The 66,867-nt window shown below is 36.1% G+C and overlaps 6 protein-coding genes across 8 annotated transcripts; 4 read left to right on the top strand and 2 right to left on the bottom strand.

Moving 5' to 3' along the window:
- Nucleotides 1-7,293: 7,293 nt before the first annotated feature.
- Nucleotides 7,294-13,029, top strand: LOC108985756 (polyadenylate-binding protein 2-like). The gene is made up of 9 exons (XM_018958178.2): nt 7,294-7,861; nt 8,333-8,451; nt 8,601-9,257; nt 9,359-9,436; nt 9,558-9,647; nt 10,159-10,296; nt 11,869-12,030; nt 12,148-12,351; nt 12,554-13,029. Exons 1-9 carry the CDS (start codon nt 7,621-7,623, stop codon nt 12,797-12,799), a joined length of 1,935 nt encoding a protein of 644 aa, XP_018813723.1. The 5' UTR covers nt 7,294-7,620; the 3' UTR covers nt 12,800-13,029.
- Nucleotides 13,030-14,087: 1,058 nt separating this feature from the next.
- Nucleotides 14,088-23,928, top strand: LOC108985755 (polyadenylate-binding protein, cytoplasmic and nuclear-like). Its single transcript, XM_018958177.2, has 2 exons — nt 14,088-14,381; nt 23,842-23,928. Exons 1-2 carry the CDS (start codon nt 14,123-14,125, stop codon nt 23,910-23,912), a joined length of 330 nt encoding a protein of 109 aa, XP_018813722.1. The 5' UTR covers nt 14,088-14,122; the 3' UTR covers nt 23,913-23,928.
- A 5,630-nt stretch (nt 23,929-29,558) lies between these two features.
- On the top strand, nt 29,559-31,637 carry LOC108985754 (polyadenylate-binding protein 8-like). Of its 2 annotated transcripts, none has more exons than XM_018958176.2 (4): nt 29,559-29,909; nt 30,046-30,123; nt 30,294-30,377; nt 31,444-31,637. In XM_018958176.2, the coding sequence occupies exons 1-4, from the start codon at nt 29,592-29,594 to the stop codon at nt 31,477-31,479; spliced, it is 516 nt and encodes a 171-aa protein (XP_018813721.1). In that variant the 5' UTR covers nt 29,559-29,591; the 3' UTR covers nt 31,480-31,637. The 2 variants fall into 2 exon arrangements, with proteins under 2 accessions (XP_018813721.1, XP_018813720.1); XM_018958175.2 differs by having other exon boundaries at nt 30,294-30,383.
- Nucleotides 31,638-34,201: 2,564 nt separating this feature from the next.
- Nucleotides 34,202-37,497, top strand: LOC108985752 (cysteine proteinase COT44-like). The gene is made up of 4 exons (XM_018958174.2): nt 34,202-35,265; nt 35,942-36,177; nt 36,304-36,444; nt 36,994-37,497. Exons 1-4 carry the CDS (start codon nt 34,779-34,781, stop codon nt 37,252-37,254), a joined length of 1,125 nt encoding a protein of 374 aa, XP_018813719.1. The 5' UTR covers nt 34,202-34,778; the 3' UTR covers nt 37,255-37,497.
- A 3,817-nt stretch (nt 37,498-41,314) lies between these two features.
- On the bottom strand, nt 41,315-43,388 carry LOC109010903 (protein RER1A-like). The gene is made up of 4 exons (XM_018991860.2): nt 42,960-43,388; nt 41,902-42,082; nt 41,714-41,779; nt 41,315-41,623 (listed from the first exon to the last, which is right to left on the bottom strand). The coding sequence occupies exons 1-3, from the start codon at nt 43,316-43,318 to the stop codon at nt 41,723-41,725; spliced, it is 597 nt and encodes a 198-aa protein (XP_018847405.1). The 5' UTR covers nt 43,319-43,388; the 3' UTR covers nt 41,315-41,623; nt 41,714-41,722.
- Nucleotides 43,389-44,322: 934 nt separating this feature from the next.
- LOC108985761 (small RNA degrading nuclease 1-like) lies at nt 44,323-53,025 on the bottom strand. Of its 2 annotated transcripts, none has more exons than XM_018958181.2 (13): nt 52,859-53,025; nt 52,297-52,386; nt 51,436-51,618; nt 51,116-51,205; nt 48,577-48,645; nt 47,581-47,721; nt 47,256-47,372; nt 47,116-47,185; nt 46,653-46,753; nt 46,331-46,465; nt 46,142-46,249; nt 45,431-45,535; nt 44,323-45,123 (listed from the first exon to the last, which is right to left on the bottom strand). In XM_018958181.2, the coding sequence occupies exons 2-13, from the start codon at nt 52,327-52,329 to the stop codon at nt 44,701-44,703; spliced, it is 1,575 nt and encodes a 524-aa protein (XP_018813726.1). In that variant the 5' UTR covers nt 52,330-52,386; nt 52,859-53,025; the 3' UTR covers nt 44,323-44,700. The 2 variants fall into 2 exon arrangements, with proteins under 2 accessions (XP_018813726.1, XP_018813727.1); XM_018958182.2 differs by having other exon boundaries at nt 51,116-51,172; nt 52,859-53,006.
- Between the last annotated feature and the right edge of the window lie 13,842 nt (nt 53,026-66,867).

Here is a 66,867-nt window from a genome sequence, read left to right as displayed (position 1 = left end):
CTAAAGTCTTGGTATTCATCTTAATAGCATTGGTTTTAGTCGAAATATTTTTTTCATCAAAACTTTTGATATAGGGAAGAGAAACGATGTGTTTCTTTCTATACCAAAAAACATTGGGTATTTGTTAGGGATTAATCCTTCCTGAATACAATTCAGGTCTGATTCGGAGTCAATCATAGCAACTACAGATTAATGAAAATCATGTGAAATAACAATAGTAACCCTTGAAAATCATTTGGGAGGAATGGTTTGACAGATTAAACATATCTGGTCGTCAGTAGCCACATTATTTTGGCTTGAACCAGAATAATTTGTTTGTTCATTGTCAGAAGGAATATCTTGATCAAGTTGTTTGTCTATTTTAAACAACAAAAATTCTTGTTTTAAAACTTCATTTTCAGATCTGAGGTTGTTTACCTCAGATCTGAGTTCGACAACCAAACTATACCCGTCCTTAAACAGTATTTACTGTTCACTCACAAATCTACTTTCACTGTTCTCTTTAATTATTGTAAACAAGAACTCATTGTGCTATAAAAGGAGAACCTTGCTTCAGAATTAGGGAGAGCTCACTCGCTTCATTCTATCTTCCATCTCTCTTACCATCTTCTTTCTCTCTTACCATATTTTGCTCTCAACTTGTTTCAATTTCTGTAAGTGCAAATCTGCACTATCTGTTTTGAAAGCTTTGTAATTTTACTAAACTTTATGTTAATGTTATTTTGTTCTTGGTTTCTATTTTGTTTTGCATATATAAATATGGTCGGTTTAACCGCCTGTATATTATTGTGCATACTCTGATCTGATTACTTGCTCCCCTTCATTCTCTTCTTCTTCAGTCTTTCTATCTATTCTGCTGCGTTTGGTATCAGAGCAATAGATGCAACAATAGATGGAAGGCCAAAACCCGACTCTGCTATCTGACTAAGTATTAATGCACTTTTGCAATCAATACTTACTAGGAATTTTTTATTAAGTAAATTAGATTGGAATTTAGAAATACATAGTACCATAGATAAAATTTCTTTTTTAATAGTACTATATTTTTCTTGTGCAGAGTTCCAGACTCCAGAATGGAAGCGAACAATTTGTTCAGAAGAGCCTGGTGAAACACATTGTTTCAGAATGCCACCATAACCAATGTTTGAGGCATCTGTTTCAAGAATTTTAAATGAATAGAAGTAGGGATTCCAAGGCACGGAAGAATTTTAACATGTGTCTTGATTTTCCTTACTAGATCAGTATGGGTTCCTGTCCAAGGAGGAGGATTTCCGCTGTGTTTGGTTTCATATCCAATCTGGTATCTAATTATTACAATTACTACTTTTCATTTTATTTATTTTGTTGTTCCACAACCCCTACCCTGAGTTCAAAGAAAAAAATTGAAAAACCTTTGATAATTTTGCCAGAAGAACGGCCAAAAATTGATTTTAAAACCCCTCAAGTCAAAACTTTGGAAAAAATAGATCAAATGATTGCTGATCATAAGAAAGAACAGCCTTTTACTTGTGCTTTAAATAGCAATGAAAAAGAAGTTGTTCTTGTTGAAACCACAGAAGAGTCATCTAACGATGAATCCTCTGAAGAAAAGGATATTGATTTAATTGAAAGAAATTTTCAAGATCTTGATTTAAAACTTGAAATAGTCAGATTTTCTTCAAAATGACCCAAGCCAATGAGTCTGACGAATAACTGATATTCAAGGCCTACTCCTCTTGCCTTTGTTAAGACGTTAATTGTCTTACTAGGAGACTTACAACAAGTACTATCACAGTTGCAACCCAGCTTTGGATCAGAAGGATCAGGAGTTTCAGTTTCAGGGTGATATTCTAAATTACTAGAACTGAACTCAAGGACATCCGATGATGAAGACGAGGCTATTTCTAGGAGTCGAAATAGTTCTTTTTTATCATGGTTATCAATGTCCAACTAATTAAGCTTCTTTTTCAATTTTTTGGCTCTTTTGGGACATTTATCTGCAAAATGTCCAGTCTTGCCACAATTAAAACATTTTCCTTGTTGAAATTCTTTAGAATTCTTTTTCTTTGAAAATGATTTAGGAAAAAGATTTTTATAAGTTTTCTTATAGAATTCATCACAGGGTTTTCTTTTTAAATTACCATGAGGTTTAGAAAACCAGTTGTTTACCTCATATCTGAGTTCAACAAGTTCTTTTTTAACAGAATTTATTTCATGTTGTAAATCAGAAGTGGAAATCTCATTGGGATTTTTCTTTTAAAATATCTCCAAGATTTCTTGAAAATTAATCTTTTGCTTAGAAGTCTCTGGTTCTTGACGGACCATTGTCTTCTTTAACTTAAGAAGATATTCTTCTTTAAGCTCAGGATTAGTAATTTGGGAGATCAGGGTTAGCAAGAGATTCTCTTGTTTTTCAGATTAGATTCCTTGGTTATGATATTTTCGAAAGCAAAATCAGGCTCATCCAACGAGCCATTGAATTTGCTGATAAATTCCCTGATGTCATCACTGACAAAAAATAATTACAGAGGTTCTTAGGATCTCTCAATTATGTTGCTGATTTCTACAAGAATATGAGGAAACAATGTCGTCCTTTGTTCAAAAGACTTCTTTCCAATCCTCCTCCTTAGACAGGAACCTATACTAATCTAGTAAGGAAAATCAAGACACATGTTAAAACTCTTCCGTGCCTTGGAATCCCTACTTCTGATTCATTTAAAATTGTTGAAACAGATGCCTCAGACATTGGTTTTGGTGGCATTCTGAAACAATGTGTTTCACCAGACTCTTCTGAACAAATTGTTCGCTTCCATTCTAGAGTTTGGAACCCTGCACAAGAAAAATATAATACTATTAAAAATGAAATTTTATCTATGGTACTATGTATTTCTAAATTCCAATCTGATTTACTTAATAAAAAATTCCTAATAAGGATTGATTGCAAAAGTGCTAAATTTGTTTTAGAAAAAGATGTCCAAAACATTGCATCAAAACATATTTTTACACGCTGGCAAGTTATTTTAAGTGTTTTTTATTTTGATATTGAATATATTAATGGTACTCAAAACTCTATTCCTGATTTTCTTACCCGTGAATTCTTGCAGAATTCTCAATATGAGCAAGAAAAAAGGAAAAGAGAAACAGACTGTTCCTCCCCCTCCCATTCCTGATAAGAAAACTATCAAGAATGAGATTGTTTCAACCCCTGCTTCAAACAGCTTACAAATTGCCAATAGGTTTACCCCTCTTGGTAAAATAATCCAGCCACCCACTTTTGCTTCAACACTTGCCGCTACTTTTGATCCCTATGCCAAGGCAATTGCGTCAAAAACTGCTTCTGCTACTGCTACCCAGTATTTCCTCCCAAAAGAAAAAGCTGAGTACATTAAAAAAGCATACATCACTCACTTGTTTTACATTGAGCCGAATAGATCTGCTCAAACAAATTTATTCAAAATTGCTTCATCTTATTTTCTCTCAGGATTTCATTGGATTCCTGAAGATTCTACCAAGAACCTTCAGTTCTACTCTAGCATTCTAATCCTGACTGATTCGATTATCATAAAACCAATTTATGATAAAACTGAAAAAAATAAATTAATCTATCACAGTGCCTACATTCTCCAAGTCCTCAATGAAGAAGAATGAGCAACAAACCCATTCACTCCTAAGAGACTAGGAAAAACAGACACTGTTTTTACTTATCATGACTATATCACTGCCTGGCATCGATTCATGTTTTTTCAGGTACCAGATATGAGTCATTCATGGTTTCTAAATTTTGACAAGAAATTCAAAGGAAAACTCCCCTACTAGTTCCTCCGTTGGTGGGACCAATTCGGACCAATCCCTGAGAATTTTCCTGATGAGCTCCTCCGAACTTTTAAATGCTATTCTACTGTGGCAACCACTAAACTTGATAGGCATATGCGAAAATTCCTTTATGATCTCCATTTTTGCCAGAAGTACAAAATATCCTGGATAATGAAATGGAAATATGAAAGATATGCTGATATCATGGTTAGGTATTGCTGCACAAAGTGTTGGGATAGGTTTCCTTATACCCAACAAATAATTGAATATGTGATCAGAGATTTTCCCCAAACTGTTCCAGATTTGCAGGATAAAAAGATTTCGGAACAATTATCTTCCCATTTATTACTCAAAAATCGATGATTTTAACAAAATATTGATTTTTTATGTCTGTTCTGATTTACCCAATACTTTTCAAAATCTATTTTTGAAAGTAATAAAAGGGAAGATAATTGTTCCGAAATCTTTTTATCCTGCAAATCTAGAGCAGTTTGGGGGAAATCTCTGATCACATATTCAATTATTTGTTGGGTATAGAGAAACCTATCCCAGCACTTTGTGCAGCAATACCTAATCATGATATCAGCATGTCTTTCATATTTTCATTTCATTATTCAGGATATTTTGTACTTCTGGCAAAAATGGATATCATAAGGGAATTTTTGCATATGCCTATCAAGTTTAGTGGTTGCTACAGTAGAATAGCATTTGAAAGATCGGAGGAGCTCATCAGAAAAATTCTCAGGGATTGGTCCGAATTGCTCCCACCAATGGAGGAACCAGTGAGAGAGTTTTCCTTTGAATTTCTTGTCAAAATTTAGAAATCATGAATGACTCATATCTGGTACCTGAAAAAACATGAATCGATGCCAGACAGTGATATAGTCATGAGAAGTGAAAGCAGTATCTGTTTTTCCTAGTCTCTTAGGAGTGAATGAGTTTGTTCCTCATTTTTCTTCATTGAGAATTGGAGAATGTAGGCACTGTGATAGATTAATTTATTTTTTTCAGTTTTATAATTTTTTATTTTACTTCATGATTAACAAAGTATTTTTTAATAATATTATGATTTTTTTAAATATTTAAAATGGACATGCTACAACTCTCGTTGGGGATTCCCGTTGGGCTTAGCATATACTTTTCTATGTGTATTTTTTTAATTTATTTTTTATATAGATTTTTTTACATTGTTAAATATTTTTAAAAAATAAAATAAATTTAAAATATCATTAAAAAACACTTCCTTAATAAAAAAGTAAAAAAAAAATCATTAAAAAAAATACTTCATTAATCACAAAGTAGAATAAATATAATATTTATTCTACTTCGTGATTAAGAAAATATTTTTTAATAATATTATAATTTTAATTTTAATTTTCAAAATATTTAAAATTATTAAAAATATTTATATAAAAAAAAAACTAAAAAAAATAGATAAAAAAATGCTACAGCCCAGCGGGAGCCCCCAGCGGGGCGTGTAGCATTTTCCATTGGTTTATGAAGAACTCTATATACAGTCAAGTGTGTGCAGTCAAAATGCCATCGCTTGACAGTTGGTCCCACTCTTTCTTTTTTTCCTCCCACTTTTATTTTTATCTAATTTTACTAGTTACAGTCGGTATATTCAAGTGGCAAGTAAATGTGAGGAATAAAAAATGGAAAAAAGGCAAAAGTAAACCAGATCTCTCTTTCTCTTTCTTTTTTCCTAAAAACTTTTCTTTCTTCTTTGGTTTCTTTTTTCTAGTCTCTCTTTTTTTTTCCTTTTTTTTTTTGGATCAATTATTTTGTAGCTGATTCTGTGTTTTTTGTCCAAAATTTCTGAATAGATCCATTTGTTGGATAAGTTATTTTTTCTTTTTTCATACACTAGTTCGTTATCCAGATACAAATTTTATCTCAAGCATCTCTCTCTCTCGCTCTCTCAGCAAAATTTTCTTCTTCCCATTATTCTTGTTTTTATTTGTAGGATGTTGATTCAGTATGTATGTTGTGGGTTAACAACTTATCGCTAAAGTATGAAAAAGAAAAACAAAAAACAGTAATTGAAATTTGTTTAGAATGGTGGTAGTTTCCAATCCTATAAAGAATAGGCCATCAGAAAAAAGAAGTAGATGATGAAAAAAGCAGTGGAGAGAGAGGGAGAGGAAGAAAGCGAGCAGATGAAAAAAGCAGTAGAGAGAAAGAGAGAGGAAGAAAGTGAGCATATGAAAAAGAAGAACTCTATATACAGTCGGTGTGTGCAGTAAAAATGCAATCGTCTGACAGTTGGGTCCCACTCTTTTATTTTCTTCCTCCCACTTCTTTTTTCATCTGCTCGCTTTCTTCCTCTCTCTTTCTCTCCATTGCTTTTTTCATCCTCCACTTCTTTTTTTGATGGCCTGTTATCTACGGGATTGGAGACCACCCCCATTTTAAACAAATTTTAATTATTGTTTTTCTTTATTCTTTTTCATATTTTGGTGATAAGTTGTTAACCCACAACATACTCACTGAATCAACATCCTACAAATAAAAATAAGAATAATGGGAAGAATGAAAATTTTGCTTTGAGAGAGAGAGAGATGCTTGAGATAAAATCTGTATATGGATAATGGACTAGTGTATGAAGAAGGAAAAAAAATAACTTATCCAACAAATGGATCTATTAAAAAATCTTGGACAAAAAATACAGAACCAACCACAAAATAATTGATCCCAGAAAAAAAAAAGGAAAAACAGAGAGACGAGAAAGAAGAAACCGAAGAAGAAAGAAAAGTTTTTGGAAAAGAAGAAAGAGAAAGAGAGAGGCCTGGTTTACTTTTGTTATTTTTAGTTTTTTTATTCCTCACGTTTACCTGCAGCTTGCATATACCGATTGTACCTAGAAAAATGATTGATTTATTAGATTACAGCTCAAACACAGAAGGGTGGGTCTACGCCCACTGATCGCTGGGAGCTCCCGCTGGGGGCTCCCACTAATGCATTATGTGTTTTTTTTTTTGCTTTTTTATATGATTTTTTAATATTTTTTATAAAAAAAAAATTCACAACATTATTAAAAAATACTTACTTAATCACAAAGTAAAAAAAAATGAAAAAAAAATTACCAGTGATAAGCATAGCATTTTCTAACATAGAAATCATCTCATCTCACTTCATCTCATTATTATAACTTTTTTTAGATCTCGTTTGTTTTTACAGATGAAATAAAATAAGATGGATTAATATTAAAATTAAAAGTTAAATAAAATATTATTAAAATATATTTTTTAATATTATTCTTAGTTTAAGATTTGAAAAAATTAAATTATTTATTTTATTTTATACGAAAATTTAGAAAAGTTATACTAATTATAAAATGAGATAATGAGATAAAATGAATTGAGAGGAGTTATGAAAACAAATAAGATAATAAATTTTTACATAAAATATAATAAATAATTTAATTTTTTAAAATTTTTAAATAATAATAATATTAAAATATAATATTTTATTTAACTCATTTCGATCTCAATTTCGTAGTTTATGACATTATGCGGCCGAGCTAAGATTTAGCTAGGGTTTGGTGGCACTCACCCTTTTACTGGGTGTGTGCCTTTGTGAATAAAAGCTAAGTCCATTTCTAACACAATTCGGAGCGGTGCCGCCATTGCTTCCCTGCCCTCTCCTTTTACTTTCTTACGCCATTTTCGTCGTCTCTGTCACCCCGTGCGTCGTGTCTCTCCGACCACTTTATCCTCCTTATTCGCTAAGAAAAAAAAAACACACACACACAAATTGCGATAATTTAACCAAAATTATCGAGAAAACAAAAAGAAGGGGGCTGAGATTTTTGGGAGAATTTACGGAATGGCTCAGGTACAAGTTCAGGCGCAGCCTCCGGTTTCAAACGGCGTGGTCAGCAACGGAGTGGGCCAGTTCGTGTCGACGTCATTGTACGTCGGAGATCTTGACCAGAACGTGACTGACACGCACCTCTTCGACGTGTTTAGTCAAGTGGGTCTGGTGGTTTCGGTCCGGGTCTGTAGGGACTTGAGCTCCCGACGCTCTCTCGGCTATGGTTACGTCAATTACAGCAACCCTCAAGAAGGTTGGTCCTTTTTCTTTAATTTAACTGATTGGAATTTGTTATGATCTCGTAGGATCTATTTAAGTTTCTGACATCAGATTAGGATTTTTCCTGTATAGGAATCTGCTTAAGTTTCCGACATTAGATGATAATTTTTCCTGAAATGAAATTTGATGTTTTAATTGTACAATCTATGGAGTTCGGTTATGAGATGTATTGAATGGCACCAATCTCCTTCAGAACTCGGGCGCCGTAAGTTAAACGTTTCATGTTTGCCTCGATTTAAAACAGTGTAATCTGCAATGCCTCTATCAGTCCAGTTCCGAACATGTAGATGTCGAACGTGAATAGAAGCTCATCTCAAGCCAACCCTACTCACTTCAACTAACCAGTCAGCTTGATGAACTTTTTTTATCAACTAATCAGGGTTGGCTTTACGATTAGTGTACCGATTATTTTTCATTTTTTGTAAATTTTTGGTGTTGTGCACAGCGGCACGGGCTTTGGATGCTTTGAATTTTACTCCTCTCAATGGCAAGCCAATCAGAATTATGTATTCTTATCGCGACCCTAGCATTCGTAAAAGTGGGGCAGGGAATATATTTATTAAGGTACTTTGATTTTTATGATTTTGGTCGTTATGTACTTGGCAAACTGCTAATTTTGATGGATATATTCATTATCTCTATATGATTGGGTCTGATGTCTAACGTATCAAAAATTGAATCTGATGTCTGGATTTTATATTTTTTTTATGAAGAATTTGGACAAGGCCATTGATAACAAAGCACTACAAGAGACATTTTCAACATTTGGGAATATCTTATCTTGCAAGATAGAAACTGATCAGTCGGGTCAGTCAAAAGGATATGGTTATGTACAATTTGATAATGAAGATTCTGCTAAAAATGCTATTGAAAAGCTGAATGGCATGCTATTGAATGACAAACAAGTTTTTGTTGGACCCTTTCTGCGCAAGCAGGAAAGAGATTCTACTTCAGATAGGAACAAATTCAACAATGTCTATGTGAAAAACTTTTCTGAATCAACTACTGAGGAAGAGTTGAAGGAAATCTTTGGTGATTTTGGAACTATTACCAGCGTTGTAGTTATGAGAGATGGAGATGGAAAATCTAAGTGTTTTGGATTTGTCAACTTTGAAAACTCTGATGATGCAGCTCGATCTGTTGAGGCCCTTAATGGAAAGAAGTTTGAAGATAAGGAGTGGTATGTTGGGAAAGCCCAGAAAAAATCTGAAAGAGAGATTGAATTGAAAGGGGGAAATGAGCAAAATTTGAAGGAGAAGGTTGACAAATATGAAGGACTGAATTTATATGTTAAAAATCTAGATGATAGCATCACTGATGATAAGCTAAGGGAATTGTTCTCAGAATTTGGTACGATTACTTCATGCAAGGTTTGTATTGTCTCAGAATTTGTATTCAACATGTTTAATGTGGTTGGCATGCTTCTTTGGTATTTGTAGCTGATCTCTGCCCCTTGCGTTTTGTTTAATAGGTCATGTGTGACCCTAATGGTATAAGTAGAGGATCGGGATTTATTGCTTTCTCAAATGCTGAAGAATCGTCTCGAGCTGTGAGTTGATATTGTTGATAATCCCGCATATTCACTTATTATCATTTTCTTTTGCTTTTGTTTCCTTGTATTTTTTTTTGTTAACGATATATTTTTTTTCCTCCGCTTTATTTGGTTGTAGCTCTCGGAGATGAATGGTAAAATGGTTTCCAGCAAACCACTGTATGTGGCACTTGCACAACGTAGAGAAGATAGAAGAGCAAAGTTGCAGGTAGTTAATTTTATTCTCAATTTTTATTGTTGTTATTGATTGTTTGGTAACTCACATTCCATGTAGAATATTAGTCGAGCCTCAGGAGCTATAGTAGTAAAAAGTCATTGGGAGATATTTGACAAACTTAAATAATGTTAATGGCACTAGCTTGTAGAGCTCTTACAAAAATGTTGTGCCCTTTTTTAGATAGGTAGAGTGGAAGGGGTGTGACAAAGATTTGTATTTATGTTTTGGGGAGGAAAATGACTTCAATCACGACCCATTGTAAGCCAGGTCCTTTGCACTCTCAGTTTTTTTAGAAAAAAAAAAAAGAATATTTTATTAGAGTGTAATGCTAGACTTTACACTAAATCCTCTAACCATAGATGCTCTCTATCACTAGACTAGCTCCTTTTGCTGTATGGTTTTTGAATCGCAAATGATCAGTGTTCATGATACTTGTCTTTCATGTAGCAATAAGGTACTTTTAAGTTTTAATATCAAAATTATGTTATTTTCCTCTTTTCAGGAACAGTTTTCACAAATTCGTCCTGCTGGAATGGCAATTCCGGTGGCCCCTCGAATGCCCTTGTATCCCCCGGGGGCACCAGGTCTTGGACAGCAACTATTCTATGGTCAAGGCCCTCCTGCTATCATCCCTCCACAAGTAATTGTTTTTTTTCTCAGCTAATTGCCCCCTTCATATGTTCCAATCTGGTTCTATGTTTAGACTGGAAAATTGTCAGACCTATTTGCTCTTTAAAGTATTGTCTGCTTGCTTATTACTAGTTGATTATATTATCACTCTGTTCTATGTCAGTTTAATTATAGAAAAATTCTTCTCATCAACCACTATTCACTACCCCATACCCACGACCCCACAACCCCACAACCCCACATCCTATGAAAAACACCCCCACACCTTATGAAAACGGTAGGTGTGGGGTGTGAGAGTGAATAGTGGCTGATGTATAGCATTCTTCTTAATTATATTCATTAAACAGCTCTGGAAGTTTTGACTCTTTACATTGCATATCATAAGTCATTTAGTTACCACAATGTATTACTATTGCATCGTACAGCCAGAATATAAGATTGGCCTATTTGCATGAAACGAATGTTAGGTTTTTTTTTTTTTCCCCCTTTAACTGCTGCAGCGGTACTCCCATAAGTAATCCTCAGTACTTTATATATACATATATGTATGTATAATGGTGTAAATAAGCCTTAACCTTCTTATATCGAGACTATTGTTACTTATAAAAAAAATATGGAGACAATTGTTCCTCGACCATGCTTTCCCTCTCTCCCTACATCTTTACTTTGTTCTATGAGTTTGAGACACGTCCTGGACCGTAGGGGTGTCAAATCGTGTTAATGGGTCGTGGTCGTGTTTGTGTTGTGTCAAGGTATGTACATTACACTTAATGGGTCAATACGAACACGATCCGTTAAGGATTTCGTGTCAAAATTCCAAACCCAAACACGACATGGTAAGATAACGGGTTGACATGACATAACTTGTTATGACTCGTTAATGAATAAGAAATAAATTGACACGACACGACACGACCCGTTCCGTTTCAACCCGTTTACGTTAATGGGTTGAATAAACACGATAAGACACGACACGACCCGTTTGACTTGATTGATTTTATATAAATATTTAAATATAAATAATATCTATAAAAAATAAAATACTAACTACAAGTCTAAAATTATAATCCAAACAAATATGATCCACACAATTTCAAATAATATTCATTATTAAAATTACATCTCAAATATAATAAACAAAACATACAATGTAAATATATTAATGTTATAATCTCAAATATAATAAAAAATTAAAAACACAGATCTAAACAAATTTAGAACTTGAAGAATGAAGTGGAGCGTCCTCCTTGCCCTTTAGATCTAAGGGTATAAAAGTAAATTTAATTTTCTTAAAAGGTCATAACGGGTTGACCCGTTAGGCAATCGTGTCTTAATGGGTCAATCCCGTTTTGACCCGAACCCGTTAAGGTTAAACCCTAACCTACTTTTTTCGTGTCGTGTTCGTATTGGGTTAACGGGTCGTGTCACATATTGCCACCCTTAGTCCTGATCACATTATCATTATACATCTACAGAGGTAGATGTTGCTTTCTGAAACTAGGAGAATGAATTGGTGATCTCGATCATCACTTACGATATTCCTAAATCTCAGCAACTGACCTTCTTACTGTAAATATGTCAGCCTGGATTTGGGTATCAGCAGCAATTAGTTCCTGGGATGAGGCCAAACTTTTTTGTCCCAATGGTCCAACCAGGTCAGCAGAGCCAGCGTCCAGGTGGCAGACGGTCTGGAGCAGGGACAAGCCAACCAAATCAGCAAGCACTCCCACTAATGCAGCCGCAGGTGGGGTAGTAATCTGTCATTTAGTTGTTCTAGTTTCTAATTTCTTTTGAAAGAATCTATATTGAAACTATGTAGTGAGAACATTATTTTTATTTTTTTATTGATGCTTGGTAACAGATGCTTCCTAGGGGACGTGCCTATCGTTACCCTCCTGGTCGTAACATGCCTGATGCTTCCTTTGCTGGTGTCTCTGGGGGCATGCTCTCTTCTCCATATGACATGGGTGGAATGCCATTTAGAGATGGTACATTTTCACAACCTATGGCAACTGGGGCTTTGGCCACTGCACTTGCTAATGCAACACCCGAGAAGCAGAGGACTGTAAGTTTGCCTTTCCGAGTTCAATGCATCTGTAGAAATGCATATTTGGTCGGTACCATGTTACTTGATTAATTTTTCTTGTGATGAAAATACTTCCTATTATTTACATATTATGTTTCAAACCTGATTTTTAAACATTATTATTGTAAAAGTCACCATTCACTCAAGCCATAATCTATTTATTAATTTTTTTGCTGCATAGTTGCTGGGTGAAAATTTATACCCACTGGTGGACCAGTTGGAACATGAAAATGCTGCAAAGGTGACTGGCATGCTACTGGAGATGGACCAGACTGAGGTTTTGCATTTACTGGAATCACCAGAGGCATTGAAAGTGAAGGTTGCTGAGGCCATGGAGGTGTTGAGGAATGTAAATCAGCAGCAGCAATTAAATACTCCAAATGATCAGATGGCCTCACTGTCGCTAAGTGACACCCTTGTTTCTTGAGTTTTGTAGGTGGGGTAGCCTGGCCAGGCTTTATTAGCACTAGATTTAAAAAATAAGTTATTGTCTTTCAAGCTGTTGAACGCAGAGTTTCTTAAGAATGGAACCTGAATTTAATCGGCATTGAACCTTACATGTATGGTGGCTTAGAGTGGCATTGAACCGTGCATGTATGTTTCTCGAGTTTTGGGATCGTTTTGGATGCTTTAATCAATACCTTCACTTTGTTGTCTGCTTTATGAAAGATGCTATTATTTTGGGCCCAAAAGCAATGAATGCGCCACCATAACCAACTGCATACCGATGCTCACAACATCGCGCAGCCGATCAAGCTTGATTGAAGAAAATAGTCACTGTTGTGTTTTGGACGTGATTAACATGTCTTGCCCTTGTTAATTACCATGTGTTTTCACAGTGCATTCCAACAGGGTTGTTCGAACTGTTTTTTGAGAGTTGCAATGAGGATCTGCCCCTACTTTGGAGGTGGTGTATCCAATGGAAAACTCTTCTCATAAGCTATTATTTATTTCACTCCCTATGAAAAATACTCACATTCTATAAAAAAGTTAAAAATGTGATGTGTGAGAATGAATAGTGACTAATGCATACCATTCCTCGTAAGCAATATATGAAGTGTTCTAGTCATTTCACTTGTGTAGTTGTTGGATCAATTATCATTTAAAAAAAAATTGCACTCACAAAAACACTATAGATCCGTCGGTTAGCTTAAAAGTACAAATGATTCCGACATTAATTAAACACATCGATCCTAATACATCAAAACATCCACCTAGTTGAACCTAAAAAGCCTTGTACCAAAGTCATGGTGTTTTAGTACTACTTCAGTCAAGGTTGGTTATTACTTAGTTAAGAAGAAGATAGGCTGCAAATTAAGCAATTCATGATTGCCATTAAAAGACGTAAAAGTAACGCCAAAAGCAAAGGAGGTTACGTACTCGAAAATAATATCCAAAGGCAAAACCGGAAATCGCGAATAAATTATATAAAGACATCAGAAACTGCAGAGGTGGCTGAGAAAACTATTTGAGTCAAAAGACATCAGAATATAATATTAGAGCTTTGGCAAAGAATGATATGCATGAAAGAACAATTCAGTCGCCATAACCTCAAGAGGAACGCTATTTACGAGGCATGCCATGTACTCAGAGTGACAACAAAAATAAATAAATAAATAAATAAACGCAAACGAAAATAGCAAAACACAAATAATACATGATCATTAGGTACCAGCGGAATTAATAAAGCTAATTCCACCGTTAATATATAAGACCAAGGCAGAGATTATTGGGAGAATTTACGGAATATATGGCTCAGGTACATGATGATCAAGAAGATCAGGCGGTGCAACCTCCCGTTTCAAACGGCGTGGTCAGCAACGGAGTGGACCGGCCGTACCGGCAGACGTTTTTGTACGTCGAAAATCTTGACCAGAAGGTATCCAACGCGCACCTCTACGACTTGTTTATCTATGTGGGTATGCTGGATTCGGTCTGGGTCGAGAGGGACTTGAGCTCCGGGAGCTCTCTCGGCTACGGTTACGTCAAATACTGCCACAACCAAGACGGTAATTGGTCTTTTTTTGTCCTTCTTACTATTAGTTTTAAACTGATTGGAATTTGCATGTTATGATCTGCTGGTACGTACGTAGGAATATTTCTATCCAAGTTTATGAAACTAGTGGAGAATTTTTCCTCATTTAAGTTGACTTTGATCGATGTTTTAATTTTACAATCTACGTACAGAGTTCGGTTTTGAGATGTATTGAATGGCTCCAATCTGCATGCTTCAGAACTCGACCGCCATAAGTAAAACGTTTCATGTTTGCTTGGAATTTTCATAGATTGCAACCTTGTTAGAAAACAATAAGAAAAACAGAGATTTACAAGGAGAAACTTCAATCAACGACCTGCTTGATTGATTCTTAATGTTCTACCCTTACACTTCCAAGGGTACAGGTTTATATGGACACCTGTAAATAACATAGTATTAATCAAAACAACTTTCAAGATAAGCTAATTAACAGCATAGTCTAAATATAACAAACTAGACTAAATAAAGTTTATTGAAAAACTGCATCAGCTCTAATACGCAATTACGCATCAGCTTCAATACTCCCCCTTGATGTATCTTTTTGAAACTCCAAGCATCATTCTTAGGAACTGAAACTTGTCTCTAGGAAGAGTTTTTGTGAAAATGTCTGCAACTTGTTCTTCAGAGCTGCAGAATTTGAGTTCAACTTCTCCTTTTGCTTCAACTTCTCTTAAGAAATGATACTTGATTGCAATGTGTTTAGTTCGAATATGATGGATTGGATTCTTAGCCATAGCAATAGTAGATTTATTATCACAATAAATCTCCACTGAACCTTGCTATTTTTCTCCCATGTCTTCAAGAATTATGTTTAGCCAAATAGCTTGATTTACAGCTCCAGTAGCTGCAACGTACTCAGCTTTTGCAGTTGACTGAGCAACAGTAGCTTGCTCATTTGATTCCCAAGAAAACATTCCTGATCCCAGATTAAAACAATATCCTGAAGTGCTTCTCATGTCATCAATTGAGCCAGTCCAATCACTATTAGTAAAGCCAGTTAATTTTGAGTAGGAACATAACTTGAACCATATGCCAAAATCCATAGTACCCTGCACATATCTAAGAACTCTTTTAGCAGCACCAAAATGAACTTGGCTTGGACTCTGCATAAACTTGGACAACAAACTAGTAGCATACATAATGTCAAGACAAGTGGCAGTAAAGTATAGCAAACTGCCAACCAAACTCCTGTAAGCTGCAGCATCTGCATTCTTTACCCCATCTTCCTTTTTCAGCATTTCATTTGCAACCAAAGGTGTTGTCACTGTTTTGCATCCTAACATTTTGAATTTCTTCAATAAGTCTTCTGCATACTTTCTCTGATTATTAGGATGTCACTGATTGTTAGGATGTCACTGACTTGACATCAAGTTGAAAAATCTTCCAACTTTTATGAGCTGCAAGTGCAATAGGAGTTCGGATTGTGTCTAATCGAGCAACTGGTGCAAAGGTCTTGTTGAATCAATCCCTAGCTGTTGTGAATAGCTTTTAGCAACAAGCCTTACTTTGCATTTTTTCAAGGAACCATTAGAGTTAAGTTTTCTTTTGAAAATCGACTTAACCCCAATAACTTCTTTTCTGTTAGGACATGAGACCAGCTCCCATGTATCATTTTTTTCTATCATTACGATCTTTTCCTCCATTTCATTTGCCCAGATTTTTTCTTTTACAGCTGCTGCAAAATTCTCAGGTTCTACAGAGGAGTAATTCTAAGATTCATAAACCTCACTTAAGGACCTTAGTCTTCTAGGTGGAGATTCCTGGTGAAGAATTTTCTGTTGAAAAAGTTTCATCCAAACTGCCTTATGATCCATGTGATGAAGCTGGAGTCATTGGCAGATCTCCATGCTCTTCATTTCCTTCATTTTGAGTCTCAGAAATAGGAAGCTGAGATTCTCTTCTTTTTGATATATGGACAGATTGATTAGACATCTTTTCTTCATCCCAATTCCAAGTGGCTTGTTCATCAAACTTGACATCTCTACTTGTGACAAGCTGTTTTGACTCTAAGTTACAGAGTCTATACCCCTTGGATTGAGTGCTATATAAAAAAAAACTATTTTCTCAGATTTTCCTTCAAGCTTGTGTCTTTTCTGTGAAGGAACATGAATATAGAAAATGCAGCTAAAAACCTTCAAATGACTTGCAGTAGGTCTTTTACCACTCCAAGCCTCGATATGAGTTTGATTAGAAACAATTTTTGTTGGACATCTATTGAGTAAATAGATTGTTGTGTTAATAACCGCTTCCCAAAACATTTTTGGAAGGGCTTTCTCCAACAACATTGATCTGGTCATCTCCATTACTGTCCTATTTTTTTTTTATCAAAAACTCCATTTTGCTATGGAGACTAAGCTACTGTCAATTGATATTCCATCCCCTCTTTTTCACAGAATTTATCAAACTTTCTTGAGTTATATTTAGTACCTCTATCACTTCTCTTAAAGTCTTGATCTTGCACCGACTTTGATTTTTAACCAGTAGCTTGTACGTTTTGAAAATTTCAAAATCTTCAGATTTTTCTTTGAAAAAATAAACCCATGTCATCCTTGAATAATCATCTATGAACAAGATGAATTACTTGTTTTGGCTTTGAGAAGGCATTCTCATTAGGCCACACACATTAGTATGAACAAGCTCCAAAATTTTTTTCGCCCTCCAAGCTTCTCCTGTAGGAAAAGATTGTCTATGGTGTTTTCCTAGCATACACCCTTCACATACTGGCACATTCAGGTCTAACGGAGGCAAGTCTCTTATCATGTCCTTTTGATTCAATAATCTCATTGCATTAAGGTTGTAATGTCTAAACCTTTGATGCCAAATAGTCGTATCATCAAATTTAGCTATCATAGCTTCTGGGTAGTGCCAATGAATCGGAAAATTTCTACAATTTCTCATTTTCACTTCAGCCACTTCTTGATTATTGTGCTTTAGATCATAAATGGTGCATATCTCCCATTCAAAGTGTAGAGATTACCCATTCTACATCATTTGACCAACACTTAGAAGACTTTGATCGAGACTTGGAACAAATAGAACATCCTTGATGAATCTGGTTCCTTTCTTGGTTTCCATAGTGATTGTGCATTTTCCTTTTGCTTCCACCAATTCACCATTTCCCAATTTGACCTTCACATTGACAGACCTATCAGTTTTTGAAAACATACCTTCATCTGGAGTCATATGGTTGATGCACCCATTGTCTATAAGCAATTCTTTACTCTCTTGTTCAACATTGGCTTGACATGCAAAGAACAGGTGCTCCTCCTTGTCTTTTGTATAATTGGCATGTTGATTCTTGTTTTTGAACCAACAATCATTCTCTACATGGCCAAACTTCTTACAGTTTGTACACTTAGGCTTTCCAAGATGAAAATAGTCATTTTCCAAATTATTGGTCTTCTCGCAGACATCACAAGGTGGAAATTCTCCTTTTGAAGTTCCTTTTTTCCAAGAACATTCTCCTCCTTTTGGTGTGCCTTTGGACTTCTTCTTGAAATCTTTTTGTTTCTGGTTTTTTAGATTAAATTTCAGTTGGAATGCATTTTCTAGAGAGACTTCACTCCTTCTATCAATTCTTTGTTCAGGAGCTTGTAATGATCCCATCAACTTAGTAACAGTTAAGGTTGAAAGATCCCTGGATTCTCCGATTACAACAACCACATGATCATATTTTTCTATCAAGCTGATCAAGATCTTCTGAACAATTCTTACATCAAATACCTCTTCACCATAAACATGCATTTGATTTACAACCTCAATGAGTCTGGAGCAATAGTCTTTTGCATTCTCAAATTCCTTCATTTTGAGATTTTCAAGGTCTCTTCTCAGACCTTGAAGCTTGATTGTCTTAACTTTAGTATTTCCTTGAAACTCCTGCTACAGAATCTCCCAGGCTTGCTTTGAAGTTGTTGCTCTCATCAATCTCGGAAAGATTGATTCATTGACAGCTTGCTGCAGAGTAAACAAGGCTTTTGCATCTATTTGCTTATCAATCTTGTTTTGGGTAGATTCTGAAGTGCCTTCTGTTGAATCAGAGACTCCACTTTCAATAACATCCCAAAGATCAAGTGACATGAAGAGTCTTCATCTTGATACTCCAATAATCATAATTCTCACCACCAAATATAGGAACTGTGGTAGAAGAACCAAGAGCAGCCATAACGCCCTTCACAGATCGAAGCCGCTTTGATACCAATTGTTAGAAAACAATAAGAAAAATCAAGATTTGCAAGGAAAAAAATCAATCAACAACCTATTTGATTGATTCTTAATGTTTTACCCTCTACACTTCCAAGGTAAAATTACCAAAGTACCCCTGTATTGTATTACCACATTCTACCAATTCAATCAATAAATTGGTTAGTGATCAATAATGAAATAATTTGATAATCAATCAAATACATAAAGTAAATAAAGTGCGTTACACAAAATTTGGTTATGAAGGGAAACCTTTTAAAGAACTCTTTAAAGGTAAAACCCTACGAGACAACCAAATCTAGAAAAATTAATTTTATTATTTGAAAATCAGTTATAAGTAATTCTCAACTACAAAACTTTTGCTAATTGACTCTCTTACTTAACCCGACAAATGACTTGTTTGCCTCTACCGCAGTAGCAGACAGAACCTTTGGCGATCTTCAAACTATTGACTTTTCTCCTAGAACTTCAGTGGCTGAACTCGATCAATCAAACTCCAACATGGAGTAAGCACACACTCAATGAGAGAAAGAGGAAAAAGAACTAGAAAATTCTTGTGAGAATTTTCTCACACTCAAGCACTTGGATCACTCTCTAATCTCTCCAAGTTCTGAAACAAAATGATAAAAAAGATAATCATCCAGTCAAAATCTTTATCATAAATATTCTGATCAGTATTTGATCTGCAGTAGGACTTTGCTGACGTATTGAGTTTGTTTAGAATTTGAGGCACAGTAGGACTCTGCTGACGGAAGGACTCTGCTGGGAACAACTATGTTGACGCGTCTGTTGACACTGAGTGCTAAGTCTTCTCAGCAGATATAGATTTCTTCAATTGGATAATTCCTGAATTTTTGAACTTTAGTTGTACACACTCTTGACTTATCCAAACCATTATCTAATAACTACTTGACATAATTCAAATGTTTATAGATAAAGATAAAATATTCTACATTCATCCAACAAACTTAACAACTAATCTATATTCATCTAGTCACATAGTCCTAGCAAAAAATTTGCATTTACAATCTTTCCATTTGGCGAATTGGTGACAAACTACTCAATTGATGAATGTAGTGTGTACCTGAAACAAAAAACAGCTAGCAACAAAAGATCTCATGGAGAACCTTTCAACACATAAATGAAAATCAAACATTAAAGACAAGTATCACATTGTTTAATTACATATTAAACTAAATAGACTGTCACTGAACTAGACCAAAACAGAAAAAATAGAATGTTTCTTAACTTGAAAAAAATCAAAAAACATATAACATTTTCCAAAATAAACATAGAAGTTCTAAAGCTGAAAGCTAAGCTGAAGGCTGCTGCTACTGCCTATTAGTTTGCTCCCTTGCTACTGCTGCTACTGCTATCTAACTCCCCATTTCTTGTCAGCAATTTGACAAGGGGTTGTTGTTATTCTGCATCCGAATCCATCACGCTCTCCATCGCCTGCTGCACATCCAAGGACAACTAAACCAATCTATCACTGGTTTGGACACCATTAGAGCGTATGGCTGCAACTTGTTGTTCCAACTTGGACTATCTTGCTTCCCACTTTTTGGCAAAGGCATCAATCTTTTGAGGCAAAAGATTGATCTGCTCTAGCACACTAGAAATATGAATGGTAGGCTCGGGTGGAGAGGAGGCAGACTCTATGGTGTATGGTCTTTTCTTAGTCAGTACAACTTCTGACTTAAATCACTTTTAAAGCAGAAATTGAATCAACTACTTTCATAGTGGGTTCATTTGCTCTCAGAGGCACTTTGGCTATCATAACCAATTTAGTGATTAGACCACCGAAGGGCAAGCTCAACTCTTTCTCCACTTGGAAGGGATGAATGATGTCAATAACATGCCTTGGGAAGTCTATAGAGATTCCCGTAGCCAAAGTGTACATGAAGTATGCCCTCTCCAAATGGAGCTTAGTGTGTCGACTGATAGGCCATAGATTCGTCAGCATAATCTTGGCTAGCAATCTATATGGTGGGAGCACAACATGAAGAGGCATCCAATGTATTTTAGGATTCCACTTTGGGCCTTGGGGGCCAGCAAAAAGGTTGCGTATGGCTACCTTTGTTGGAGCCCCCAATCCCTTGTATGGATACCCAGGTGCAACTACCTCAGGGAGTTCATACAACTCTCTTATAATAGATGGAGTTATGTCAATCCTAGTCCCCCTTACTGTGAAAGTAATGCTATGGTCATCCAAATTAAAATGTACAATGTTGGAGTAAAACTCATGCACTACCTCTACCCATGGAGTGGTGAGAGGAGTGTCAGTTTCTCCCATTTTCACTCCACAAATATGCGACTGATGACCTCAAAATCAGGTGAGGGAAAGTCATTTATGCTTACGTCTCTCTCACCCAATACTGGTATGTGAGAGAATATGCTCTTATATGTTACTTCAGCTTCTGGTTAAGTGAATCGCTCAAAAGAGATTGGCTTTGGTGTCTTAGGTGAAGGGGCTGAGGTGCCTTCAGTTTAAGGAGCCTCAACTAAAAGTTCCCTTTCACTAGATGAACTTTTAGTCGAGGGGGCCTGTGAGCTCACCTTCCTTTTAGCCCGTTCCTGAAACCTCATCTGAAAAGCACACAGTGTACAAGTCAAAAATAATATAGAATTGGATAAGTGCTAGGATCCAAATAGTGTACAAGTCTCATATTAGGCCGTCCTAGCCCCCTTTGAACATATCTCAACCATGCATATCTACAACCCCGATGTCTGAGTATGGATGCATGTCAAATAATGGGCAAATGACTGAGGTAAACTGGTTGAGTCATAAAACCAAACACCTAGTGGGCATTCCATAGAACCCGAATGACAAAAGCCAAGAACCCAACCAGAAACTATCCTCAATACACGAATAATGAAGACCCATTTCACTACTACATTTATTCACACCTCAACCATTAGAAATACAAACCCCAAAATCACAACTCAAACAAAATCCAACACATTCCCAAATGGGTGAGCGCCGAACCCTAGAAATATAGAAATGGGAGAAAATAATCGGATTGAACACTCACCTTGACTGAGGAACTTGTGGAGAATGATTTTTCCTTCAAGATTAGACTCCCAATCAACTAAAAATAGTGAGAAGTGGGCAAGATCGTGTTCGGCTAAGGCACAAGATGTGCCAGTGCCGTGGTTAAGTGAGGGAGTGAATATCGGGGGTGAGGGTTTAGTGTTTATCACGTGGCTTTAGCGACTTAAGTCACTTAAGGGATAATGTGCTATGCATGAGCCCCTTTCATAGAGTCCCCACTGGGACTTAACCAAAATAACAAGGCTCCCAGAGCCTAAGTCCCAAAGTCCCACTGGGACTAAAAAAATTCTTTCCCCCCCCCCCCCCTTTGTTAAATAATACCAAATAATACAAAAAAAAAATGAAAATGGAAGATAAAAACTTATTGTCTCACAGAAATTTTAATAAAAACTTTAAATAATTGAAGCAATGTTCATGCCTCAAGTGTAGCATATATCCAAGCATTATGTCACTCACACTATCCACACACAAAAGGAGATGCACTTTCTCATTTGTAGCCTTCATCATGGTGGCTTTTACCTCATTAGGTGATCAATCAAAGTTCACATGAGTGTGTGACTGAGGAACACATGCTTTTATTTTCTTCCCCCCACCTTTTATTTTATTTTATTTTATTTTTCTTATAGATACTCCAAAGGGGGTCTTTTTTTCTTAAAAGTCAAATTTTATGTTAGGACCTAGATACTTGAAAAAGTACCTCCTCCAAGCACAAGGTCTTTATGCCCTTGTCATGTCCATTATTGTATTGCTCATTTTTTTTCACAATGATTTGAACAACAATTTTTTCTATAAGGACTTTAAATGGCAGATCCGTGTTAAGTGTTCGCATTTTTCCGCAATGAATAAACACTGACTTTTTCTGTATGGATCACCCTTTATGCTTGATAAGGGGAGATCTCTTCCTTTTAGTAGTATGTTCAATTAGTATTAGTCAATTTAAGGCATTGACTCTCTCTTTTTGTGAGCATCTCTTAATCTAAGAAACAATAAAGATAATGAGGGCAATGTTAGGTTCCTCACGGTGCATAATAAGGTGATTTTGTTTGCTTAACCATAAGGTTAGCACACACAAAGTGAGATGCACAACAGAAAAATTGCTTCAATCTAAGGAGCTGACTGTTTGAGGATCCGAATGCTCAAATCTTGGCATACACATAAAGCTTGCACCTTGCTCAACTAGAAACCCACTTGATATGAAAAAAAAATAATTTAATTAAGCAACTAGTGAAACAGAAAAAGAAACAAATGCACGTTTTAACCTATTGAAGTGCAGAAATTTAAATACAAGTGAGTAATGGAACTTTCACTTGATGTCACACACACCAATGACTTTTCTTAAAAATTCAAACCTTAACTTATCTAAAGGTTTTGTAAACAAATCAGCCAGTTGATGCTCGGTGGACACATGATCCAAAGACAATTTTTAACTCAACCAAGTCTATAATAAAATGATGCCTAATGTCTATATGCTTGGTTCTAGAGTGTTGATCAAGATTTTTTGAGATACTAATTGCATTAGAATTATCACAATAAATTGTCATAGTATATTGAGAGAACTCGTAGTCCTCAATCATCTTTTTCATCCATAGAAGTTGTGTGCAACAACTTCCTGCTGCTATATACTCGGCTTTAGTTGTAGATAAAGAGATGGAATTTTACTTTTTACTCATCCAAGCAACCAGTTTTCCACCTACATAAAGCATCCTCCAGACGGGTTTTTTTTTTTTTCTGTCATATGCATTTCCAGCCCAATCAGCATCCGAGTAGCCAACTAGTGTCAAGTTAGTGTCCTTAGAATGCCAAATCCCATAATCTACAGTTGCACTTAGATATTTAATGATTCTTTTTACTGTAATAAGATATGATTCCTTAGGATTAGCTTGAAACCTAGCACACACCAGTATTGAATGCTATGTCGAGTCTACTTGCTGTAATATAAAGTAAACTCCTTATCATGCTTCTATAGAGTATCAGATCAATGTTCTTACTTGTAGGGTCTGTACTGATTTTTACTGAAGTGTTCATAGGAATGCGAGCATGACTCTTTCCTTTCATTCCAAACTTCTTAACAAGTTCTCTAGCATATTTAGATTGTGAGATGAAAGTTTATTCTTTAGTTTGTTTAACTTGAATGCCCAAAAAAAAATTTAACTCGCAATCATGCTCATTTCAAACTCAGATTTCATTTCAGTAGCAAGATCATGGGCGAGTGAGTCAAGAATTGCTCCAAAAACAATATCATCTACATAAATATGAGCAATGAGAAGTTGCTTACCTGATTTTTTTTATGAAATGAGTTCTATCAGCTTGTCATCTAGTGAAACCGTGCTCAAGTAAGCTGTCAACCTTTCATACTAAGCTCGTGGTGCTTGCTTTAGTCCATTGAGTGTCTTCTTTAACATGTACACATAATCAGGATAAAGGTTATTAATGAATCATTTATGTTGTTTTACATATACCTCTTCTTGTAGTAATCCATTTAAAAATGCACTCTTAACATCCATTTGATATAACTTAAAATTTAGATGACAGAATATAACAAGTAATATGTGGATAGACTCTAAATGTGCAACATGAGCAAAAGTCTCATCAAAATCAATCCCTTCTACTTGTGTGTAGCCTTGTGCAACAAGTCTTACTTTGTTTCTGACTATGGTGCCATGTTCATCGGACTTGTTCTTGAAGATCCACTTGGTTCCAATGATGTTGTAATTTTCAAGTCTAGGAATCAACTACCATACTTCATTTCTTGTGAATTGATGAAGTTCCTCATGCATGGCGTTTACCTAACTTTCATCAGTTAAAGCTTTTTAAACTTTCTTGCGTTCTACTTGCAATAAATAACACCCAAAAGAAATTTGATTTAGAACTCTTTTTCTAAGTTTCATTCCTTAATCTAGTTCACCAAGAATATTTTCTCATGGATGATTATGACTAATCCTTGAGGAGGGTTCATTGTCATTTAGAGGAGGAGAGTTTGGAGGTGCTTGCTCTACACGGCCTACATCACTAAGCTCTTCAGAATTCTCTTCTATGGCCTGGGCTAACTCTCTCATGCTTTCAAGTTCCCTTTTTGTCGTTTCAACTAAAACATTATCTACAACCACACTTATAGATTTCATAACAGTTTTTGTATGTAGGTTGTAGACTCTATAGGCTTTGCTATTTGAGGAATATCCCTTCATCACTCTTGCTGTCAAATTTATGTGAACTTTCTCGATCACACAAGATGTAGTACTTGCTGCCGAAAACTCTAAAATATTCAACAGTGGGCTTCTTATTCTTCCACAACCTGTGTGGGGTATGTTTTGTCACAAGTCTAAAGACAACTCTATTCAGAATGTGGCTTGCCATGCTCACAGCTTCTCCACAAAAGTATAAGGCCATCTTTTTGTTGCTCAACATCATTCGAGCCATCTCTTGAATAATTCTATTTTTTATTTCCACTACTCCATTTTGTTGTGGAGTAATAGGAGCAGAGAATTCCCGATGGATGCCCTGTTCATCACAAAAAGAGGAGAAGTTAGAGTTTTCAAATTCTTTACCATGATCACTACGAATTCTAGATATAGAAAGGTCATTCTCTATTTGTAGCCTCTTGAACAACTTCTTGGCAAGGTGAAATGCTTCAGATTTCTCCTTTAGAAGTATGGTCCAAGTAAATCTAGAAAAGTCATCCATAATAACCATGATATACTTCTTCCCTCCAAGACTCCCGATCTGTGTTGGACCCATTAAGTCCATGTGAAGTAGCTTAAGAGGCCAATGGTTTGTGACCAAGATGTTGATGCCACAGCTCGGCTTCATCTAATAAAACTCTATGGCAACTCAAATTTGATGTTGAAGAGACTTCATAATAATTGTCCGAAGTTCTAGTGCCCTTCGAGACCCATTCTCCAGCTTGATTATAGACATTACATTTATTCTTTGAAAACTACACAGAAAGATCATCATCACAAAATTGACTAATGCTAAATAAATTAGCCTTAAGACCACTTACAAATAAAATATTATGAAGAGTAGGTAGTTCAGGTATTTCAATAGTTCCCTTCAACTATGGCCTTGCTCCCATCTCCAAAGGTCACGATTCCTCCATTTGTGGACTCAATCTTCTTGAATAGAGCTTCATCACCCGACATATGTCTTGAGCAAGCGGTGTCCAGGTACCACAAGCAGTTGTCCATTGACTTGAGTGTTGTGTGAGCAACTAAACACAACACACGACATCCTCTTTAATCACCCATTTAGCTTTGAGTTTGGTCTTTTCCATATCACTTTGCATATTTTTTTCATTGTTGAGAAGACAAAAATCTACTAGTTCACCAAGTTTACGACTGATGGTAGTTATTTGATGACTTAACTCATCAACATTTTTTTCTAAATTCTTTTCCTTTCTTGAAGATTTTATTTTTCTTTCTTTTTTCTGCACTTTTCTCAAGTTAAAGCAATGTGACCTTATGTGGTCAAGAATACCACAATGATGACAAGTAAGAATAAACTTACCTTCGAACTTATATCGATTAAGCTTCCCTGATGTTGATCTTTAATGAGAGGCTCTCGAAATATTAGATTTTGACACAACTTTCTTTGGAGTATCCTCACCTTGGCTTCCTTTAACAAAAATAATATCTTTTAATGAGGTGGCGGCGGATGATGAGGCTTGAAATTCTTTGCTTTGGGAATTCTTGTACCCCAAACCCGTGCGATCACAGTTGGATTTTTGAAAGCTCAACATCTCATCTAATTTTTGAGTTTAAGTTTTTTTCTTGTATTCTTGAACTTTTTTCAATTCATTCTCAAGTACTCATCTTTGAGTGTTCAATCTTGATACTTCAACTTTAGAAATTTTTAATGCCTCAAACATATTATTCTTTTCATTCTCCAAGGCTATGAGCTTGTTGTACAGTTTCTTAATTAGTTTTTTCAACTTGACCACCTCTTTACATAAATCATTATAAGTTTCATGTAAACTCAGCTCATGATCAACCTCAATTAGAGCTACCTCCGAGTCATTATCATTATCATTACTTTTAGATTTTGTTAGCATAATTTCAGAAATCTCACTAATAATAGTTGAAAAGGCCATAAATGAACTTTCATCCTTAGATGTTGAACTGGGATTTTCAAAATTTGAGTTGTCACTCAGTGTGACATTAAATGCTTTTCCTTTGTTCATTTTAAAGTTTTGACATTCAATCTTTATATGACCATAATCTGAGCATTCATGGCACTTAATCTTATCATTTTCTCAGATTTATCTTTATTCCATTTTTCAAAATCATTTTTCTTGGCAACGAATTCCTTACATCGTTTTTGCTTTCCATTTGTCCTTTTGTTAAACATGACTTTTCTAAATTTTCTTGCAATAAGCGCTAAATCCTCATCATTTAGATTCTCCTCATTAGAAAAATTTTCATGGTCCTCTCTCATAGTTTTTAGAGCAATGGACTTACATTTTCTTGTTTGAGGAAGTGAAGACTCATAGGTTTGTAAGGAACCTACTAGTTCTTCAACCTTAATTGCATCAAAGTCCTTACTTTCCTTTATGTCAGTAACTTTTGGGCGAAATCTTTTTGAAAAAGATTTTAGGATCTTCCTCACAACTCTTGAGTCCTCCACCTTCTCGTCGAGAGTGAACCTAAAATTTATAATATCGTTAAGTTTAACATAAAGATCCTTAAAGCTCTCATCTTCCAGCATTTTAATCTCCTCAAACTTTGAGGTTAGTAATTGCAATTTAGAATTTTTTACAAATCTTGTTCCCTCGTGCGTAACTTCAAAGATATCCTAAACTTCTTTAGCCACACCTCACACATGGAAATTCTTTTAAATTTTTCAGAAAATACCGTTATTAGAATACTCATCTCTTGTACATGCATCAATGATTGTCTCGGGTTTAGTCCATCCTCGCTCAACTGCATGCCATACACGTTCATCCAATGATTTAAGGAAAGTGTTCATACGAACTTTCTAATATGTATAATTTTTCCCATCAAATTGTGGCGGGGCTGTCAATGATGATATGATCAATAGGGGCACGGATCACACTCGAATGAGTGAATCACACTCTAATGCCAATTGAAATTATCCAAGTATCCCTATATTGTATTACCACATTCTACCAATTCAATCAACAAATTGGTTAGTGATTAATAATAAAATAATTTGATAATCAATCAAATACATAAAGTAAATAAAGTGTGTTATATCAAATTTGGTTATGAAGGGAAACCCTTTAAAGGTAAAACCCTACGGGGCAGCCAAATCCAGAAAAATCGATTTTATTATTTGAAAATCAGTTACAAGTAATTCTTAATTACAAAACCTTTGCTAATTGACTCTCTTACTTGACCTGATAAACGGCCCGTTTGCCTCTACTACAGTAGCAGCCAAAACCTCTAGCGATCTTCAAACTATTGACTTCTCTCCTGGAACTCCAATGGCTAAACTCAATCAATCAAACTCCAACATAGATTAAGCACACACTCAATGAGAGAAAGAGGAAAAAGAACAAGAAATTTTCTCACACTCATTTTCTAAAACAAAATGATCAAAAAGATAATCATCCAGTCGAAATCTCCATCATAAATATTATGATCAGTATTTAATCTACAGTAGGACTCTGCTGATGGATTGAGTTTGTTAGGAATTTGAGGTACAGTAAGACTCTGCTGACGAAAGGACTCTGTTGGGACAACTATGTTGACTTGACACCCAGTGCTAAGTCGCCTCAGCAGATATAGATTTCTTCAACTGGATAATTCTTGACTTTTCGAACTTCATTTGTACACACTCTTGACTTATCCAAACCATTATCTAATAACTTCCTGGTATAATTCAAATGTTTATAGATAATGATAAAATAGTACTTTACATTCATCCAACAAACTTAACAATTAATCTATATCCATCTAGTCACCTAATCCTAGTCAAAAACTTGCATTTACACAAGGGTACAGGTTTATATGGACACCTTGAAATAACATAGCATTAATCAAAACAACTTTTAAGATAGGCTAATTAACAGTATAGTCTAAATATAACAAACTAGACTATTTATAGAGTTTATTGAAAAACTGCATCAGCTTCAATAAATCTGCATTAATTGCCTATACATGTTAATTCAATTCCGAACATGTGGATGTCGGACGTGAATAGATCATGCTCATCTCTACACAACAATGATAGTACTTCTTAATTCAATCAAGTAGTACTCATCCAAACTGAAGTCATGATATTGCTACATGAGTCATCCAAGTTGTGCCAATTATATAATTTTTTGTTTTTGAAAACTTTTGTTAATTGTTGGTCACAACGTTACAGGCATTGGCTACTTTGAATGATACTCCTCTCATTGGCAAGCGGATCAGAATTATGTATTATTATGGCCTTGAAACATGGGCAGGGAATATATTTGTTAAGGTACTCTGATTTTATAATTTAATTAATTTGGTCTTTATGTTGCAGTACTTAATTAGCACCCTGCTAAGTTTAATGGGTATATTCATTATCACTAATACGGTTGATCAATCTGATCATGTCTATATTATATATATAAATATATTATGAAGAATTTGGACGAGGCCATTGACAACAAAGCACTGCATGACACATTTTCAACATTCGGGAATATATTATCTTGCAAGATAGAAACTGATCAGCGGGGTCAATCAAAAGGATATGGTTACGTACAATTTGATACTAAAGATTCTGCTAAAAATGCTATTGAAAAGCTGAATGGCATGCTATTGAATGACAAACAAGTTTTTGTTGGACCCTTTCTACGTAAGTACGAAAGAGATTTTGCTTCAGATAGGAACAAATTTAACAATGTCTATGTGAAAAATATTTCTGAATCGACTACCAAGGAAGAGCTTAAGGAAGTCTTTGGTGATTTTGGAACTATTACCAACGTTGTTGTTATGAGAGATGAAGATGGAAACTCTTAAGTGTTTTGGATTTGTCAACTTTGAAGACTCTGAGGATGCAGCTCGATCTGTTGAGGCCCTTAATGGGAAGAAGTTTGAAGATAAGGAGTGGTATGTTGAGAATGCTCAGAAACAATCTGAAAGAGAGATTGATTTGAAAGGGGGAATCGAGCAAGAGTACTTGCAGGAGAAGGTTGACAAGTACGTAGATGTTAACGAAGGGCTGAATTTATTTGTTAAAAACCTAGATGATAGCATCAATACCGATGATAAGCTAAGGGAATTGTTCTCAGAATTCGGTACGATTACTTCATGCAAGGTTTGTATTGTGCATCGATCCCTAGACTTGATAATGAATTCAACATCATGTACATGCAATTAATGTGCGTGGTTGGAGCAGTTCTTTTGTATCTGTAGCTGATCTTTGTCTCTTGCTTTTTGTTTAATATATATAGGTCTTACGTGACGATAATGGTATAAGTAGAGGATCGGGATTTGTTGCTTTCTCGACCGCTGAAGAATCATCTCGAGCTGTGAGTTGATATTCCCGACAAACATCAATATTCATTTTCACTATAATCATTTTCATTTTGCTCTTGTTTCCTTGTCATGTGTACTTTCTTTTACTTTTTGTATCTTTGGTCAATGATTATGTTTTTTTTTGCCCTAATTGTTTCTGGTCTGTGTTTTTTCTTTGTGGTAGCTCTTGGAAATGAATGGCAAAATGGTTATCAGCAAAGCATTGTATGTGGCACTTGCACAACGTAGAGAAGATAGAAGTGCAAAGGTGCAGGTAGTTATTTTAGTTTTTAATTGTTATTGTTGTTTTTTCATTGTTTAGTAATTCACATTCCATGGAATTTGGAACCCATGAGTCCTCACTCACCAGCCCCCTCACGTGTGGGCCAGACTCTCTCTCAATAGATGATTCAACACTAGAATATTTAATTAAATAATAATAATAGTCTTGCCACTCTTCTACTACCCTTCTATTACTCTTTTTAATTTTTTTAAAAATTTTTCTTTTACTTAATGGTTAAGAAAGTGACTATTAGTGAAATTGTATATTTTTTAAATTTTGTTCTTAATGATTAAAGATATTAAAAAAATACTTAAAAGAAAATAAACAAATACACTAAGAGTAGTAAAGTGGTGGTAAAATGATTGTAAGTCTATCATTACCCTTAATTAAATATGGTAGAATGTAAAGTCAATATTCAAATGCAGTACCTTTGCTTTGATACCATGTAAAATCATGATCAATTGTCCTAAAAGCTTAAGCAGATGACCGAAAAGGTAGATTTTATTATTTATTTTATATCTTAACATTTCCTTTCATGTGTGAGCCAGACTCTCCTTCTGACCCAACATTGAAATAATATTTAATTAAATGTGCATAGTAGAGTATAGAGTTAGGATTCAAACTCAGCACCTCTGTTCTGATACCACGTAAAATCATTACTTGTTTAAAAAACTTAAGCTAATGAGAATAGATAAATTTTATTATTTATTTTATATTTTAACAATATCTTAACAATAACATAGTGCTCTTACATAATTGTTGTAACTTAAAAAAGAAAGTGATATACAATCATGCATGACAATGCGAATTTGGTTTAACATTTCAAGTCTCCAACTGTTGAAATATATCTATAGCAGATTTTGCGCGCATGTTCATGCATTCCATAAGCTGAGATGATCATCACATTCCAAGATATAACATCCCTATCTTTCATTTGAGTTAGACAATTAATTCCTTGCATGCGGCCTTTTCAAGCTGCCCATATTTCACATTATACATATCAGCCAATAATATTATAACAGGACTGAAACCTTTGATCTCCTCTCTCCAGAGACGACGCAAGAAGAGAACAACTCGCAATTATTAGTGTTGCCAAGGTAGCCGAGTAGTCGGCGGGCTTCACGTACGTACGTTCTCTGAAGTCATTTTATCAAATTAAGGCCACTTGCAGCCTCATGATCAGTTTAATCCCGCTTTGAATGTAAGATGATCAGATAACTGTGTTCCAAGTCATGTTGATATATATCCCTGTCTCCCCTAAAATATTTTCTATGATGTATATATATAGATTGCTATACATGTTAATTTATGAGTGAATTTGTTAAAATATTTGATAATATGGCAAAATTAATGAATTAGTACTGAAAGACCAAGCTATATGTAATATGTCGTTGCTCCATCCCAGATATATGGGAACATGAAGAAACTACTAAGACAAATTTATAAGCTGGCCAGGAACATGATCTGCTAGCTTTTAATTTTTTTTAGGTTTATGTTTTTCTTGTTTTCCATTGTTAATGTATGTTATCTATATGTTTTTAAAGACATTAATTTGTTGCGTTTTGTTCTTTGATAAAGCGAGTTTCGTTACTGTCATTCATGCATCCTACATGCATAATGATGAGTTATATATGACTACACTTCCACATTGGATACACCAAAAAAGAAAGAACCTTTGCCGAAAAACCGCTATGTAAATATTAACTGTATAGACTATAGAGGGAAGGGGAATCATGACTACGAAGATACTAAATTAATTAAGTAGAGGGTCTAATATTTATTCAGGAGCCTCCAATATTAAGATGATTCTATATATATATATATATACACACACGACACACACACACACACACACAAGGTTTTGACAGATTTTGGTCAGGTCAATAAGATACGAGATGCTTTCATTTCTTGTTGGAGGCAGCTAGGGCTTGATCATATTCGATCTGGTCTCGTGAAAGTGGTGATTTCAATTTTCACAGGATCTCGATGCATGCGTCTCTTCCTCTGCATAAATCTTGGACCTAATAATTGGCTTCAAATTTTATTTAGATAAATTATACGAGGAACTAGGGCTGAGCACCAACAATATTGGAGTTGGAGTGCCCTACCTCCGACTCCGATTCACATAGCTTTCGATCTGACTCCGACTCCGACTTGTCGAAACGGAGTCGGATTTGGGCTTCTTCTTTTTTTGGTTTTTTTCTTAGGCCATTTAAAATTTTAATTTAACAATTTTGGACTCTCACTAATTGGATTTGGACTTCCATATTTCAGTTTTTTTAAAAAAATATTTTTTCAATTTCAATTTTATTAAAATATAACCAAAATTAAAAAAATAAATCATTGTACAAATTAATATTATTATACATTAATATTATTATATGACGTTATTATATGTTAATGTTTATACATTAGTATTACATGTTATTATACATTGATTATTATACATTCCTAGTACATGTCATTATATATTAGTATTACATGCTATTATAAATTTATATATTTGTGTTTATACATAATACATTAGTTTTAAATGTTATTATATATTAATTAATATAATTAGTATTACATATTATTATATATTAGTGTTTATACATTAATCGGTATTATACATTAGTGTTACATGATCTATTATTATTAATCAATTTAATCTATTTATATTATAGTATAAACATATTATTTTATAATAATTTGCTCATATTTATATGTTATTAAATTTAACTAACTATATAAATTATAGTTATATAAAATATATATAATTAATATATAAAAATATATATATTTTTATAAAATATGTATAATATCAAAGTCGGAATAAGACAATTAGAGCAAATCAGTGTGGAGTGAAAGACGGAATTGGATTTTGGGATTTTCGATCAGCACAATGAAGAATCAATCAGAGAGTTGGGTTCAGTTGCATGGATTTCTTAGAAAACTATGCCCAATGTGATAAAGCCTGCATTCATTGCAAAGCATTGTCCTTGAAATGTGCAAACGGCACTAACTGAACAAAGCATTTATTTCATGTAATGTAAACACAATAGTGTTCAAGTGGGCCGGCAATCGGAGAGCGGCTCAAAACCGGTACGTGCCCCCATGTTTCGCGAAATAAACCTCTTCCGGATTCGTTGCCGTCCCGGAAGAAGCAAATTACAACATCTTTTTGGCGGCGAACAGAAAATAGTGGCGACGCCCAACTTTAATGCTTACTGACATTGGGGACTGCATGCATGCATGCCACTTGCTGTTTTTGTTTTTTTTTCCTTTCTTTTTTTTTTCTCTGTTGAATTAACGGCGTAAGCTCTGGATGGCTGGCTGGGCCAAAAGTAGGTTAGATCGATGGGAATTACATGCCGCTTGTATGACTTTGCTGACTGTTAGTTGGATCTAACTTTCAGACCAAAGAATTATCGAAGATGAGGATGACCTGTTGATTCCTTCCCCCAAGCGATAAGAAATGAAATTTCTCAGGACTGACGCACTGTTTCTTACCAAAAAAAAAAAATATGACAAATTGGAAATTAAGGATGAGTAAGATCGATGCCTTTCAACATCTTTAATTAATGTATTAATGGACGTGGAAGTGGCGACATTAGAATTAATGTAAAATCCTAAGAATTTTATAGTTTCTTCCTAAAAGATAGCATGCATTTTCTGACACGTGTTGTGTTCCCCACAGCTTGTTTAGGTGACACCAATGAAATTACATTGCAAACGCATGGTGGATTGTTGATTCACACAAAAGGGGGCCCCTGATCTCTTTTTCACGCAACTCTTTTTATATTGCTTTCGGTGGCCATTAAAAGCTCATAAACAGTGGCACGGAGTTCAAGTTGACGGATAGGTTTCTGAAAATTAAGCATTTACAAAGATCTAAGCAAAGTCTGTGCTGCTTTTTAAGACTCAAAACAAATGTCATTCGCTGAAACGGGAGGCTCTCTCGGTTAACTTGCCCCATGTCCCAATTTCCCATTACCATTATCGGGGGTTCCGTTTCCGTTTTAAACTTCTTGCAACTGCTAAAAGGGCATTGGCTTGGCCTTGTATTTCTAGTCATGTCCAACGACAGCCCACGAGGCCACATGGTGTAGAAATTGCAGTTCTCTGACCCTAGTATTTCTAGGAGTTATGTCATCTCTCTCTCTCTCTCTCTCTCTCTCGAGTAAATTACTTTTTCTTTATTTGAAATAATGAATCATTCCTGAATATTATACATATTCATTAATTTTCTACTTTTTTTCTTCTTTTTTACCCTGTTTGATAAGTAACTCGATCTCTTTATAAGCCCAACCCCACCTCCCATTCTTCACCAAACACCCTCCTCTGTTCTCCTTTCCCTTCCTCTGAGAAACATATAACCGTCCAACCCATCCTCGATCTTCTGACATGGAAACCATGTCTATAGCCATATCCACTCTTCTCTTCCTCACTTTCGCCTTGTCTTCTGCCTCTGACATGTCCATCATCAGCTACAACACCAACAATAACAACCAACATCAGCAATCAACAGGTCGTAGCGACGCCGAGGTGATGGACATCTTCATGTCGTGGATGGCCAAGCACGGGAAGGCCTACAACGGGCTGGGAGAGAACGAGAGGAGGTTCGAGATCTTTAAGGATAATCTGAGGTTCATCGACGAGCACAACACGCAGAACCGCACCTACAAGATTGGGCTCAACAGCTTTGCCGATTTAACCAACGAGGAGTACCGTGGCATCTACTTGGGCACCAGGACTGACCCTAAGCGAAGGATCACGAAGTCCAAGAATCCCAGCCAGAGGTACGCTTTCAGGGCATCTGAAAAATTGCCGGCGTCCGTTGATTGGAGGGTCAAAGGTGCTATTAATCCCATCAAGAACCAAGGAAGTTGTGGTAAGCAAACATTTTGCTTGCAAAATTAAATGGGAAACCAAAAATTTAAAAGGAAATCATTCATGTTATGATTATTTCTGGGTGTTCAATTTATTTTTTGAATATATTGCCATGGCCTTAGATCATAACATAAGGTTTACTCATGATTTACATCACTGACACATGGGCCTTTGGCAATTGGCTGTGGAATTCTCTTTTCTTTTGTTCCGAATAAGTTTGATTTGGATTAGAAATTTCTATTCATCATCCTATTATTATAATTTTTTAAATTTTTTCATAAAATATTATAAATAATTTAATTTTTTTAAATTTTAAAATAATAATAATAATAATTTAAAACTGCCTCATCTCTAAATCTAATGATAAACTAAATGCATGCGAGAAAGTATTGCATGCAGACCTTTTGGTGGCCAAAAGTGGACTGTTAGATTTGGAACCCAACGTGAATATAGAATACTGTATTAAACACGCAAACGTCAGGTCAAGCCGACAGTCGGCCGATCTATGTATATAAATATATAAATATATATATTAGGTTGGGCTTGGGCCTAGGCACCTTAAGCCCACCATTCCGACTTGGTCCGGCTAAGTATAGAGAGATTAGAAATTGTCTTCTTATGGTATGTAGTAATAAATGAATAAATACTCTGTCGCTAACTGGCCGAGACGTGAGCAGGAAGTTGTTGGGCGTTCTCAACGGTGGCTGCAGTGGAAGGCATAAACCAAATCGCCACCGGAGAACTCATCTCTCTATCGGAACAAGAACTTGTGGATTGCGACAGAGAATACAACGGCGGTTGCAATGGTGGTCTCATGGACTACGCCTTCGAGTTCATCATCAACAACGGAGGCATGGACACTGACTCTGACTACCCTTACCTAGGCGTTGACAACAAGTGCGACTCGGCTAGGGTCTGTATCGAAATCGAAACAGCTTCATTTATTTTTCAATTTCTCTGATGCTTTCCTCGAAGCCTTTTTTTTTTTCTACTTATATTTCTTTGTGGGGTTATATTGGTTTTGGATTATTAATTGCAGAAGAATACAAAGGTTGTTAGCATTGATGGGTACGAGGATGTTCCGGCCTTTGACGAGAATGCGTTGAAGAAGGCTGTGGCGCATCAGCCTGTGAGTGTTGCAATTGAAGCCGGTGGCAGGTCTCTTCAGCTCTACGAATCGGTAAGCTGACTTGCTACTTTTATTTCTTTTTGTGGTTGATAGCATTAGAGGTAAACATGTATGTTTCTCAAAGGAAAGGGCTTGCTCCATTTTTTTTGTTCTTTCTATGGTTAGCTTGATTAGGAGCTAGTCCATGTGTTGCTTATATTCCGGAGAACTATAGAAATTCTTTTCTAATTTGAATTGCTTATGGCCAAATGAACTACTCTGTGGAATATGAAGCTGGTATGGTTTGTCAGAAATACAGGTTGAGTATGCATACTCTAAAAAGAAATGGTTGATTGATTAAATTTTCTTGTTTAAGATCGATTCAAACTTCTCAAATAACTCTCTTGCCTCTTGGGTTGGTAAACTTTTGGACTCTAGTTTATGATAATATGAAGCTGGGTGATCTTGGTAAGACTGTTCTCTTTCTTGGCCATCTTGGTGTAATTGGACTCTGTTTATCTCCTTTTTCAAAGTTCGAAGTCTCATTTTTTTGTCAAGTAGGAAGTTATTGGTTTCAATTGTATACAATACCAACTCGTTTCTTTCATATTCTTTTTGCAGGGTGTATTTACTGGTGAATGTGGGTCAGCGCTAGACCATGGTGTGGTTGCTGTTGGTTATGGGACAGAGAATGGGGCGGATTACTGGTTGGTAAGGAACTCATGGGGGACGAACTGGGGTGAGGATGGATACATCAAGATAGAGCGCAATGTGGTTGACACGTACACTGGCAAGTGTGGGATTGCGATGGAAGCCTCCTATCCCATTAAGAATACTGACCAAAACCCTTCCCAGGCTGCTGAGATGTTCAGCAGTGCTTGAAAAAAGTGTCAATGCTTCTCATCGATCTATTTGATTACCCATTTTTTCCCCATCATGATATGGTTCATTGTCGTATATGCATGCCCTCTACCTATTCCTTGGCCTAAATTTACAATAAGATGGCTGGGCTATTGTTGTCTTATTTTATATATTGATCATTGTTGTACATAGGTTGTCGAAGTTGCACCTCAAGAATTAATGATGATGTCCAATTCACTATCATTTGCTTTGCAGTAGTATCCATTTGTTTCCTTTTGTGTTTTAAAGAGGATGATTAGAACTCAATTTTATTGATAATTATCTCTTTTGGACTTTTACAAACAAGAGAAAAGCTTTGGGGCAACATATATCTCAAAACGAAGCTTTTGCAAGAGTATTATGTTCTAAGAACTAAAACATAAAACAGCTGTACCAAGTTGTATTACCATGCAAGTGTTTTGGTAAGTGAAAAGCCGAATGAAAAGATGCATCTACACAAGCAACTCCCAAGTTGGCCAAAGCATCAGCCAAGCAATTCATTCCTTGGAAGTACTAAATAATTCAAAAGCAAATAAATAGTCCCACGGTTAAAAATACATCCAAAGGGGGTTCTTGTAGGTTATCGAATTAAAGAATCAATCTCCACAATTAAATCCAAGGTTTGCAACCGATAACAAAGCAGGTTTATACTTCAGGCATAAAGTTCAGAAAATATATTTGTTCCATTGCCCAAGAAGCATGAAAAACCATGAACCAAAAAACTTAGAAATAAATAACACCTCTGCAGCTAGCCGTCAGAATTAATCTAAATTATGTTCGGCATCAATTGGTATAAGAGCTTAAGCATCTTTCCTGAGATTATATCTCATTAGTTTCCATGGCTGGTAATTGTAGTTGTGGTCGTCGTGGGCAAGTTCTGAACGAGGAAGTCCTGCACCGTGATCGTAGCGTTCAGGATGTGATGATTGAGGATTTGCAGAGACAGATTGTAGAGTTAATCCGGAGTCTAATGGCGTAGGATATTGGTGATCATGAGATGGAAGATCACGATTCCGATTCTAGTTTTGAGAACCCGTATCACAATCATGTTCTATTCTGGGAGCATCGTGGTCAAGAGGAACGTCGTGGGGATCTCGATTTTAGAGTTGATTTACTAAGATTTCCTGGTACTCTTCAAGCTGAAGGTTTCGCTGATTTATTGTATGATGCTGAGTGAATTTACTACTCTGAGAAAAAAGAGTTTGATGATGGACATTCTTCCATAGAGTAAGACTCTATACCAATCTACGATACATATCCTAATAAAGATAACCTAGTGGATGAGGTAAATATATTTATTGAAAACATAGAAAATTTGGAAAAAGGAAATGGTGTGAAGTTTTGAAGTTTGAAGATTATGAAATAACTTTTGAGACAATTAACTATGTTGATTTTCTTGGAGTTGAGGATTTGTTTTCAAATTCTCCTATTTTGTTTTTTTGCATAGGAGAATTTGAAATGTGGGAAAGAAACTTAATTTTAGAGTATAAGATGTTCAATATTTTATTTTATTTCTAGCCGATAAAATCAATTTTAAACTTTTCATGATCATCAGGACGATACAACAAAAGAAAGAAAGAGTGGTCTAACTAGATATCCAAAAGATCGAGGCAAGAAAGTTTAAAATTTGAAGACAAATTCTCGTTTAAAATTTGAAGACAAATTCTCTCCAACCCGGTGAGAATGATGCAAATTCAAATTGATATGGAGTATCAGTTATTTTTTCTCAAATCACATCACCCTCCTCTCAGCTTCAAGCCGTGTAGATAAGAGTACGTGTACTACAAACTTGTCGTCAAGTGGCCATATGCACTTTTGGCATTCTTGCTCCCACAACGTTTGAAAAAATCAGAGAGAACTATAAAAAATTTACTATACATAGATTGTGTCCTTTTTGGGCCAATAATTCCATGATAGATCTTTGTTATCAAGATGAATTGAAGAGTCGGGTAATAGAGCTGTTTGTTCGCTCCAAATTCTTTCAATTGATTTATCTTTGTCATGTACATTTCTTTGCTTGATTTTGTTGTTTAGGGCAGTTCAAAATAAGTTTGAAGTTCTAGAGGCCTAACCTCCTGGGCAAGGATGACTTTTCATTTTGGACGTATGAGTGGGCTGCTCATAGCTCTTTACTCTGGCATGGAGCCATCGGCAAACTTCAAGCTTGCTCTTACCCTTAAAAGATCCCTAGGGAGCAATTTCATTGGTTAAGAACAAACAGGTTCGTTTTACGATACATCATACATGGATTAGAAAGGAATATCAAAGATTTTACTATACGTGGAATGTGGCTTTCTGGGCCAATAACTCCACGCTATTTTCTTTGTCCACAAACATGGCCTTAGTGGTAAGACAACCATCCGGAGTGTGCTTCCTTATGCGTCAAATCCAGACGAGACTTCCATTTGATAGGATGATTCGTGATTTCATCTAATAATAAAGACTGACCTCCCAATGAAAAAGCAATTTAGTAGCATCCCGGCCGAGCATGTGCGTACATGTTTGACTTTTATTGGGGGAGAAACATGGAAAAGACCAATGTACTAGTTCCTGTCCAATCTCCATAGCAAAACTTTATTGATTGATCCATCTCTCAGTAGCCATTTACTTTCTCTAATTAACAGGGAAGAGGCTACAGATAAATTTTCAAACGAGCTTTGCATAACTGTTTCGATGCATACTACACATACTTTTTATTTTTTATTTTTTTTAAATGTCAGATGCTTCTCTCTCATCAGTTCTCTCTCGTCTATGTCTCTCTCTCTCTCCTCAAGCTCTATCTCTCATATCCTCTCTCTCATCAAGCTCTCTCTCTCTTCGACCTCTCTCACTCCTCAAGCTCGCTCTCTCATCACCTCTCTCTCTCTCTCTCTCCCTCTCTCTCTCTCTCTCACATCAAGCTCTCACTCTTTGCCTCCTCAACGTCTCTCACTTCTCTCTCTTCTCAAGTGTTCTCTCTCACATCAAACTGTTGATTGCAACGAGAGGAAAAAAATCAAACGGTAAAACCAGTTGACACATGGAATGTGTTTTGGCTGATGCTAAACAAAGGCTGATGCGAATACTTTTTCTTTTCAAATGGGATAAAAGATCATCTGTAAATAGTAGTAAAATAACTTGTGAATAGTAATAAACTGTTTATAAATAGTAATAAAATAGTCTGAAAATATCTGAGAACAGTTGTGTTCTCAAACCATGTGGATATAACAGAAAATGATGGCTCAACAAAGCATTGCTTGGCTTTGAATTAGCAACTACGTGAAGAAATCACATTTCGCTAAAGAGTGATAAACCATGACAACATAAGCACCCCGACACTCCAACCTTTTCTTTTTCTTTACATCAATCGACCTGAAAACGGATTGCAATAGTGTCTAAAATATCTAAACATGTGCCACTAAGTTGTTAATCCAACTCCAAAATAAGCTTTCCCGTATAAACCTATGTCTCGAGTTAAGTTTATAGGAGCTTGACGTAAATTGAGCAACGTATATAACCCACGACCAAGAGTCAAGACTTACATGAAAAACAGTCATTTACTTGGTGAATAGTGTAAAGGAATGACCCGGACACCCGAACACAAAACGGAATGATTTGTTAGACTTGATTGTTACAAACAATGCAGAACTATCATGAAGCCAATTAACCACAAATACCTATTTGCCATAAAAAAATGCAAAGAAGATACCCTCCAAAATAATACTCACAGAAGAACTGAGAACATGAACCAATTTATGAAGATTTATTAGGTTGCGTTTGGATAGTGAGATGATCTCAGATATTCTGTGAATAGTAATGAAAAAGTAATGAAAAAATAATAATAGAATATTGAATAATAGTAAATAGTCGTGAAAAATCGGTAAAAATTAATAATAAAATAATAAATAGTAGTGTTCAGAATACTCCACTACTTAAATCATGCTGCTGAACATGCACAACATGATAGCCAAGTGTAGTGTTTCATGTGAATGAGAAAATGAAAGCACAGTTGAAGTTAAATAAACCCAATTGCGAAGCTAGACTCCTTCCTCACTGCAAAGGCTCCGCGAAACATATGCTACTATATTAAGTATATCAGCAACGGGGGAATGTAGCATGTGCCCTTCTATACAAAAGGATATTTTATGCTAGTAGTAAAAAAGGAAAAGAGAAAAAAAAAAAAAAAAAAAAAAGCTTCATCATATACAAAAGCTTCTATCAGGAACTGCTTCATCTCCCCCCTTCAAAACAAAATTTCCAGGAGGATATACAAAAGCTTGCCCAGAAAAAATCAAGGGAAAATGAACGATCATCCATGATGCAGAAACTAGTCGAAAAGCACTTTTGCCTACCAACATATCCTCAGAAGGCACTGGCAGAGACATGGTCACATATTAAGACAGAATAAACCAAGAAATCAGTGTGTATGCAATGTAAAAGAAGCAAATATTTTTCATTCTACCTGAAGAACTCAATCCTTAGAAAGATTCATGCTTTCAGTTGAGGATGCTCTCTTCCCATCATACCGCTATGAAGAGTAAAATAAAGTAACTTAGTTCTCAAAATCAACAAAACAAATCCAATAGAAATTTACAGATAAGCACACAACCCAAGTTGATCTAAACTCAAAGTAAGATGTCTATTAGTTACCTGCTTTCCGAGTGAGAATGGAACGTATTTGTATTTGATCATGTGTGTTATCTGTCGCCTCATGGTGAGAATGAAGAGTGACAGCCAGTAGAAAAGCAGTATTGGCCAGAACACAGGTACATCAAATGCACTAAAGAATGTCATCACAAAAGCAATGCAAAATGCCTTTGTGATAGAGTACCTTCCAGGGGGAAACAAGGAAACTTCAGTACACATAACCATCAAGAATGGACGCATTTTTAAGAAATTTAAAATTTCCAAAAATATAAAAAGAAAATGACAGCATTAAAGATGAATACTTTCATGATCAGAGGAGTATATTTTGGTATAAGAGCATAAGTTGGAGAATTCGTCCTACAAAAACTAACAAGCACCTAGACAAATAGAAGTAAAATAAAAACTGGAACTATCGGCCATTGCCTACCCATCCAAGAAAATACAAGCTAGTATACGATGCATTTAATAAGTTCATTAGGACAATTAACAATTAATCCGCGAAATTTTAACTGAGATCTGGTAACCTATCTATCGTCTTCTAAACAATCCAACATATACCGAAACTTGCAGAGAACAAACCTCCTAGCTCTACATGAAAAATCCCATTACTAACCTTTATGTTGCTTCGCAGACTAACCTCTCACTTTGAATCACCTGCTTACCAAAACTCAAATCGAATACAAAACGCATTTAAAATCGAATGCATAAAACAATCACGATTGTCTTCTCCACACGCATCTAGAACTCAATGACACAAAATTGAAAGGAACAGAAATTAGAAAATATAAAATACAATGTTGCTTGCGATCCCCTTTGCAGATAACATACCTTGAAAAATATTCAAATCATAATCAAATTCTCAAAATTCAAATCCTAATCCCCGAGAACCTACATTTGTAATGTTACCACTTTTCAGGACACCTAAAATCAACAATCCTGAAACAAGCTCATATCCTCACACATATATAAATATAGCATATTATGAACCACGGTCAGATACACTGGAAACGGTCTAAGAAGTCAAAACAAAATTATGGGGATTAATGGAAATGGCAACGCACCAGAACTTAAACTCCGGTAGCCGACGAACGAAGGGCCGGAATTCATCGGAACCACGTGTTGGGAGCGTGGGGCCCTCGGAGAGACCCTGGATCTCGGGTTCCACCTGGGGAGAGAGAAACCCTATGAGGAGGTTCAGGATGTAGATTCCGAGGCCGTACGACACGATGTAGAACCCTTGTACGACATAGACGCGAAGGACATAGACGGAGGCGACCATGAGGAAAGCGATCCAACGGTGGAGCACGTACGGGGTCGACTTGTCAAGCAGATGTTGGTACCGCTGCGACACTCTGAAACTCCACCGGGAGATCGCCGTGGCGGGAGAGACATCATCGACGCCGACCGGTGCCGTCTCCATTTTGATTTAGACTCACTGTGAGTCTGACCGTTTTCCGTGTTGCCCGCTTCGAAGGCGTGATTCTGTAGCTAATACGTACATGCCAGCTTGTGTCGGATCGGGTTATCCGGATTCCGGGTGGATCACTTTACCCATTAAAGAACTTGATTCTTTTAATTTTTAATTTTTTTTATATAAATAATGGTGCTAGATTAAACAATATAAACCAGACTATAAAATTCTCATGCGTTTTTAAAGGTACTGTTTGAACAGTGAAATGATATAATTTTAATTAAAAATTGAATAAAATATTATTAAAATATTTTTTTAATATTATTATTATTTTAGAATTTAAAATTTTTAAATTATTTATTATATTTTATATAAAAATTTAAAAAATTTATAATGATGAATTGGGTTAAAATTTGATTGTTTTTCAATTCAAAGGACTCCTAAATCTGTCAAAGATATATGTTTTATTTAATGAGGCTGCGGTGCTAGATTAATTATAAAGCTTTACACTCTGCACACCACTTAAAAAATATATAATTTTACTCTTTTATCCTTATATTTCATATTTCATGAAACATGAAAGTAAAAGAATAAATTCACATATTTTTAAATGATATACAGAAGTATGAAGCTTATATATATAATTTTTCAATTATAAATGCAGAATTTTAAGATGTTAAAAGGAAATTGAGTGAAGGGTGGACTAACACTATTAATTAATGAGTTTTGGTAAATATAGTCGTTTTTATGTATCTTTATTGATATGATTGATAAAATCAATTATTTTATATTAAAAATATATCAAGCAATCAATCTCATTTAATATTAATTAAATGAGAGGAGAGACTGGCACTGGCCACTGGCACATGACATCAGCCGGCAAAATCAAGCAAACTTGTGGAGCTGGATCTGCCGCAACTGGCCACTGGCCAATGCAATCCAATGCCACTGCAGAGGAGATCCGGAGTACGAAACAGCAGAAGTTAGAAACCTGGACATGCAAGGGCAAGAGATTTCAAAGCAATTGCGGCCGATCCTTCAGCATTCAGTTTTAGGGATGAAGAAGAATTTTGAAAGAAATTCAAACAATACTGTTTAACTTATAATGTAATTTAAAAGGTAATTTGCTCAAAAACAGAAAAGAAAAAGAAATTGCACTCAGAAGTCAGAAGAAAGCAGGGGACCGACTACTCCATGCGATCAATGTCTTTTCGATTGCTACAAAACAATGCAAAGTCCTTTTGTTTGGAACTTTGCTTTCTCCTGCTCGTTCCCCCCCCCCATATGAATATAATTTAGCATACAAAAATCTGCAGATGAGAGAAGGCTTCACGTCTCTGGCCTGGTGATCTCTTTCTTCACTGCATACTTCCAACTTAGATATTCTACCCCTATACTTTAGGGCGACGTTTACCATATCTTGAGTTCAGCCTTTTTCTAAGATGAGTTATTATCTTGTCCTGCGCGGTGAGTCGAACATCCCTTTCAATCAATTCTTGCTTCAATCTTTCAATCTCTTTCAAGTGATCACAACTGTGATTTGGATCTCCTCTCTCTCTTTTACTAAGTTCTTGTTTCTTTCTTTCAATCAGTGCCAAGTCGTCACAGCACTGATTTGAGGAATCCTCTTCAGTTTTCGGATTGGTCTTTAGCATCTTGGATGCACCTGGGGCTTCCTCAGCTTGGAAAGCTCTCTTCTTGAATGATATTTGGCCAAGGGAATCATCAGGGGCCATTTTACGGACATATAGACTGGTAACCATGCCTGTTGTGAGCTTAAGTTCGACAAGTTTCTGAGGCCTCCCCAATGAGTCCTAACATGGAACAGAATAACAGAACTTCATTTCTATTATTGAAAAGAAAAAAAAATAGACTTCCTTGCATAAAGCATGACATCCTTAAAAGAGTAAACGAATTTGGGATCTTATGGCAGGGTACTATTACTGGTGCAAGTGTCCCAAGGGACTATGAATTGCCTGTTAATGATAATAATCTCATCACTTTAACTACATCATCTTTCAATACAATAGAGCATCTAGTTCTCAAAGTACAAAAGCCAACAAGAATAGGGATACGCATGTAGTGAAGTAGGTTGAAAGAATCACATTTAATAGTAAATACCTTTTCTTGGCTGCCTTTGACAGTTTCGTATGCTTGATGTGCCTCATGTGGATTCTTGAATATAGCGAATGCAGAATATTTGTCTCCTTTCACTTTCCTAGATGGCTGCCAGAAAATCATCCGCACCACATTAGAACCTTTTTTATAAGTAAACTGATATGCATGGGCTAGAACTTCACAAGTTAGGCAATGAAAAGAAGAAAAGAAGAGAAGAGTGAGAATAAGAAAGAGAGGTATATAAAGGAAAAATTGATACAACGCATTTGTGCCAGTCTAATTGATGGAAGCACATATATTGGGATGAAGCTAAAGGGAATAAGTCAGATGAAGATAAATTGGGATGAAGCAAAAGAGCGTGAAGAACAGATCATAAGAACTCATTGGAATATACTTTTTTTTTTGTCATCCCATCAAATGGAGGCAGTTCCTATGTAATCTGCCAACTTATGCAGATTAAATTGCTTATTTGGATTTTTAGGTCTCCATGCATTCATAAACAACAAACCATCAAAGGATCCGAACCTAAACAAACCATCAACGGCCCAACTAGCAGCATTGTTCAAGAGTAAGATCCTTGAGTTCAATAGTAAACTGATAACTCAAGATGACTCCAGACGTCCCTAACACGTAAAACACACATCATTCCCAAAATCAAAAGCTCAATCCAGATCTTCTAAAGGGAAGTGCAGACCCCAACAGGATATACTCAACCTTGAGTTCAATGGTAAAATCTGCAGGAATGACTTTATGCAACTCTTCAGGAGGCACATTGTTTGGTATCCTGTGGAGAAGTAGCTTTGCCATTTCAGATTCAGGTACCTATAGATAATTTAAATGTCATGAGCAAGTATCACATTGGTAGGAAATTGAAATGGCCAGAAATTTCATGTCTAAACTTACATCCTCTTGAACCAGTGGAATAGCCTTATCAACACCATTATCTATCTTAGCAAGAACAAGTTTCATTGCGGCACAGGCATCATCTAGACAATTGTGTGGAGCACCCTTCTTCCGAACTTCATAGCCCAAAACAGACTGTCAACAACAAATGGAACAATTAAGCATACATCAAGGACAGGCCAAAGTTGCTTGTCAGTTATTCACATGGAAATGCCAAAAAACCATTTTTCAAATCATTTCTTACAACAAATCATAAATTCCGCAGTTATTTTTTTAAAATACCACAGGTACATAAAGTAGAAATAACAGATTAAGAACTTGCCTTGCACAAGTTATTCAAAGATGGTCTTCTATTGATAGATCCATCCAAATATTTAAAGATAAGTGCGGTGTCAATCACTCTAGCATGATCCATCTTCAGGGCTGTTCCCAACAAAATAAATAATGAAGAATACAAATAAAAATAAATAAATGCTAGATATAACTACCTTGCACATAAAGTCAAAAAGACTGAGGTGCTGTTTGGATAGTGAGTTGAGATGAGATAAGATGAGTTGAGATGAAAGTTGAATAAAATATTGTTAGAATATTATTTTTTTGAGATTTGAAAAAGTTGAATTGTTTATTATATTTTGTGTGGGAATTTGAAAAAATTGTAATGATGAGATGAGATGAAACACTTTCACTATCCAAGAGGGGCCAGTTCAGTTGGGGGGAGGGAGAGTGGGAGTGCTGAGAGGGAAAGAAAGACAGACACTCCAATCTAGTTATAATGCTTAACTCACCTTTCAGGTCATTATTTAAACTGTGACCAACTAATATAGTTCCCTTGAACAACAGCATCTTCATGGATTTCTACAAAATGCACCAAATAAATAAGATATACAAGTAATCCCCAAAAACTTGTGGGCCATCCAAATAATACCTGTACATCTGCCAATGAACAAGTAATTCCTTTTAAATCGGTTGCACTAATGCCTGTAATATCAGTTCTATAATCTGCAACTGCTTTGCCGGGGTTTACATGTTCATCAAGTTTCACCTGCAAAATAAAGCTTACTAGAAAAGATTGTACAAGTAGGACCTCTAAAGGGTCCAGAACTGTCTACCCAGCAGGCCAGGGAGAAAAGATTTTTCAGCCATTTTTTACTTGGGAAAAGAGAGGTGCACTTGAAACCACAAACCAAATTAATTATTATTTTTTTGGATAAGTAAGGATAAGTAAGAAGAGAAACCAAATTAATTAATACCTGTAAGTTACGATCCACAACACATATTCTCACCAATGCTTCAGAACCATCTTCACAGAGTACCATCTCGCAATCAACAGCAAGCATTGCATTTGATCTCATCACCTTAGATTTTTTACTGAGCTTTATAACCACCCATTCCTGCTTCAACATTTCCACGCAAGTTATCAGGAAGCCAAGCTAAAGATGAACTCAAGAGTTGCGGGAACTTATTTATATATATATAAGCACCAAAAGTTACAGTTTATTGTATTTTGGTATTCATCCAGATGATATAGATGCAACACCTTACAACTACTACCAAATCCTTATTTTATACAACCACAAGGGGTCAAACACCAAAGCCTTTCTAAGGTAATCAATTGAAAACAAGCAACGGGCTTACTCTACACTAGAGAGTCCACAAATTAGTAATCGCATATTACATATTTGCCCCCAGCCAATAAAACATGATTGACCTATGGTTACAAATGTACTGGAAGTAGATTTAGAAACTGAGACAATCAAAACGGGTAGCAGCAAAATATTGATATCCATAGAAATCACAAAGATGAAAGAAAGATCTTTCAATGATGAAAATGTGAGAACCATTCTCTGGGGTATAGTCTCGGGCAAAAACAAGAAACAACATAAACTTTATGGGATATTACCAAGTGATGAGAGAAGATGTCTAACACCATAACAACTGGTAGTACCAGTCGCAAAAAGTGGCTCATTTCAATGTAAGGGGCAATTAGGACAAGAGAAAGATCATAATAATGTGAGTTCATTGCCCTGAGACCAGAAAGACTCTTAAGGCTCATCAGAATATAACAGCACCACAAAGAGCAAGATGAAAAAAGAGGATTTATCTTGGCCTTAGTTTGAAATACCATTTAATGAACCTACAACTAGAACGGAAAATATTGAAGTATGGATATTGTCTAATGTAAGCACAAGGCAACAATCAAGAAGTTCATGCATTGGGAAACTGAGCAAAGCATTGTTACAACAAACCTCATCATTTGATGGGAACGAATAATCCGATGGGTATTGTGGGTGTTCAAGAGTTAAACGAACAAGTCTCTGCACTGCCATTATCAGAAGTTATCAAGATATACCATAAAGAATGTAAATATATGATTCATATGAAAGAAAGAAAGCAGTAGAGAACGTAATGCAAGAAAATACTTAGTATTCTATCAATTTGATGAAAACTAGAGCCTTATCACTCAACAAATCACACATGCATTGTCAAATTTTATAATGAGGGCATAGAAGCATACGATAATCAACCAAATTTAGTTCATAGTACACGGGCACAAGTCATGGAGTTAATAAACAGAAGCTACTACGTTTAAATGGGAAAAAAAAATTTGTACATATTAGAAGGGCTTGTTTAGGGTTTAAAAAGTGAGTAACAGGAATTTGTTACAGGGGTTTTGGTCATTATACTGTAGTTGTAACCTATATATAGTAAAGGTGAGAGGCTATGTAAGTTTCCTTCAGCTTCTAATTTCCTTTCAGGCAAATCTCGCAGCATGGCATTACAGCATATCAGGGTTTAATTATCTCTCTATGATCCTTCCTTCTTTTATCCGTTTTTCTTCTTGTCCATTTTCTTTCTTTTCTTTGTCCTATCTCTCCCACTTTGTTTCGTGTTATATTTTTTTTTATAAGTAAAATGAAAACTTTGTTTCATGTTCTATTGATCAAGGATTACCAAGCTTTGGCATTAGTGCCCATTTTAGGTGGTAGATGGTGTCGAGATCACCTTCTTCAGAGGTGTGATGTCGTCATCATCATCACCATCCATGGTACTGTTCAGTGGTTTTGATGTGACCAGCAGAACCATAATCGTGGCTGCTATGATTTTGAGTTTTTCTTAGGCAAAACAAATTACTTGGCGATTGGTTGTGGCGACTGGCATTCTATACAGTGTTCATCGAGTCAAGACATCCATGTGATGATTGGGTTCAAGTGGTGTTTGCAGTGGATTATTGCAAACATAATTGGGACGAAGTTTAGAATTACGATTTCCTTGGAGATTGGTGGATGGGTTGTCTTTTAATATTTTAGATCAGCACAATGCAGGGTGGCTAGAAAGGCCTTTTACAGAAGAGGAAGTGGGCAATGTTATCAGAAGTATGTCAAGTGACAAGGCTCCCGGTCCGGATGGGTTTACCCTGGGTTTTTTTCAAGCTTGTTGGGAGGTGGTCAAGGAAGATCTTATGCAAGTCTTTCTTGAATTTCATTCTACTACTAGATTTGAAAAGAGCCTAATAAGGGGAGAGCGTAATAAGGGGAGCGTAATTCTAGGCTATGCCTTGGAGATTGGTGGATTTAGAATTACGAAGTTTAGTCTTGGGTTATGCCTTGGAGATTGGTGGATTTCCTCGCAAGCTGGACAGGACTACACGGGGATTCTCAGGTAGCGGCAATTTGGAGATTGGTACCAATATGCCTGTGTTGGTGCATTTGGAGGGAGGGAAATGCTAGATGTTTTGATAATCAAGAGAGAACAAGGGGATGAACTTAAAGTTTTCTTTTTTAAGACATTGTTCCTATGGGCGGGGGCTATAGTTTGTAACGGACGTAGTGTCCATGATCTCTTTCTTTCTATTGTTTCTTCTAGCTAGGCGTGTCTTCACGTATACTTCCTGTGTACCTGGACTATGCCTATTTTTATGAATATATTATCTTTGATTAACGATAAAAAAAAAATGGTTTTGATCATCAGTTTATTATGTTGCAGTGGTTATCAGAAAGGTCAGAATGTCAGCTGCAAATTTCCGGCAAGTTTTGTGGATGAAGACCCTTGTTTGCCATTACTGCTTGATTTTCATTGTTCGGGACAAGGCTATTCTCGCTCTAGTCCAGGATTAGTATGACTTGGGTTAATTTCAACCCAACCTAACAAACTCTTCTAATAGTATAAAAGGGTTCCTTTTTATATGCAGCTAAAAGGGGTGCTTTGAAATAGATACCATAGTTACAATCAAGTTTTTTTTTTCACTTTCACGATTAATATTTTGTTTCTTAACTGCTACAGATTTGAGTAGGTTCAATTTTCATGATTTCCTTATATCTATTTCTGTTCGTGATTAGGTGATTCTCTTGTATACATCCTGTATATATTGACTATGCCTCTTGTGTTCTTCAACAAATTTTTTTGTTTTTTTGACAAGTAAACAATAGTATTAATAAAGGATAGGCAAAGCCCACGTACACAAGATGATATACAAGCAAATGGTCTCAATTTTATTTTATTTTTTCAACAAAATTGAGACCACTTATCAAAGAAATATCTTTCAACCCAAATGGTTGGAAAGCAAAATCAAGCAAAGGGCATAAGAAATGGCAGTTAGGAATAGATTAATTTGGCCATTTGCTTGGAAGCTTGAAAGGCTAAAGTTGAGCCTTAAGTGAAACAGTCCTAATCAGGCACAAAATAATCAAAGAAGATGAGAGTAATAATGACAGGAACCACGCAAAATCCCTAATGCAACTAAAAACCAATCACATCAATGCCTCAAGTGCCATAATCAAACCATACCTGCTCGGGGATTTCATCATCTGCAGATGTCTTTGTAAGTTGATCCACAAGGTTGCGCTTTAAATGGCATTGCATTATTTTAGCAAAAAACTGAACAAGTAAACACATAAGAGGAATAGTCTTTTAAAAAATAAATACCATTATCTTTGTATAAATATCATATGTTCATTTGGGGGGACCAAGATGGAATGTAAAATTGATATTATTTGTTTTATGTGGATGTATAACCGAATTGCTTTATGATTATTAAACCACGATACCAACAATCTGAAACAGAGACAATAAATTGCAAATGCAAACCTCCATAGCTGTGGAATTACCTTCAAATCATCCTCTTTAGTGAAAGTCTTCAGAAAAGCAGACAACATATCAATGGACCTCCTTGTCGGATCACTCAAGCTAGCCCCGAACTTTTTGTCATGAAAATCCAAAAATTCCTTCCAGTCTCCTTTAATACCCTTCATTCCATGTTTTTGGGCCAACCTCACCATATCAACAAGGACCTGTTCACATTCCATACAAAAATTTGATATATATTTACATAAGAGTGCTTTCATGTGTTTGTACAGCACTCACGCATATGTGAATATAGTGTGAATAAATATTAATAAAAATAACAGTTAGCTTCTTCAAACAGACTCGCACTTAACTAAAATTAAGACAAGTCATTTGTTTTCTCAACTTAGTGAGAACCTCAAACAATGGCTCATGAAATTTTATAAACGCTTACTAATCAAAAAAAGAGAGAACAAAGTATCACCACCAGTAAAGGTAAATTCCAAGTGATTTCTCTCCTTTCCCTCTCCACTAAATTTTCAATAATGGTCCAACAGAATACCATCTGCCCGACACTGCAAGCCATGCTTGCATGACATTTTCTTCTTTAAACACGAGCATAGATAATGCAAAAATACTAACTTGCTCATTTATAATCAAAGACCATAGACAAGAAATTGAGAAAAGAAAATAGTTCCCTGGGTCCCGGATATCCCTCAGAGAACTGTTACTCCTAATAAATTTCCGTCAAACCAAAAGAACATAACGCAAAAGATTACAATTTTTGAATTTCTTTTCCTCCTGTTATTCTCAGCAACAAATGGCAGTGAAGCACCAAGTGTTTCCGCTGAACACGAGTAAAAATGGCAAGAAATATAGGAGAGGGAGCAGGGATGGGGGTTTACCTTTTTCTCCGCGGTGTCGAATAGCTCGTCCATTGGGGGGCTGTTTTGGCGAGGGCGACGGGACGAAGCGAGCAAAGAAGTTCCGGAGTGCTGCGAGTGACGGCTGATAGAATTAGAACACGGTATATGCACAAACACGACCCGAGAAGTTTTACCTTTTAAAAAAACCTAAGAAAATGGTGTAAAACCATTCTTATGGGAGGTAGAACAACCCGTTAAGCAAGTTGGCTCGAAAAACACTAAACCAATAACCAACTTATGGGGAACTCCTTGTTGAACCAATAGTTAAGGTAGGTAGAAAAACCGGCACTTCAATGTTCTTAAGTTCCGGAAATGATACCCAAAAAATATAGAGCCAAACCTGAGGTTTAGAACCTATAATTAATCCCCACCCAAAATACTTGCAACGACCGAATGAAGAAGCACAAACCCAAAAAAATTCTCAGCAAGAACCCCAGAAGATTCGAACCAGAACGAAAAAGTGTCACTTCTAGGCCACCAAAAACCATATTCCTCTGTTATAAACTGAGGTGTTAGTAATAGTTTAGTGATCAGTTCGTACCTCCTCAAAGAAGGGGAGAGAGATAGATAGTAGTCAAAAGAGAGGAAGCTTCAAAAACACATGTCGCAGTTCTGGAGGTCGAGAGAGGCGCAGAGCTTCAGCTGTGACAGTTCGTAACTTCGTGCGCTGAGGATTAGGGCACGGTGAAGGGGATGGTCTGGCAGTGTGGTGGAGGCTTAAGTCAGATAGACAACTCTGGATCGGGGGAAATGGGCCTAGCCCATAAGTTTTCTTCATCTTACTTTGAGTCCATTTACTTTACTTCGGTTGCTGAGGCCCAGAACTAGTTCTTGTTAATGTTTTTACCCTTTTATCCTTTTGTTTATTAGTTACAAATAGTTACAAATATTTCTTGGAGAAAATCTTCAAACCTTACTTCGGTCGCTGAGGTTAATATTTTTACCCTTTTATCCTTTTATTTATTAGTTACAAATATTTTTTGGAGAAAATCTTCAAACCTGATCTGGTGAAAAATAGGGGGGGATGGGGTTTTCAGCCCCGTTCCCTGCCCCCGGGATGCAGGGGCGGGGTGCGAGGCGGATTCCTAATCTGCCCTGCCTCTTTTCACTTAAAAAAATACTATATTTATTTTATTTAAAAATTATTTATAAGTGAAAAAGTAATTAAAAATATATTTTTAAATCTATATTATAAATTTAAATTTTGTAAATATGACTATAATTTAAAAACTATATAATTTTTAAATTTGTTAGTACATATTTTGTATAAATTATAGTGTATTAATTTTTAAACTATATAGTTTTTAAATTTGCCAATGCTTATTTTGTGAACAAGTCTAATAAATTGTAATATATATTTATATATACACAATTTGTAAAATATAAATATATATTTATATTTATATATATGTATATAATATATATATATATAAATGGGGGCGGGACGAGGGAAATGCGGGGCGGGGTTGGGCCCTCCCCGTCACCTGCCAACGCTAGGAGCCCTAGATGCGGTGCGGGGGGCACATGGTTGCCCGCCCCGCCATGCGGGGAAGGAGCGGAAGCGGGGCAGGGTAGCGGGGGTGGGGCCCTGCTGCCCACCCCTAATGAAAAAGGACTATGTCCACCAAGATATAAAATGTTAACACGTTAGCTTCTAAACGTTTTTTTTTTTTCAATAAATCGAGATACACTTGATCATTTCCCATTTCAAAATAAAAGAATGGAAAAAACTATGCATCCCGCTGAGTGCTTCTGCTCTAATTTATATTTTTGTATTTCTTTTATTCAGTTATTAAGAAAGTATTTTTTAATAATATTGTAAGTTTTTTTAAAAATATTTTAAAATGTTAAAAAAATAATGTGACAAAAAAAAACAATTAGCGGAGCTCCAGTAGTGAGTGTAGACCCACCCTAAAAGAATATCACATTCTTTCTCATTTTACCGTATCTCAACTCATTGACATGCATTTCACTATAGAACTGAAAGCATGAGCTTTCTTCTTTCAAACCCAACAATTTTGCTCCCTCTCCATACCTGGTGTGTTAATTATTTTTCTTTTTCATTTATCTGGATTTTGATTTAGTCATTGATTTTTTGTGCTTATTTTTTATTGTGGTTGGAGAAATTGTAGACATTTTATTATCGACTTTGGACAAATTCATGAATGTGCCTAACATAACCGAAGAAATTGTAGAAAGCCTTTTACAGCTTCCTATGTTACAACGTGATAAAAGAGCCTAACATAGAATACTGGATAACTTCTCTTTCTTTCCCATAAGTGAGTGGTTAATGAATGGAGATGAACTCCCAGACTACGATAGGATGGTAAAAAAGCTTGGCTGATAGGCAGCAACAATTCTTATTATTTCTTATTTCTAAAGCCCAAAAGATAGTGTAATTTTTTTGAGTGCTTGGATTCGATTTTAGGTGAAATGGAGAAATGGGTTTAGTTTCTATTGACATGAAAGAATCTGGGAGATCATCATTCCTGAAATGAATTGTGAAAATATTGGATTTCTGGTTTTGAGTGAGAGAATGCAGGTATACCAAAATAAAAGGAAGAGAGAGAGATTGCAGGGAGAGAGAACAAATGAGTGTTGATAAAAAAAAAAAAAAAAAGTTGTTTAAATCTTGGGTTTCAATCTTGTGTGCCTCATTTTTTTAAAAAAGTAATAGATTAGCTAAAGTGTCAACTTATTATTGGATGGTATAAAAACTCCCTTTACACCATGTCCGGCCCGAAGGATTTCCCTATTTCCTATTGGCTTGCAATTGTACGCCCCGAGAGCATGTTTCCTATATAGGACCATTTGTGAAAAGCATTTGAAAAATTATTGTTACTTTTGTTATTTTTCTCGTCTTCTTCCCCCTTTCTGGAGGTTCTCACCCTTTAAGTGAGTATTTTCTCCTGTTGAGTGAAATTACATATGTGAGTGGGTGACAATCTAGTATTAGAGAAGTTGGGTCCACAATGAGTATCACAAATGGCTAAAGGAACCAGAATGAATCAATTACATGAAGGACCAGCATCTCTAAAAAAATCGACAGAATCACATTTCAAGACGATTGAAACTGAGATTTTGGCATTGAAAAGATAGGTTGATGCGGTTGTTCAACAACTGACAACCTTCATTGCAGAGAAGAAACCTAGAAGCTTCTCATGGGAAGACATCCCAGGCGCCCCACCATTATCAGCGACAGGAGGAATCTTTTGAACCTGCAGGAGATGCATACTCAAGGTCAATTAGGGCTTGGAAATATATCTCATCCTAAAATTTTTATCTTATCTTATCTCATCTCATTCTCAAACATAATTCAAATACAAACATTTTCAAACTAATCATTATAACTTTCACAAATTTTCAAACAAAAAATAAAAAACAATTCAACTTTTTCAAATCACCAAACAAAAATAACATTATAAAACTATAATCTAACAATATTTTAACTTTATAATATTTTTTATTCAACTTTTTCTCTCTCATTTCCAAAAATTCAAAAAATACTCAACTCAAACTATCTCACTACTATTCACAAATTATCTTACTATTATTCACAAGATTTTTATCTCATCTTACTCTCTAAACGAGCCCTAAGAATTGATTTCTCTAGTTTTAATGGTAAAGACCCTAATGGTTGGTTACATAAGGTCAGTCACTTCTTCACCTTCTACAATACTTTACCAGAGCACAAGTTGAGGCATGGTTCATTCCATATGAAAGGACAAGCATTAATATGGTTTCAGGACCGGAAAGAGTCTAGAAGTCTGAGCAGCTGGGATGAATTTACTAAGGCCTTGTTAACAAGGTTTGGGCCAAGTTCCTACAATGATCCCATGGAGGCCCTAACTCATCTCAAACAAAGTGGTTCTGTTAAAGAGTACAAATCTAAGTTTAAGGTATTAACTAATCGCCTAAGGGGTTTATCAAATTCTTATAAACTGATTTGTTTCCTCAATGGGTTGAGGGATGACATTAGATTACCAGTAAAAATATTTTATGGAACTGTTTTGTTTTTACTTTTAGAGATGATTCTTATTACGGTCTGGACCAAATTTTTGACAAATTTCTTATTTTATTACGTATTTTATTTTAACACAATAATTGGGATTTTGCCATTTTTGGTAAAATTATCAAAATCTTGGATTTCCTTATCTATTTGAGTCTGTCTTGTGGGTTTCAAAACAAATTTTTGAATTTTATGAGTAAATTTTTTTTATCATGGTTTTCTTTCTATTTGTCATATTTGCCTAATTTCAATCCCTATTTTCTAACCATTAACTAGCCATTATAATAATCTAATTCTGTCTCGCGTCATTTTTCTATCGAATACATCCTAAAAAACAAGGCCACATCCAAGAGTCTTTGAATATGATGTCCTAATCAACATTGTCAAAAAGATGTATAAAATACGAAACAACCAAAGAATTTCAATGCAAAAGGGCGCGAGGAAATGAAGAAGCATAAATGCTTGGCCCAACCGAAATCGTATAAGGCTAAATTTTCATGTAGCAAAATGCAAAAACAGCACTCATGGCTGTCAAAGAAGCAAAGAATTAAACTATATTTTAGACCCCTACCTCACCTTCGAATCTTTATGACTCATCATTGTTTTGAATAATATTTTTACCATCTTATCTAGATGGAGAGGGAGAGATGGAGAACCCATCATAAGAACAAATTCTCATGCATGATCGTGGCTTCCGATGGGCCACCCTTGGAGCACCAAGGAACTGGCTGCTCGTTTCTTTGATAGACCACCACAAATCAATTTATTGTTATTGTTTTTCATTTCTATACTAATAAGAAAAGAGTGAGTATAAACCATACTTAATAGGAATTCATGTAATTAGATGGACAAATTTGCCCACAAGTCTTTAATGGTCTTTGTAGTGTTTTGCAATAATTTTTACATTTTTTGTTGTAATTGTTGGTATTCATATCATGTCCTTTGATGAGTTGTCAGGTTTGTGTGTGTGTGTAATTTTTTTTTTTTTTTATTATCAAAATTGCCATCACTTTTGGTGTGTGTGTGTAGGATCGTCGGAATCGGAGTTAGTATCTCCTAAATCTAATTCCGACTTCGACTTCAATAGACTCTAATCTGACTCTGACTCTAATTTATCAAAGTGGAGTTGCATTTGGGTGTATTCTACTCATCGTAACTCATTTTTTATAATAATAATAAATAAATCATAATCCAAATAAAATTAGCAAAAATACACGAAGTTCGTAGTAGCAATAGATCGGGAAAACCTAGCAAAGAGAGAACATAACAAGGAAATGGACAACACAACCATTCCAGACGTATCGAAACAAAACCACTCAAGACTACAAGCAAGTTATGTGAATTGAATATGCAAAAAACATAAGGAAAAAAATACCTACCCTTTGTGAGAGAGACATAAGGGTGAGTTTCCAAAAGAGTGGAGAGTACTTCATCCTTAACATATTTAATGGACCAAAGACCCAATATCATGCTAGAATTAAAAAAAAAAAAAATACACATTTAGGTAAAGCTGAGTGAGGTCGAGATTGGGGGGTCATGGAGAAGAGAGAGAGAGAGGAGAGATATTTGGGTGAACAACTTTGAGGTCATGATTGGGGGAGGGAGATGTCGGGGATGCTTGGAGGAGAAGGAACTAGCAGTGACGGGTGGTGGTGGCCAATGGCAAGGGGCAGGGGCAGTGACATGAGAAGAGAGGTGATGTTTTAGATTGAGAATGAGTGAGTGATGATGAGGTTGGTGGATAAAACCCTAGGTTCTAACCATGTAAAACATCGTCTTTTTCCCTCTAAAAATGATGTTGTTTTACTTGAATTTTGGCTGTGTTGGGAGGCTTTTTTATCAAACGACATCGTTTTGACTTTATTTTTTGGGCTAGGCTATAGGGTTTTGGGGCTTCTAAACCCTTTTTTCCCCTAAACCCTAAACCAAGCCTTCAATTAATTTTAATCTTTGTTTTAGTCGTAAGTTTTTTTATTTATGATTTTTGTATTTTTTTCATTTGCTAAATTTAATCGTTAGTGTTGATTATTAACAATTACTAATTAACTAGTGTCTAATTACATGTTATTATACTATAATATTATATGTTATTAACTCATTATACTATTCTATACTAGTATCTTACTTATTCATATACTAGATTTATACTATAGTGTTTAATTACATGTTATTATATTATAGTATTATATGTTATTATATTTAGTGTCTAACCTATTTTTATACTTTGATTATGTACGATAGTAATATTATGATATTTACATATACTGAGTTATTAGTCTATTTATATTATAGTATAATTATATTATTTTATAATAATTAACACATACTAGTATAGTATTGAATCAAACTATATAAATAATAACACTTTTATATCAGTATATATGATCAATATATAAATAATGCATATGTACAAAGTTGGATTTAGTTTTGAAGTCGGTTCGACAACAACCCAAACTTTGACTCCAACTAAAAATTGAAAAAGAAATCCGATTCCGATTCCGATTCCGACTTCGACATGACAGGGTAACAAAATTGAATTAGAAATCGGATTTTCAAATTTTTGCTTGGCCCTAGTTGTGTGAGTTGTTTGGAGGTCCCCCTTTTGGTACCCTTATAGTTTATAGTTTTTTTTAAGTGAATATAGTTTATAGTTATTTAATTAGATAAGTATATTTGTAGTATGGTGACCACTATATTGGATCTAAAATTTGAAAAATTCTACTCATCATCCCTATATCGCACACCAGACATAATTTTTTTTCTTTATAAAATGTGCGGTATATGGATAATGAGTAGAATAATTCTTTTATTTTAGTAAAAATAAAATAAAAAATGAAGTGTAGTGTATGGTAGAAATGATGAGTAGAATGACACTGAAATTTATCACTAAAGGGTAAGTGGATTTCGAATTTCATTCCCTTTGATTTGTTAATATTTCTCTTACCGGGAACTGCTCTTGATTTTAAGGTAGAAAGAAGGCTCCATATTACTTTTACTTTCTTCTTTTCTCTTTGCTTCTCTTAGTCGTCTATTTGTCTTCTCTTGTTTGGTTTGACTTTTTTTTTTCACTATATGTCTCCATCTTCACAGCTCTACGCCATTTCCTTGCCAAACTTGAACTCATTCACTTTATCTCCAGTAAACCTGTCACACGGCGCCGACAAACATGAGAAGACAAAACTGGGTTGTTGTTGAAGTGAACCCTAAGTCACGTATATTTCCGTATCTTCACGTCTGAAGCTTAGTGTGAAGGCTTTGGGAGCCATGGGCCTTGTAGTTTGAAGAATAAAGATAGCACCTGGGTCGTGGACCATGAGGCCGTAGGCCTTATTTGACATTTAGTTAGTTTTCAAGTGGCCTTGGGCCCAGTTATATTAAGGGCATTATAGTATTTTCATTTTATTAGTATATGAGTCTGTTGTGAGGAGTAGAGAGATTATTCTAGAAGATTTTACTGTTCACGCTGTTTGGAGGAGCTTCCCCTCGAAGAGAGCATTATTCCTGTCATTTTACAGATCTGATTCAATACAAAAATACTATCCATTACACAAATATTCTTCTCAATCTTATATATTGTTACAAGTGGTATCAAGAGCCCATTTCCTGCTTTTGAAATCATGGCTGAAGGCACAAGACTCAAAGATCTCAATGAAGGCTTTCAATCCTTCAAGCACTCGACAGAAATTCACATCCAACAGACCGATTCCCAGTTTACTACAATCAACGTGGAGATGCAGGCAATGAGACGGCAAATGGAAGCTATGATGCAGCAATTTTCTACAATGGCATCAGATCTGCGTAAAGTTAACACAATATTATCAGCGGGACCAAGCAACACTGGAGATAATTCCATAAATCAACAGTTGGTAAATCACCCAGGAGATGTTCAACCTCGAGCTGTAAGGTTAGCTTTTCCTGTTTTCAATGGGGATGATCCCCATGGATGGCTCTATAAGGTGAATCAGTTTTTTACCTTCCACAATACACTTCCACAACATCGTTTACGGTTAGTGTCTTTTCATGTAGAGGGTAAGGCACTAGTTTGGTTTCAAGATTTAGATGAATCAGGTTTGTTGATTGGTTGAGAGGAGTTTGTGACAGCTTTATTGCTCAGATTTAGGCCTTCTAGTTATGATGATCCTATGGAACAATTAACTAGGCTAAGGCAAGTGGGTACGGTGGAGGAATATAAGGCTAATTTTGAAGCATTATCTAATCGACTACGGCGATTATCAGAGTCTTATAAGCTAAGCTGCTTCCTCAGTGGCTTAAAGGATGAAATCAGATTAACTGTTAGGATGTTTAATCCAAATAGTTTAATGGAAGCTTATGGGCTGGCCAGAATTCAGGAGGAGAAAGTTTCTCTCCATAAGAAATTAACCCCACGACACCAACAACCCCACTACAATGACCCACCATCTCTTAAACTGTTACCCAATCCATACCAGTCAAGACCGAGCCAAACACACACCAACCATCATCCTACTACCCCAAACAGTTACTAAGGTAATGTTGTAGTTCCAGTTCACAAAATCAGCCAAAGCCAAATGAAAATAAGGAGAGAAAAAGGCTTATGTTACCATTGTGAGGCCAAGTGGCATCCTGGCCATCGTTGCCAAACACCACGGCTTTATCTGATTGAAGAGGTGGAAGAAGACATTGAGGAACAAGCACAGGTTGCTGCACCAATAGGGGATCCACAGGAGTTGTTGGACAGCTTGAATCCTGAAAAATCACCAGAAATATCATTACATGCAATTATTGGATCATTGAGTCCAAAAACAATGCGAGTAAAGGGAAAGTTGGGAAGTCAATGGGTTACCATTCTCATAGACTCCGGAAGCACCCACAATTTCCTTAACCTAGCAGTTTTGAACCGCATTACACTCCCTGTTTATGATGAAAATGTGAGAGTTAAGGTTGCTAATGGTGACTTGTTAGACAGTGAAGGAAAAGTAAAGGCGGTGAAGGTGGCTATTCAAGGGCAAATGTTTCAGCTGGATATGTATGTATTACCATTGGCGGGATGTGACATAGTACTTGGTATACAATGGCTACAAGGATTGGGCTACATCTTATGGAATTTCCAGGAGCTTACTATGCAATTTACTCTCCAAAATCAAGTTGTACAGTTAAAAGGGCTCACTATGAATACATGGATCGAAGAAGGACCAATTCAAAAACACAATAAAATGGAAAACAAAGGGGTGTTGCTACACTTAATGGATCCACAAATCAGCCAGCCTAACATACCACCAAACATTCAACAAATACTTCATCAATACCCAGAAATTTTTTCCACACCAAAAGGCTTACCCCCTACCCGTTCCCATGACCATACCATTACCCTCCAACCTGGAACTCAACCAGTTTCTGTGCGTCCCTATCGTTATCCATATTTTCAAAAAGACGAGATTGAAAAGATTGTCAAGGAGTTGCTGGACTCGGGGGTTATTCGCCCAAGCCAAAGCCCTTACTCCTCACCCGTTCTTTTGGTGAGAAAGGCTGATGGAACTTGGCGACTTTGTGTGGATTACAGGGCCTTAAACAAGACAGTGAAGGATAAATATCCTATTCCGGTGGTGGAAGAGCTGCTTGACGAATTACATGGAGCTACGGTGTTTTCCAAGCTCGACTTAAGGTCGGGCTATCATCAAATACGGGTCAAACCAGAAGATATTCCTAAGACGACATTCCGCACACATGAGGGACACTACGAGTTCCTAGTGATGCCGTTTGGCCTAACAAATGCCCCATCCACATTTCAGAGCTTAATGAACCAGGTTTTTAAACCTTATTGAAGAAAGTTCATTTTAGTATTTTTTGATGATATTCTTATTTACAGCAAAGATGAGGCAGCTCACTTGGATCATTTAAAAGCTACTTTTGACACCCTAAGGGGTAATCAACTTTATGCCAAGATGAGCAAGTGCAGTTTTTGTTGGGAAGAAGTGTCGTATTTGGGATACCTCATTTCTGGACAGGGGGTGCGTGCCGACCCAGAAAAATTGAGGGCCATGTTGGATTGGCCCATTCCAAAGTCCGTTAAGGCCCTAAGAGGATTCCTTGGGTTGACGGGGTACTATCGTAAGTTCATTAAGGGATATGGAGCCATTGTTGCCCGTTTAACAGATTTGTTAAAAAATGACAGTTTCACATGGGGAAATGAAGCCCAATATGCCTTTGAAGCATTAAAGAATGCTGTTACACAGCCACCAGTACTAGCCTTGCCTAATTTTCAGTCCCCTTTTGTTATAGAGTGTGATGCCTCAGGAGAGGCCATTGGAGCAGTGTTAATGCAAGGAGGAAGGCCGATAGCTTTTTTCAGCAAAGCCTTAAAAGGAAGGGCTTTAACAATGTCGACATAAGAGAAAGAGTTGTTTGCACTAGTTTCAGCTGTGCAAAAATGGCGACCTTATCTGTTAGGGCAGACTTTTGTGGTCAAAACCGACCACCAAAGTCTAAAGTTTCTGCTGGATCAAAGAGTAGGCACTAATATGCAGCAAAAATGGATTTCTAAGTTGATGGGGTACGACTTCCTAATCCAGTATAAGAAGGGTAAGGAGAACGTTGTGGCCGATGCCCTTTCCCGACAAGAAAGCTTTGAGGAAGTGACAGTGGCTATGTTATCACTACCAAGTTGGGATTGGATCACAGAAATTCAGCGTTTATATGGGGCCGATCCAACGACACAGGAGCTGTTGAGGAAGTACCAAGGTGATGACTTGAACAGCCCCTATGCAGTTAGAAATGGAATCATTTTTTACAAAAGCAAGATGTATATTCCAGCGGACAACTCATTTATTAACAAGCTGTTGAGCTTGTTGCATAGCAGCCCCATGGGGGGGCACTTGGGCTTTGATAAGACCATTCGCCGCGTACAAAGAGAGTTTTATTGGCCAGGCATGAAAAATGATGTGAAAAGTTTTTTAAAAGCTTGTGATGTGTGTCAGGTGGTAAAAGTGGATAATACTCTTCCAAGTGGGCTTTTACAGCCCTTACCCGTACCATCTCGACCACGGGCTGAAATTACCATGGACTTCGTGGAAGGCTTACCAACCTCAGGGAGGTTCAATACATTGTGGGTCGTTGTTGACAGGTTTACAAAATACGCCCATTTTGTGCCCTTGTCCCATCCCTATACAGCTAAGGGGGTGGCCCAACTTTTCATGAAGCACATTTTTAAGTTACATGGCATGCCTACTTCTATTGTATCGGATAGAGATCCCACGTTTACAAGCAAATTCTGGACTGAACTCTTTACCTTACAGGGCGTTCAACTAGCCTTTAGTACTGCCTATCATCCTCAAACGGATGGGCAAACCGAGGCTGTTAATAAGTGGGTGGAGAATTATCTGAGAAGCTATGTATTAGACAGACCTAAAGAGTGGGCACTATGGGTCGAACTTGCATAATGGTGTTATAATTCCAGTCAACATGCATCTCTAAAGATCTCTCCTTTTGAAGCACTATATGGTTATGCACCCCCTAAACTATGCAATTACATTAAAGGCACGGCAAGAGTAGAAGAAGTGGAGCTGACCTTGCAAAACCGAGAGCAACTATGGCACCTGTTGAAGCAAAATTTAGTCAAGGCTCAGGAAAGGATGAAAAAATACGCTGACAAGAAAAGAAAGGAGAGACACTGCCGTGAAGGGGACTGGGTCTTCTTGAGGCTGCAGCCCTATCGACAGTCATCACTCATCCAAAGAAAAAATCTCAAACTGTCACCACGTTTTTATGGGCCCTATCAAATAGAGAAAAAAATCGGTGAGGTTGCATATCGACTGAAATTACCCCCTTCATCACAGATCCATAACGTGTTTCATGTTTCTCAACTAAAGTCGAAAGTGGGTAAGCACATTAGCCCCATCACTACACTACCTCCAGTTGAAAAAAATGGAAGCTTGAAGCCAGAACCGGAAGAAATATTAAACCGAAGGATGAGAAAAGTGAACAACAAACCTCTCGTGGAACTGTTGATCCGATGGCATGGAGGAACGACGGAAGATGCTTCGTGGGAGCCTTACCATGTCCTTTGTTCAAATTTTCCCCACCTTGTGGGCAAGGTTTTGTGAAGGGGAGGGGAGTTGTCACACGGCGCCGACAAACATGAGAAGACAAAACTGGGTTGTTGTTGAAGTGAACCCTAAGTCGCGTATATTTCCGTATCTTCACGTCTGAAGCTTAGTGTGAAGGCTTTGGGAGCCATGGGCCTTGTAGTTTGAAGAATAAAGGTAGCACCTGGGTCGTGGACCATGAGGCCGTATGCCTTATTTGACATTTAGTTAGTTTTCAAGTGGCCTTGGGCCCAGTTATATTAAGGGCATTATAGTATTTTCATTTTATTAGTATATGAGTCTGTTGTGAGGAGTAGAGAGATTATTCTAGAAGATTTTACTGTTCACGCTGTTTGGAGGAGCTTCCCCTCGAAGAGAGCATTATCCCTATCATTTTACAGATTTGATTCAATACTAAAATACTATCCATTACACAAATATTCTTCTCAATCTTATATATTGTTACAAAACCAATTTCTTTGTTTGTTTTCACTTCCTTTTTTATTTCTAGAAAACTGATCACCTATTATACTTTTACTTTCACTTCCTGTCTAAGCTTTTATATGCATTCATTGTTTTTACTATTTTTGTTTTTTTATTTTGAAATTTTGTCCCAATATTGTTATTGATGATTTGTGCATGTCGATGTTGCTGTTGTTATACCCCTTGTGTTTAACATTCCATTTCTTTTTCTTTTTTTTTTTTTATCTTAGCTTTTCCACGTGGTTTTCTCTAAAATACTCGAAATTATGCAGAAGTTGAAAGAGGGAGAAGGCAATTGAGATGAATGATAGATTCCAAGAAGCTAGTTATTAACGTTAAAGTGGCAAGAGAGCAATGTGACATCTTTTACTTTTAGACGTTTAATTGCTTTTTACAATAACTACGACCACCTAGGCGAGCACCAGAAGAGCAAAAGTGATCTCCATCTCGAAGAACACTATGAAAGGCAAAAGTGCTCACCATCTTAGAGACCATCATATGAGACAAAGTACTCATCGCTTCAGAGAGCACTGTGAATGAGCATGAAGCTCCTCACCCTAGCACGGTGGAAATGGATAATGCTTGCCCCCAGACGAGCAACTTTGCTACGAGCACTATGGAGAGCAAAGTTGCTCGTTTGGGGGCAAATACTTTCGCTATCCCCTGGTGCTTGCCTGGAGGTTGAGTACTTTTGTGCACCATGGCGCTTGCTTCAAAGGTGAGCACTTCCCCTCCCATAGTACATGCTTTAGGGGCAAATATTTTCTTTCTCATAATGATCATTCATGATGAAAAGAAAAGTGCTTCCAAAAATCGATTTACTTCCAAAATTGATTTGAATGGTAGATATAATATCGGATTGAGCTTTCAAATTTTATTCATGGCAGGTACTACGTACAACATGAATATTTTAAAATTTTTTTTTTCTTTGCTCCCACTAGTTATGAAAGAATCATGGGTTTTAACTTTTTGTTAAATATTAGATTCTTTTAGTTGACTCTTTCAAAGATTTTAAATTTATAGTTTTTTTGTTTTCATTATTTTAATTTTAAAATTTTTAAGTCTATTATTATTTTTAATTTTAGTTTTCACGTTTTAAATATTTCTTTTGCTTTTTATACTTATTTGTTTTAAAATATTTTATATACTTGGTGTTGACCGCACATAATCGTCCAATAGATCGGAACGGAAAGAATAATCATTCCCAACCCACAGTGGTCATCTAGGACTATCGTCTAGGGTGTTGGTGCATTGCCCCGTACATACATCCATAGTAATAGATAGACAAAAAATACAAAAAATATAAATAGAGAATGAGACATACAAATTTACATAGTTCAATATAAGACCTACGTTCACGGATTGTTTGGATGACAAATCTACTACGAAGAAAGTATTTTACAGTTTCTCATGATCTCTTGTACCTCATCGTACAGCAAGGATTGGAGACCCCTTTAGCTTATAGAAGATAAAAAGAATGACGTCTCACCTCGTGAGGTTGAAGAAACTCTCTCCTTCCCAGAAGTCCCCTCTTTCATCGGATCGAATCCCTTTTATTGTGATCCTGCCAATGGTAAGTAAGAAAATCAACTTTATGTCACTTCCTCTCCTTGCGTGCCTCACTTGCTTTTCTTCCTCACTTGCTTTCCTTCCTCATCTCTTGCCTTGTCTTTCCTTCCTCTAGCTTTCAGATGACACTTTTATCGTGGATTGGGCTTGGTGCCTCTTGGACTAGACCTGATATATTTAACCCCGACACTTGACACACACGTAGCTTATCAAATAACACATGCAAAATTGTCATTTATGTTGATGTAGCGTTTCTGGCAGTTTACTAACATAATTTTGATAAAAATGATAAACTTGATTTTCTCACAATTACAGTTAATAGTTTTATGTTTAATCTGTTTTTCAATCTCTTTCTTAGTCTACCAAAAAACAAAAAAGAAACAAAATAAAATGAACGGTGGCCGAAGGCTTATGTCATGATAGCATAAC

The sequence above is a fragment of the Juglans regia genome, chromosome 12, assembly GCF_001411555.2.
Source record: "Juglans regia cultivar Chandler chromosome 12, Walnut 2.0, whole genome shotgun sequence".
Lineage (NCBI taxonomy): Eukaryota > Viridiplantae > Streptophyta > Magnoliopsida > Fagales > Juglandaceae > Juglans > Juglans regia.
This window is presented reverse-complemented; position numbering and strand designations above follow the sequence as displayed.

What these genes read in the sequence shown, in the direction of transcription:
- LOC108985756 (XM_018958178.2), top strand. Translation starts at nt 7,621, where the DNA reads ATGGCTCAGGTACAAGTTCAGGCGCAGCCTCCGGTTTCAAACGGCGTG. An exon ending in TTACAGCAACCCTCAAGAAG is followed by an intron (nt 7,862 to 8,332) that starts GTTGGTCCTTTT and finishes TGTTGTGCACAG; the next exon opens with CGGCACGGGCTTTGGATGCT. An exon ending in CACCCGAGAAGCAGAGGACT is followed by an intron (nt 12,352 to 12,553) that starts GTAAGTTTGCCT and finishes TTTGCTGCATAG; the next exon opens with TTGCTGGGTGAAAATTTATA.
- LOC108985755 (XM_018958177.2), top strand. Translation starts at nt 14,123, where the DNA reads ATGGCTCAGGTACATGATGATCAAGAAGATCAGGCGGTGCAACCTCCC. An exon ending in ATACTGCCACAACCAAGACG is followed by an intron (nt 14,382 to 23,841) that starts GTAATTGGTCTT and finishes TTTCAAACTCAG; the next exon opens with ATTTCATTTCAGTAGCAAGA.
- LOC108985754 (XM_018958175.2), top strand. Translation starts at nt 29,592, where the DNA reads ATGAAGATGGAAACTCTTAAGTGTTTTGGATTTGTCAACTTTGAAGAC. An exon ending in CTGAAGAATCATCTCGAGCT is followed by an intron (nt 30,124 to 30,293) that starts GTGAGTTGATAT and finishes TCTTTGTGGTAG; the next exon opens with CTCTTGGAAATGAATGGCAA. An exon ending in ATAGAAGTGCAAAGGTGCAG is followed by an intron (nt 30,384 to 31,443) that starts GTAGTTATTTTA and finishes TCCTCTCTCCAG; the next exon opens with AGACGACGCAAGAAGAGAAC.
- LOC108985752 (XM_018958174.2), top strand. Translation starts at nt 34,779, where the DNA reads ATGGAAACCATGTCTATAGCCATATCCACTCTTCTCTTCCTCACTTTC. An exon ending in ACAAGTGCGACTCGGCTAGG is followed by an intron (nt 36,178 to 36,303) that starts GTCTGTATCGAA and finishes TATTAATTGCAG; the next exon opens with AAGAATACAAAGGTTGTTAG. An exon ending in CTCTTCAGCTCTACGAATCG is followed by an intron (nt 36,445 to 36,993) that starts GTAAGCTGACTT and finishes TTCTTTTTGCAG; the next exon opens with GGTGTATTTACTGGTGAATG.
- LOC109010903 (XM_018991860.2), bottom strand. Translation starts at nt 43,318, where the DNA reads ATGGAGACGGCACCGGTCGGCGTCGATGATGTCTCTCCCGCCACGGCG. An exon ending in CTACCGGAGTTTAAGTTCTG is followed by an intron (nt 42,083 to 42,959) that starts GTGCGTTGCCAT and finishes TCCCCCTGGAAG; the next exon opens with GTACTCTATCACAAAGGCAT. An exon ending in CATTCTCACTCGGAAAGCAG is followed by an intron (nt 41,780 to 41,901) that starts GTAACTAATAGA and finishes TACTCTTCATAG; the next exon opens with CGGTATGATGGGAAGAGAGC.
- LOC108985761 (XM_018958181.2), bottom strand. Translation starts at nt 52,329, where the DNA reads ATGGACGAGCTATTCGACACCGCGGAGAAAAAG. An exon ending in TTTAAATAATGACCTGAAAG is followed by an intron (nt 46,754 to 47,115) that starts GTGAGTTAAGCA and finishes TGTTGGGAACAG; the next exon opens with CCCTGAAGATGGATCATGCT. An exon ending in CTTTGAATAACTTGTGCAAG is followed by an intron (nt 46,466 to 46,652) that starts GCAAGTTCTTAA and finishes TGTTGTTGACAG; the next exon opens with TCTGTTTTGGGCTATGAAGT.